At 47.6% G+C, this 71735-nt stretch overlaps 1 protein-coding gene and 1 non-coding gene across 2 annotated transcripts; one reads left to right on the top strand and one right to left on the bottom strand.

The window, feature by feature from the left end:
• Positions 1 to 20153: 20153 nt before the first annotated feature.
• On the bottom strand, positions 20154 to 58841 carry LRFN2 (leucine rich repeat and fibronectin type III domain containing 2). The gene is made up of 2 exons (XM_063098112.1): positions 57442 to 58841; positions 20154 to 21132 (listed from the first exon to the last, which is right to left on the bottom strand). The coding sequence occupies exons 1-2, from the start codon at positions 58839 to 58841 to the stop codon at positions 20154 to 20156; spliced, it is 2379 nt and encodes a 792-aa protein (XP_062954182.1).
• On the top strand, positions 33633 to 33737 carry LOC134379325 (U6 spliceosomal RNA). Its single transcript, XR_010023729.1, has one exon. It is a non-coding gene; the product is annotated as a U6 spliceosomal RNA (small nuclear RNA).
• Positions 58842 to 71735: the final 12894 nt, after the last annotated feature.

Consider the following 71735-nt stretch of genomic DNA (forward strand, 5'->3'; position numbering starts at 1 on the left):
ATGGAGCAAAAGGAATATTTAAAAAAAAATAACAGCCAGAAACTTCCCAAATTTGGTAAAAGACATGAATCTGCATATCCAAGAAGTTTGAGTAACTCTAAGTATGATAAATTTGAAGAGATTCCCACCAAGACTTATTGTAGCTAACTGGTTGCAATCCAAAGACAAGGAGAGTATGAAAGTAGCCAAAACGAAGTAATTTATCTTGTACAAGGGATCTTTAATAAAATGAAAAGCTGATTTTTTATTAGAAATCATGGAGGTCAAAAGGTAGTGGGCTGACATATTCAAAGTGCTGAAAGAAAAACAAACAAACAAAAAACCCTGTTGACCAAGAATTCTATATCTGGCATAACCATCCTTAAAATATGAAGGAGAAATTAAGATATTCCTATATAAAGAAAAGTTAAGAGAGTACAAACTCATCAAGGCTAGTAGCTGTACCCTATGAAGAATGCAAAAGAGAGTCCTTCAGGTTACAATAAAAAGATACTAGATAGTAATACAAATCCACATGAAGAAATAAATAACACAAGTAAATGTAACTATATAGGTAAATATATGTCAGTATTACTATATTTTTGGTTTGTAACTGCTTTCTAATTTCCTTTATGATTTCAAATACAATTTCATAAAACAATAATTATAAATCTGTGTTTATGGGTACATGATGTATAAAGATGTAATAATATGTTATTGTGACAATAACATAAGGTGGGGGATGGAGTTACATAGGAGCAGAGTTTTTGAATACAACTAAAACTAAGTTGGTACTAACTCTAACTAAATTGTTTTAAATGAAAATGTTAATTGTAATCCCCAGGGAAAGTAATAAGAAAATAACTTTAAAAATACAATAGATAAATGAGAAGGTGCCACATGTCCTCACTCATAAGTGGGAGGTAGGAGCTAAGAGAGAAAAAAGGAGGGAAAGAAAGGCCACAGTGGTGTGTTGGACTTGCAGAGGGAGAGAAAAGACCTAGGGTTTGGGGGGAGGGGGAGGGGGTTGGGGGAGGTTGGATGGGGGACATAATTCCAATTTGTGGGGGTAGGAATGCTGATAGTACTGATCTGATCATCACTTCTCAATCACAGGTGCTAATGGTCAGCTCTGTGCCCCATGAATATGTATAATCAATAAAAATAAAAAATAAAATTAAAAAATAAATAAGGAAATCAAAATGATACACTAAAGAATATATATATATATTAAACACAAAAGAAGGCAGACATGAAGAAATTGAGGAACAAAAAAGATAGAAAATATAGGAAAAACAAAGAAAAATGGCAAAAGTAACCCTTTCATTACCAGTAATTACATTAAAAAATAAATGGATTAAAGTCTCATATTAAAAGGCAGAAATTGGCAGAATGGATAAAAAATAATTTGCTATCTTTAATTTAGATGTAAAATATGTTGAAAGTGAAAGTATGGAAAATATATTCCATGCAAATAGTAACCAAAAAGGAGTAGGAATGGCTTTACTAATACAAACAAAATAGACTTTAAGACAAGAATGGTTACAAGAGATAAAGTAGGACGTTATATAATAATGAAAGAGTCAATCAATCAAGAAGATATAACAATTATATAGCATATGCACCTAACAACAGAGCTTCAAAATATATAAAATAACTGTCAGAGTCAAAGGGAGAAATAGATACCTCAAAAATAATGCTTGGTGACCTCAGTATACCACTTTTAATACAAGTAGATAGGAGATCATCAAGGAAATAGAAGACTTGAACAACACTATAAACCAACGAGACCTAATATCTGTAGAACACTCCCCCAACAACAGAATATACATTTTTCTCAAGTCCGCGTGGAACATTCTCCAGTGTAGAACATAAGTTTGACAATAAAACAAATCTCAATAAATGTAAAATAATGAAATCATACAACCACAATGAGTGAAATTAGAAATGAGAAACCACAATGAGAAAATTCAGAAATACGTAGAAGTCAAACAACACACTCTTAACCCAACAGGTCAAAAAAAGAAATCAAAAGAAAAAATTTGAAATTCTCCGGTATAAATAAAAACAAATCCACAACATACTAAAATATATGAGATGTAGGAAAAGCAGCACTCAGAGAGAAATTTTTAGCTGCATACATCTACATTAAAAAACAAGAAACATCTCAAATCAATAACCTAACTATATACTTTAATAAACTATGAAAACAACAACAACAAAAAAGACTAAACCCAAAGCAAGCAGAAGAAAGGAAATAATAAAGATTAGAGTGGACATAAATAAAATATAGAGAGAGAGAGAGAGAGAATGAACCCAAAAGTTGGTTCTTTGAAAAAAATCAACAAAACTGACAAAACTTTAGACCAACCAAAAAAACAAAAAAAAGAAAAGGCTCAAATTTCTAAAATCCGTAATGAAAGAGGGGACATTACTATGGACTTTACAGAAATAAAAGGGATTATAAGGGAATAATATGAACAATTGTATTGTAACAAATTAGATAAACTGAATGAAATGGGCAAATTCCTAGAAAGACACAAACTACCAATAACTGACTTATGAAGAAATATAAAGCATTGACATATAGAATGCTTCAATGGAATAGAATTTAGAGTACAGAAACAAACTCATACTCCTATGTCACTTAGTTTTTGCCAAGGGTCCCAAGACTATGCAATGGGGAAAGAACAGTGTTTTCAACAAATGATGTTGAGACAACTAATTGTATATCCACATGCAAAATAACTAATTTGGATCCCTGCTCATACCACACATATTTAAATTTAAAATGATAAAAGACCAAGTGCTAAAACTATGCAAATTTTTATTTTAAAAAGGGAGTAATCTTAATGACCTTGGATTTGGTGATGGATTCTTAGATATGACACCAAAAGAAAGCATAAGCAACAAAAGAAAAAAAAACCCTATAAATTGGACTTCATCAAAATTAAAAATTTTTGTGCATCAGAGGACATTATCAAGAAAGTGGAAAAAACAACAGACTGGGAGAAAATATTTTCAAAGCATATATACTGTAAGGGACTTGATTTGCACTGAATCTTTGTGTACCCCCAAAATTCATATGTTGAAATCCTAACCTCCAAGATAATGGTATTAGGAGGTAGGGCCTTTCAGAGGTGGTTCATAAGGGTTTGCCCTTATGAATGGGACTAACACCCTCATAAAAGAGGCCCAAGAGAGCTCCTTTGTTCCTTCCACCCTGTGAGGATGCAGTGTGAGATGACAACCATCTAACCAGGAAGCAGGCCCTCACCAGACACCGAATCTGCCAGCACCTTAATATTGGACGTCCCATCTTCCAGAATCGTGTGAAATAAATTTCTGTTTTATGCCACCCATGCCATGGTACTCTTTTATAACAGCCCAAACAGAGTAAGGTAGGTCTAGTATCCAAACATATATAAAGAACTCTTAAAATTTAACAACAAAAATACAAACCACCCAATTCTTTAAAATGGGCAATGGACTGGAATAGATATTTTTCCAAAGAAGATATACCAAGAAGATATGGTCAATAAACACATGAAAAGATGCTCAAAATTTTTAGTCATTAGAGAAATATAAATCAAAACCACGTCACACCTACTAGTATAACTTATAACTTTTAAAAAGAAAAGAGAAGAACAAGTGTTGACAAGGATGTGGAAAGACTGGAACCCTTATACATTACTGGGAGGAATGCAAATTTGGTTCAGCTACTATGGATACCATTTTGGCTGTTCCTCAAAAAGTCAAACATAGGATTACTGTATGAAGGAGCAATTGCACTCCTAGGTGAAAGGGATGGCCCGGAGTCACAAAGAATTACACCGAGAGACAGATACTCAGCCAGATTGTATATTGGCGGGCTTCAGGGGCGAGCGGGTGGGCTGCCTTCTCAAAGCGGGAGCAGCTGCATGAAGAACTAGGGAGGGCCTTATATATCCTAATAGGTTGAGCTGTCTCATTGACATTGGACGAGAGGACCAAGTGAGAGTTTAAGCTGAGCTGGGACTTTCCTATAGGTGGGGAAAATTGCGCGCAGGGGAAGGTTATGTGGTGGTGAGGGAGAAGGGGGAGGGGGTGTCTCTTATGGTTCTCGGAAAATGTGAAACTTTCTGCAGCCATTTTGGGTGTTCTTCCTGTCCACCTGCTGCCATTTTAGACTGACATTGGTCATGGTCATAACATAATTGGCTAACACTAGGTATATATCCAAGAGGACTGAAAACATGTCCAAACAAAAACATGCGTACATAATGTCCATAGCACAATTGTTCATAATAGCCAAAGACTGAAAACAACCCAAACGTCCATCAATTGATAAATCAGTAAACAAAGTATATGGCATCTCCATACAATGCAATATTATTTAGCCCTAAAAATAATGAGGTACGGATACATGCTACAATATGGATGTACCTTGAAAACATTATGCTAAGCAAAAGAAGGCAGACACAAAGGTTATCTATTATGTGACTGATTGCATTTATGTGAAATGTCCAGAACAGGTAAATCCATTGAAACAGAAAGCCAATTAGTGGTTGCCAGAGGCTGCAGGGAAGGCAGAATGGGGAATAACTGCTTAATGTGTATAGGGCTTCATTTTCGGGTGATAAAAATATTCTAAAATTAGGTAGTGGTGATGGTTGTACAATATTGTGAATACACTATAAGCCACTGAATTGTACACTTTAAAACGATGAGCTTTATGTTGTGAATTTTATGCCAATTTTTAAAAAATGAATATATGAGGCTCAAATATGATGATGCATTTGAACTTTTCAGGACAGGGTCTTTCAACATATGTGCCAAATAAATATTAACATACAAGCATCCCACAACTCGCTTTTCAGACGTTCTCCTCTTCTCACTGTCACTGATACTTCCATCTGCTCTGCAACCCTCTCCCACTGGCTGGATCCTTGATGTTGAGTCTCTGAGAACCAGGATCTTCTAGGAACCACAGCAGAGGCGGGAGGAGAAGGGCGTTGGGCAAACCTTCCTCTTAAGGGTCTTGGTCCTCACAGGCTGGCCGGGACTTTTCAAGCATTTCTCCCTAGGGTGAAAGCCTTTGGTAGGAGAGAAAGGATCAGAAGTTGGCATTAGGAGGGCCTGACTTGCAAACCCACCCCTTGGCTTGAGGCAGGTATGTTCTGGAAGGTGCTTTCTTCTGGGATAAAATGGACATGAGGACTCCAGGACCACACGTCACGTATTCGTGATTCAATGGCCTGGTAAATATAAAGTGGGAGGCAAGGCCAGCAGAGCGTGCACTTGGGCCTTTCCCCCCAGAAACCAGGCCCTGGGCCTATATCCTGGAAGTTCCCTCCTCAGGTGGCACCACACCCCCAGCAACTTCCCCAACAGGCGTTTCCCAGAAACCCCCAAATCCACAGACCCCAGAAGTCCCTGCCCCCACTCCTGCCCAGGAAGGCTGGTCTAAGACCCTTCAGAGGCTGCGGAACCTTCTGGAAGGCCCAGTGCCCCTCCCCTCCCCAGAAAGACAGGGTTGCCTCTGATTGGAGGAGGCCTGTGGGAGGGCGGGGCGATGGGCGTGGCTAACGGCCGTGGAGAGGCGGTTGGCAGTGACTTCCGGGAAGGCACTTAGCTTATGGCGTCCAAGATGTCTCTGAGCTGCTCCATGTTTGAGTGACTGGGTCATGGAGACTCCCCAGGAAGATGGGAACTGCCCTAAGGAAGCCGGAAATCCGCCGAGGCCCAGGAGGTGGAGAGCTGGGGCGCCTCCTCCCTTCTCCTCGCTTACCCCGTGTGGGTTCGGGACGTTTCGGTCGAGGAGACCCCGGGCCCTGCCTCTTCCTCCGGCGCCTCGCGTCGCTTCCCGGGAGGGATGCGGTGGTTTGCGGGCCGCTCCTGCCTGCCGGGGCCTCGCCCTCGCTCTTGTCCGCTGTTCTTTCCCTCAGTGTTTCCTCCCTCGTGGAAGGAAGATCCCGTCCTCCCGTCCCCGGGAGAGTCTCCTGAGCGTGTGAAAGAGCCCGGACTCTGACGACCAGTCTGCGTGCCGCTCAGGGCAGCCTCTGTCACTGCGGGTCTGTCACTCCCGCGCTCGCCCCTTCTAAGCCCCGTTTCTCTCCTCTTCTTGCTATGATGGTTGAAGGTTGGGGTGGATGGAGCCCCAGACCCGGGGTTAGAAGACCTGTCATCAAGTGCTAGGTCTTCCACCTGAGCTCTGTGTGCTCATGGGAGATACACCTGACCCTTTGTGAGCCTGTCCTCTCACCTGAAGAGTGACTAAATGATAACGTCTAATTCAGAATTCTTGTGGGAGTGGGAGTGATTGTCTTGAAAACAGATGTGCTACCAATTACTTATGGTGATTTTGACTTTGTCTACTTTTCTTGCTGCCGCCTGTCTGTGTCAAGTGTCTTTTTATTTTTTCTTTCATAGGGATAGTCGCTGGGGTGATCATCAGCCAAACTGACAAAGAGCATGGAGGCAGTTCGTTTGTCCACACCACCATTCTCCGGGAACTGGGAAGCCACCCTTCAGAAGGACCCATCCCAGCAGGACCTTGCCCAGGCTCCTTCCTTCCCAGGCTTGTCTAGCTTTAGCCATCTGGGAAAGTAGGACCTGGATCTTTGATTCCCAGCATCTGCACCCCTTTGGCCCCTCAAGTATATCCAGTACTCTACCTTCAGGCAGCAAAAGATCAAGTTCAGACCTCTCAGGTCAAGGCCCCCCCTGGAGGTCAGGGTTCATAGGATTCCTCAGTAGTGAAGGCTGGCTGTGAGCTGGGATCCCACTGTGAGCTTTAATATCAGTAAAGACGTAGAGCGTCTGTTCCCTTCATCACTCCTCTTGTCCCTTTTTGTCTCGGAGCTCAGCTCTGACCCTATGGTTTTTCCATTTACCATCAACATGGAAACTTGGCTCTTCACATGGGTATATTCTCCCTCTCCTCTGCATTATCTTGTTCCTTAAAACTACTCTTCTGTGAAGGACGCCTGAGGGCTCAAGGAGCCTGGTCAGTCACCCAGGCCCCCAGAAGTCCCTCATACCTCAGGACAGAGTGGGAAAGTTGAATAAATGCTTTATGCCATTCTTTACTGCCTGAACTTGTGATTAGTGTGCTGATTTAGAAGTAGAGACCTGGATTCTGATTTTCCTTCCTACCTCGAACAGGTGGATTTGTGTTTGTATTAGAGGGAGTTGGGCAGTGACTGTCATAAGGGGTGTCCCTGGCCCTCCCACTTTTCCCTTTGAACAGTGCTCATCATTATCTTAGATAGGGACCTGCCACTAGTTGGTTTAGTGGACACCTGGCAGAGTTTACACTGAGCATTTACATTACTAAGGCAACAACTAAAAGAACAAATTTATCCACCAGAATGTCAGGTTATTTGGAAGGATGTGGGAGGTGGTAAATAGTGATTCACCCTGAGGTCCTGGAATTTTATTGTTTTTATAACTTGTTCTAGTCCTTGAATGAGGATAAAGGGAGAGTTATTTGGAAACAAATTACTAGTGAAAGGGTGCTGTCATCATTAGAGTGTGAAAAGAGTGCGCTAGTGTCCCATCACTGGCCTGTGCTGTTCCCCGGGGAGGTGGTGGGAAGCTTTTCCAAATCTCACTATTGGTAGTTAAAGTCACAGCAGAACACAAAACAGCCACTTGCTGGGGCCTCCCTGTTGCCCAGTGCCCCTGACCCCTTTCCCCTGCTTGCTTTTCCTTTGTGTCATGGAAACTAGAGCTGGTGGGAGAACAGAAGATATCACTAAGATTTCCCAGCAGGGGACCTGGCTAGCTGTTTTCCTACCTCACTGGTGACCACAGAAGATTGAGAGTTGTCTTCTATAATGGCCCTGGGGTGGTTTAAGGAGCAGGAGTGTGGAGTCTGTACAAACCTGAAGCCCAAATCATCAAGCACTGAGCTTGCTGAAGTACAGGGCATGAAAATACTTTCTCATGTATTCTCTTCCTTGGAAGACTTATGAATTAAAACTACAGAATAATTTGTAATCAGAATAATACCACCTGGCAGGGATATTGATGAATGGAGGAGGACTCATTTGGAGATTTCTGATCTTTTCCAGCCCTGAGACTCTGGGCCTAATACATAATTATCATTAAACATCCTCCTACAATTTATAACTGCTATCATTGATCATTCCATTAATCATCATGAATTGGTGACTTCTCCAGTCCTTCAGGTTATTTGTGTAACTATAAAGAGCTCTGTAATTTACAAATAATAATCCTTTGAGGTAGATAGATACCACAAGCCATAGTAGGTACCACAGCCATTTTACAATTGAGGATACTGAAACCAGGAAAAAGAAGGAGGGGTATGCAGTGCACTTGACCTGGTTGGGGAGGAAGCCATCTATTCTGTGCAGTTGTACTTCCCCAGGGCCTGCCAGCTACTCCTCCCTCTAGCCAACCCTCACACTTTAGAAACAAGACAACAGTGACCTGGGAATTATTTAATGCTTAGTTTGTTAGGACAAATTTTAAGGACCTTAAGAGGAGCCTTCAGGTTGAGCATCCCTAATTTGGAAATCTAAAACATGAAATGCTCCAAAATCCGAAACTTTGAGTGCCAACATGATCCTTAAATAAAATACTCATTTGGGCATTTTGGATTTCACATTTCCGGGTCAGGGATGCTCAACCAGTTAACTCTCCGCAAATATTCCAAAATGCGAAAAAATCTGAAATCTAAAACATTTCTGATTCCAAGCATTTCAGGTAAGGGATATTCAACCTGTATTTCTCATCATATGAGGCACTAGGTCAGGCACAGAAAAGTTACTAAATATTTGCTCAGTGCATTTCTCCATGGCTTCCACTTTTTACTGTTAGGCTCACTGTTTTAATTGCATTGTCCACATGTTATGATTCCTTCCAGAAAATTAACCAAAATTTCTAATGCCCTTTGCTGTTCCTTAGGTAATTTAGGAGCAACTCCAGTGATTATCTAGCCCTTCCTCTAACGAGTTATATGACTCTCAGCAAGCTACTTCTGTGCGTCTCAGTTTTCTCAGCTGTAAAATGGATAATCTAATCCGTATGTCCCAGGGATGGGTGAAGCTTATGAGGAATAACATAAGAAAAATATAAGATGCTTACCACAGTGTTTGGTAAATAATAGGAATTCCCTCTTCCCTGTTTGGATAGTCACTTGTGTTTGGCTGATAACTTTCCTTTCCTACTCATGCTGCCTTACAACCATAAGGGGAAAGGGTTCTGACTCCTGTGCTCACAACTTCTCCTTTCCCTAGCTGGTTCAAGACTAATCCTGATTTCATGAGATTTTCTGAAAGACTCCCACCCTTCTGTGCAAAAGCCTTCTTCCCCAAAAGACTAGATACAACTGATAAATGCACTCTGGAACAATCAGAAATGCCTGGGGCTTATCACTCTCCGCCATTCCCCACTCATTTATTCTCCAGCCATCCCCTCATGGATGGAAGGGACAGTAGATTTGATGAGTGGTGCTGTGCCCTGAAGCTTTCAGTATCCACGGAGAAGCCAATCTTTTCTTCCTTCACTAGGCCTTGAAACATAGGTATAGACACAGCCAAGATTTCCCAATGTGCCTCTGTATCTACGTTGTGGGGGCTGAGGGTCAGGAGTCTTTGCTTTCCCACAGGGAGGAACTAAAGCCTCAAAGAAGACAGGACAAGCACTCAAATCCTGAAAATGAATACAACTTCTACGTGGTTCCTACTTGCCTCCTGCCTTCACTAGGTAGAGGGCCCACAGGGACACTCCAGGTAGAGCCCTTCCCTGTACTCTGCCCTTTTCCTCCCTCCTCTAGATGTGGACAGTGGGTGGGCTGGGACTGTACCCTGGATCTAGACAGCTGTGTCCTCCCAACCAGAGTCTGACTCTGCCCCTCACCCTCCCCTACTTATCCTTGCCTAGACCCCTTTCCTTGCTTCTTTTCTGCTTAGTCCACAATGGATAATAGTCTCTGACTCCTGTCCCAACTAGATTGTCACTGCAGAGCTGAGAGAGACTCATGTCCATGGAGAATTCTGGCAGAGCTGCCCTTTTCAACCCCGTCTCAAGTCTCCAGGTTCCTGTGCTCTTTGTCTACCTCTTCTAGACCTGACCCTCCTCTCGCTTGTGTGGACATTTTCTTTCCATGCTCTGGGCTGCCTTCTCAGCCTCACTTCTTGCCCTCTTTCCTGCTGTGGCACCAGCCAGCACTGTGATGGCTGAGCGTAGGGGTGGGTATAATGGGAACTCCAGTTCTGGGGTCAGAAGATTTAAAGTTTGAGACCACTTCTGCCCCATAAGCTCTATAAGAACTTGGAAAAAACAAACAACTTTGATCCTAGTTTGGAAAACCTGTAAAATGGAGAAAGCAATAATGTGTAAATCAGTTTTCTGGTAAAGGATGGAAGGAATGATAACCCATGTGAAAGAATTTTTTGGAACACTGAGATGTTATTCAATCTCTTTGACTCTGCTGCTGTCTTTGTGTATCTCTACACATAAGTGTCTCCAGTTATGTTTCTCTTCCACCATTCTGCAAACAAGGCTGGATGCTGGAAAGGAACCCCAGTTGACCATCCCTGGAATCAGGTACTCTTGCTCGAGCCCCTCCATCTTTGGTTCAGGGTAGAAAGCACAGGTGGCAACCTTGCTCTTGCTTTCTCATGCCTAGGCCAGACCCCCATTTTTCATAAATTCAGGAAGGATGGAAGACCTTGATAGGTTCCGAATATAACCAGAGCCATTTTCGGCAAGGCCAAGTACAAAATGGCCCCAACCCCTCCCCGCTTCCCTTTACGAGAAATCTCATGATTTCTGAGAAACAGAAATGCTTTTGCTTCCTCAAGGGCGCAGTTCTTCACTCCGGTTACATAGCTTCCGCATTAGTATAATGCCCCTCCTTGATTGTATCAGCCAGCCCTTGGTGCCCTACAGTTCATATAAGCTCTCCCACCCCCACACCTGGTGCTGCCATCCATTTTGAGCACAGCTGGCAGATTCTTTTCCTTTAATAAAATATGATCAGTACCCAGCGTTTCAGCTCACTTCTTTTCAGGCTCAAGAGAAAAGAAAAGTTCCAAGAAAAGTCCCAGCCTCTGCTTTCCTCCCAGGGCAACTAACCTAGAGCTGTTTGCATGATTCCTTAGAATCAGATTCTCACCAGGACTCTTAAAACTGTGAAGATCAAGGAAAAACTGGGCTCCTCCACTTCATTGCTGTTGAGATGTGTCCTACCTCCTCCCAAACCTCTGTGCTGACCCACCGTTTTCTCCATTTACCTTCAACATGGAAGCCAAGCTCTTCATGTATGTCAGTCACCCTATTTCCCAAATGTCCTGTTGTACCCCAGCTCTCCCTGAAGCAAACTGTGAAGCATCAGCTCTCCCCAAAGGGCCTGTTCAGCCATGCTCACTCCAACCAACCCCCCTAACCTTGAGATAGGATGAAACCATTTCTCTAACATTCTTTCTTCAGTCGAATTGGGACTAGTGTGACGATTCAAAAGGAAAAGCCAAATTAGAATCCAATGTCAGTCTTCCCACCTCAAGGAGGTAGATGGTGTTTGAACTAGAGTGGGCCTGGGTATTAAAGGGAGGCAGACAGGGCTGGGCTTCCTGAGGTCATCCCATCCCCCCTTGGAAAGTGCTCACCTCCTATTTCAAGTGGGGAGCCTCTGGCCCACTTTCAGTCCTCTGAACAGAGCTAGGCTCTCACTGGGTGATTTGCCTGGCACCTGGCAGAGTCTTCCCATCCTAGAAGGGAAAAATTCTGTTAACCCAAAGGGGTGAAGGAAAACCAGTGGGAGGTTTTTGCTAGCAGCATTTGTGTTATTCCAGAACCATGGTTGTTAGATTTGGCTGTTATACCAATCCCAGTACAAGGATGAAGAATGAGCAAGGACTGGGGAACTAGTAAGTGAGGAACCAGTGAGTGAGTGTCATCCTCACCCCAGTGGTAAGGTCTGGAATTTTCCAGGTCCTTCTAATTGCTATTGGGGCTGCTATGGATCTCAGAACATAAAGGGGCACAGGCGCTTGTAGAGGTTACCATGTGCTCTCTGCCCCTTCCCTGCCTCCTTCCTTCTCTCTATGTCATGGAGACCAGTGTTGATTTGGCAAGAAAACATCAACCCCCCTGAGATTTTCCCAGTGGGGGCCCTGGCTTTGTATCTAGTTTCCTATTACTATTTTGGCCATAGCAGTCTTTGGGAGCTGATTTCTGCCTGGGTTCTGAATTTCCCATGAAGGCAAGAATGATGGATCCAGAAGGGCCTGCCAGGAGTACGGAGCCCTAATTGTCAGGACTTGATCTTATTAGAGCACAAAGAGACACTCCTTGCCTTGGGTGAATTCTGAAATTCATAATGTGTCATTTTGCTTGTAATAAGATTAATAAGAGTCTTCATGGATGTTGAACGGGGTATTCTAACACCCATCCAGGAAGGCTGGAGTAGATGACCTCTGATAGTTTTTGCCAGCCCTGAGATTTTATGAGCCTGACATTCCTAATATTATCATTAATGTGCTATAATTTATAATAATTTTTTCAATGATGCATATTATTAATAATAACTGTTCTCACTCTGCCTTTTCCAATCTGATGTGTGATCTATATAACCACATAGTACTCCACAGGCATAGTTACTGAAGTTGATACTTACCATTGATATTTTACCAAAAAGGAAACTGAGGCCAACAACCAGCTCTCAACCCAGATGCTTTTACTGAACAGCTCCTGATCCCTAGGAGTAACTGCATTTGCCTTGGGTTACTCAGGGTCCTCCAGTTCTCTGCAGCTGACCTGCCCCTCTTCCAGACCTGCTTTTTCCCCTTCCCCCCACCCCCACTTAAAAGCTTTTGGTATAGCTAGAGTCACCTCCTTCAGCTCCTGCTTGTCCACAAACAGGATTCCAGTTCTAGATGGGTCCCTGTTTGACCCAAAGCCAGTCACTTTCTTGTGACCAGTCTTAATTTCCTCCTCTGTAAGATGAATCAAGATTTTGGAACTTAAACTCTAGTAAATTCTTCCAGTCAGAAGTGCCATCTTGGGCTGTGTGGCCCTGGCCAATCCATCTGTTCATCTCTTCTTGAAGAACAGTTTCCCCAGAGCTATAAGTTGTCTTGAAATGGGTAAAAACAGACCCGTCTTTGTATAACCAGAGATCTAGAAACCAGCTTATGTCCCTGCCCCTCAGGGACACATATAAGGCCCTCAAGGGCATGCATAGTGTCTTTCGCTTTTGCTTTTATGTCTCTCAGGCACAGTGCTGGGCATACAGCAGCTCAGCAAAAGCATGCTGAATGAGTGCAGACTGATATGTCCACCTCTTTCACTTTTTCTGCTGGGCTTAGTCTTCTAAAAGTCAATGTTCACATGCTGGGATCAGGCCTTTTACATGAAAACCAGAGAACTCGGCATTTCCAATCTCCTCTGAAGCTCTGTAGGTAACTTCAGAGCAAATTCATTTATTGAGTGTTTGCCCAACTTTGTTCCTCATTAGCTGTGACCTTTGGCAAGTTATTTAACCCTTCTCTACCTTAGCTTCCTCAGTGGAGATGATGATAATAATGCCTATTTAATTGTGTTGTTTGATGATAAATTAAAATAATCAATATAAAGCTCTTCAAATAGTGCATTGCACATGGTAAACTCTCAATAAATATCAGCTATGATTATCAATTTAATTCTGCAGTTCAATATCCACCTGAAAAATGCCAACCTTGTGTCAACAAACAGTGTTGTGGATTGATGTCCCCCCAGAATTTAGTCCCCAATGTGAGAGTGTAAAGAGGGTGGGAAATCCTATTATGATAATTGAAAGGTAGGGCCTTTAAGAGGTGGTTAGATTATAGGACCATGCTGTAGTGAATGGATTAATAAGAGTGGTCAGGGGCGTGGTTCTGAAGGCATTAAAAGGAGAGCACATGGGAGTCTCTCTCTTCCTTGCCATTTTCTGCCATGTGAGACCCCTGCATTGCTGTGAAGACACCACCAAAGAAGACCCTCGCAGATGTGTTCCCTGGACTTTGGTCTTTCCAGCCTCTGAAACTGTAAGCAATAAATTTCAATTTTTTACAAATTACCCAGTTCTGTGTATTTTGTTATGAGCAACAGAAATGGACTAATACTTAAAGGTATAAGAAATTTACCATAATTAGATAGATAAGGCAACCCACCATCTTTAGATAGGTAGAACTGTTTCTTCAAAAAAACTGTGTCTTCAAATGATTCCCACAGGAATGGGTGGGAAAAGCATGACAAGGAACCCAGGAGAGAAGCCTACAGGATGAATGGATGTAATTGAGGACTTAAAGCCCTTCTTATTGACGATATTTTTTCTGACATGGTGAACAAGATAGCTGCTTATTACAGGGACATGCTGAGTCTGTGTGAAGGAGGTATGGGGCTCTGAGGTTGCAGTTCATGAGAAACTGGGAACAATGTCAGGCAGGTCAGCTAACCGAGGTAACCATGGTTTGGAGAACAGAGGACACATTCGATGTAGCTAGGAGATTCAAGGGAAAGAAAAGTCACTCTTGCAAAGTATATAAATGTTAGAGTCACTGCTGGGTGGGCCAGGGAGCACTAATGAACACATGTTACAGAGGAGGTGTAAAAGAAGAGGGGGTGTGTTCTTCATCAACTAACCAGATGGACAGCCTGGACAGAGGGCCAGGCTGTGGGAGGCTGGTCAGTGGGCTGACTGGTTGTGCACCAGATGGACTTGGGGATCCCATGGAGTTGGGTGAGATTCCAGCTCCACTTCCTCATCAGTAGGGAACCAAGTGTGTAACTGAAGAATTCATTGACATCTCCGAAGGACTAGATCATGAGGTCTTCCTTGCTCCAGTCCCAGATAGACTCTAGCGTGAGATGGGGGAGTAGAATGCCGGCTCTGGTTCAGCAGGAATATATTCTCATTTTGGCTAAAGGGACCAGAAGATCAATGATCTCAATAAGAACAGGAAACTAGGGAAGAGTCAGCAACCTGGACCCACTTCCCCAGAGTCAGTGACCAGAATAAAGACACCAGACGTTATCCAAAATGAGGACATGAGGCAAGATCATCGGATCTGTCGGGAGATCCTAACTGGCTATGGTGGGGGTCACGGGATAGCTTTAGAGGTAGAGAGCATCTCCCCTCTTTGGTCTAGGGGAAGTATGTCAATTTCCCTCTGCTAGAAGCTGCAGGGAAGGGACATCTACCAGCCTTGTTGTAAACACTGGCTATAAGGTGAGGAGGCTTAATTGAGATGAAAATGCTGAGAAACTGTGATTTTTGGTTTGAAAGCTGAAAGTACGAATAGATATTTTTAAACTGAAGGGGACAATGTTCCTTTTAGATATTGGGAGAACAACCAGGATGGGTTGTTCTGCTTCTATCATGAAAAGGTAGAAACCTCAGGTGTTTACCTGTGAGAAGTCTTCTTGTCACAACAAACTTTTCTTGCTGCCAGAGGCATCATGTGGAACAGCTGGGTTTAGAAATCTAGGTGTAATATTTAAAACTGCATGTTCAGCTTTTGACTGCTGCCTGCCAACAATCTTTTATTTTGAATGAGTGTGTCTATTTTTTCAGCAGCAGTTTGCAGAAATGTCAGTGGCTACAAGAACATAGGAAGCCCCACTCAGCTTGCTGAAGTCCTGAGACCTTCACTGCAGAAACATTAAGAACAGAAGACACAGAAGTACTCAGGCTGTGCTTATGAAAAATCAATACTTTCTGCTTTGGAAAAGGGAAATCTGAGACAGTGACCTTCCTGTTACCTGGCCGAAAGTTACATCTCTTAAAAAAAAATAAAAATAAAAAAAAAGTGTGCCTAAGGTCTTTTGAAATTTCAACACTGTAATGATAGAAAAATGAAAAACATTTCCTTTGAGAGGAACCTGAGGGATGTGTCATTATCATGAATGTGAAGAAGGACGTTGAACTGTTTGCCGGAGAGCTTAGTAATTAGCTGGCCTCATTCCATATCAGCCATCTCACCTCTGCCAAAGGTCGGAGAGCTAAAGGCTTCCCTCTATCAGGAAAGAGGATCTGGGTAAGCAAGCATCTTTCCTGATAGGGACAAGGGTTTTAGAATAAGAAGAGGTGAGAAGATTGGTTTGGTCATGGGAGCAAGCTGGTGTTAGGCTTTTTATCTTAAGAGGAAGAAGTCACAGGGCAGAAAAGAGCAGACGAGACTGGAGATAAAAGGCTCCTAAACAAGGGGCCTCCTAGAGGTCACCAAGAGTAGAGAAGGGTGACCCAAAGGGTGGGCTGAGCACGGCAGTCTGAATCTTGGAGGAGTCTTCCTGGCCGGGAGAGAGAACGTGTTACAAACCAAGAAGGGCCAGAAAGGCCAGTGTGAGGTCAGACAGAACCACTTAACCCAGAAGCTCTTGCCTGGAGTCAATACTCTGAGGATTCTGCCAGATCCTGAGGCCAAATCAAGGGCTTCCAGATTAGGCTATAAGTCTGAGAACTTCAGCCAATGTAAAACATAGTCTATGACAGATTGAAGGGAAGAAACAGGATAGGGAAGCCGTGTGATGTCGTGGAAAAATCTAAGGCTTTGCAGCTAGACTTACTGTGTAACCTTGAGCAAGTTACTTAGCCCTTCTGAGCTTCAGTCCCTTCATTTGTAAAACACACATAATAATATCTTCCTTGAAAGGCCATAGTGAGGATTCAGCAAGAAATGCGGGTGAAACATCAAGCTCGGTATCTGTAAACTGTAGGTACTCAATAAGTGTTAGTTTCTTTCCCCTTCCTAAAGCTATGCTTTCAAGTCAATCATTGTATGTCTAGAGCCACGCTGTCCAATATAGTGGCTGATATTAGCCACATTTGGCTCTTGAGCACTTTAAAGGTGGCCAGTCTGAATTGAAATGTGCCATAAGTAGAAAACAACAGCAGATTTTCAAAACTTTGTAAAAAAAAATTGTAAAATGTCTTATTAATTTCATAGTGATTACATGTTGAAATAATATTTTGGATATATTAAGTTAAGTAAAAACCATTATTAAAATTAACTTCACCTGTTTGTTTATACTTGATTTAATGTGGCTACTACAAAATGTGAAATTATAGTTTTGCTCACATTTTATTCCTACTGGACAGCAGCTTATCTAGACATAAGATAAAGACAGGGTTGGGAAGCTGTGTTCCAGAAACTCATTTGTGATTTCCCAGTAAATGATACTTTTTAAAAAAAATACCATCTGGCGCTCAACCAAAATGGGTGAAAGATACCTGTGCATCCCCACTGGCCAGGTGTGTTGATGGCCACAAGTCCAGGAAAAAGTAGGTAGGGCTGGTATATCAGAGAATTGAGATGTCGGGTGGGATGGTCAGGGCTGCTGCGGATGGACTATTCCCTTCTTAGCCTGGAGCTTCACTCCAGATTCTCTACCTTTCTTTACTACAGGAGGATGACCCCATCCTCTCTTATTTCTGAAGACTTCCCCCACCATATGCATGAACTTGGCAGGAAGCAGGCTCCCACCAGGGAGTAACAAACACAGGTGCAAGAGAAAATGCCACATCAAAGCCATCTTTAGAAAACCCCAGAGTTTCCAGAGAAATGAACAGCAGACCTTCACAGACATGAGAATGTCCTCTTTTTTTCTCCCTCCCAAGAAGTGTGGTTGGTAGTTGTGTTTAAAACTGTACATTTTACTGTACTTTTTTTTTTTTAAGCAAAGGAGAATACTGGCATTTATATTCTGACCACAGGGATGTTGCTTTCCAAAACTCAAGTCAGAAACATGATAAACAGAAGAGCAAATACATATCATGTCATGACAGAACTCAGAGCTGCTGATGAGAATAGACAGTGAGTTGGTTTCTCCCCTTTCACTGTCCACCACTTTCCCTCTGGGTGCATGAATCCAAAGGCAAAGAGAAAGGTTGTATTTGAGACCGCTTCACAATGGCTACATTTTGAAAGGATGAGTGGGAAAGAGGCAGAGAGAGAAAAGAGAGAAGGCAAAATGGAGAAGGGAAAAGACAGAGGGTAAGAGAGAGAGGTTTCCTTTCAAGTCACCCAATTTTGTGAGTGCCACCGTGACTGGGAAAGGGTTGTGCTCTGGCACTGAGATTGGCCTGGAAAATTAACTTGCAGTCTCGTAAAAGACTGGCCTGGTTTGTTAATGACCTTGTCAGGACCAGAAAAGGATGGGGAAGGCAGAGAGTGATGGGGAGAAAAAGAATGAAAACAGGTCAGTGGAAGGAAGGTAAAGAGAGAGAAAAGAAGCAGAGGGGGAGGGAAGACGAAGGCATGGGATTTGGAGGCTCCTGGGCTGGAGCCAGAAGGCAATGCTGCATACACAGTTCCAGACCCCACCTTGTGTATCCTTGGGTGGGTTTGAGGACCAGCAGCTCAGCTCCAGGTCTGAGCTCATTAAAACTTTTAAGCCCCAGATGGTCTCACCTGTATGCTTTGCAGGCTGTGTGGTTGGTGAATGGAAGAAGGAGGAAGAACAAGAGAGAGGATAGAGTTCTATGAAGAAGGCTTGGCAATGGAAAGAAGAGTTGGGGAGGCCAAGGGAGAGGTAGCGTGTTGGCAATGAGAAGAGACCTAGAAAGACACAGACAAAGGCCAGGAGGAACAGAGATGCAGGGGAAAGCCATTCAGATTTGTTTATAGCAATTTCTCTCTGGCCACCTCTCCTTTGCCCCTTCTCTTGCTGCTATTTGGGAGTGTGGGGGTTAATTCCTAGATGGAAAGGCACCCACACACCTCTCCCATTTCCATCCTGTCATCTCTGTGGATGGCTCCTCCTCAGGAAAATAAGAGAAGGCATCCCCCATGTCTCACCCTGACCCACCTTCTTCAGGAACAAACATGGGACAGACTTTGGACACAGAATTTCCCTAGTCAGGGTGAAGACAGGTCACGGATCCCAAACACCACCAGGAGGTAGGCAGCCTTGGCCTCTGCCCTGACCTGGTCACTAAATCATGGTGTGACCTTGGGCAAATTCCTTATGTTCTGGGGCAGAAGGAGAGACTGTTAAGGATGGGATGATTGCAAACACCTCCCCAAGATTCAGAACCCTATGATTCTAAAAAGAATCAGCTTTCTCCCTCCAAACCCCCAAGAATTTTCCCCTTGTGTCCAGTAAGGATAGTGACTGCTTTAACAGCTCATGCTCCTGGTACCACTGTGCTGGAAAGCATAACATCTAGATTCATGAAGCATTAATTAATACTTAGAACTAGAAGGGAATCAGAGACCTTCTAGTATAATTCCAGTATTTTGCAAATTAGGAAACTGAGGTCCAATGGGAGAAAAGTTATTCTTGCTCAAGTTATTCAACTGGTTATCCATGTGGCTCTGAAATCCAAACCCTGAGCTTCAGACGCATAGTCCACTGCTTCTTCTGCTTTCCTTATGACCCCACACTGCTTTCCTTATGACAAGCCCTCCTGGCCCAGAGCATGCTCATGGGAACTTTCTGTACTGGCTTCCCAGAAGAGGCAAAAATCCCAACGCAGCTCCAGAAGATCCCTTATGTTCAGAGCTCTTCTGCTCCTCACACATAAGAAGACCCAGAAGTTACCCTTCTCGTTTCAGCTGCTGTGATGGATGTGGGGTGTCATGTTTGGGAAGCAAAGAAAACTAGGTCAGGTACCAGGGGTCACTTGCCCCTCCCAATATGGGGGTGGTTGGGAATAATGTGGACTCTGGGCAGGGCACTCCGTAGCCTTCCCCCAAAGAAGTGTGGGGACAGAATTATTCCCTTCTCTTGTCAATTGGCAACAATCACCCACTACAAGGGCTGTGGAGGAACAAGCTTTCATAGGTAAACTTTGGATTACCTGTGTGAATGAAGAGGAGGAGTCTGGGAAATGGAAAAAATAAATTAAGAAATAAAAACAACACTGGACCCATAAGCAATCCAAAGCCGCTTGCTTGTACGCTACATTTGTGATTAGAAAGGCAGAGCCACCTTTCCAAACACTCAGGGCTCAGTCCAACACTTGAGCGAGTCCGCATTCCCTGAGCACACCCCGTCTGGGTGGTGGGGGACGGGTCTGGGGAGATGATGTGGGTGGTGGCAGTGGGGGGGTGAGGGGGACAAGTGGCCATTGATAGTGAGACAAAACCGTCCCTGGATGTAAACATCACCATGGAAACTCCACAAAGACTTGCCAGAAAGATGCTTTCCCCTTTTTCTTCCACCCCGCAAGGGTGGGAGGGAGGATGCCCACCCCCGGCCTACACCGTGCTCTCCATCACCCACTCAGAGCTGCCGAAAGTTCCCCGAGCCCCCACCAGGTCACTCTCCTCAAAGGGCAAGAGCATGCCATTGACAGAGAGGCTGCGCTTCGTCCAGATGTTCGAGACCCTCCGAGGGGGGCTGTAGCCACTGGGGACGATCCCTCCCGCTGCCGCAGCCGCAGCTGCAAAGTCCCCCATGTCAAAGGAGTGGCTGCGTTTGGCCTTGCCCTCCAGGGGTAAAGGGAGCAGGCTCCTGGCCCGGGTGGCAGGGGGCCCTAGTAATGGCTCTCGGTCCGAGTGGTGGCCCCTGGCTGATGTCCCAGACCCTGTCCCAGCTGGAGTCCTGGAGTCTAGCAGCTCCTCTTTTCTCTGACTCTTGAGGTCCAGGGAAGCAAAGGCCCCCATCAGGCGGTCAAGGTTGGGCTTGGGGCGGGGAGCGGGATGCGGGAGCCTCCAGGGGCCCCGTCCGAGCCCTGCAGCCTCCCCACTGCCCAGGGAGCTGGAGGAAGAGGAGTCACTGCCTCGGACCAGGCTGGCAGTGAAGTCAACCAGCTCATTGCGCACCACCACCTTGGGTGGCTCCTGTGGTGGGGCCCCACTGGGTGCACTGCCTGGAGGCAGCGGCTGGGCCCCGTTGGTCTGAGAGTACACATTGCTGACAGTGGCTGCCACCAGCTTGCCGGGGGACTCGTGGTTGCACACCTTGTAGCGCACCATGAGGATGACGATGAAGACCAGCAGCGTGGCCACGATGATGCCCCCGATGACAAGGATCACGGTGCCGCCTAGGACCTGGCTGTGCATGGACTGGCACTGCGGGTAGTCAGCCTTGGTGAAGAATTGGGCGCAGCCCACAATGTTGGTGGCCGTGAGTGTCGTGGCTGTGTCGTCCCACATGGCCAACACACACAAGTCGTAGCCAGTCCCTGACACCAGGTTGTTGACCACGAAGGCCTTGTTGGAGGCTGGGATCATCCTGGGGGGAGGTGAGGCAGACAGAGGGTGAGGGGTGGAGGGGCAGAAGGACAGGGTGATGGGGAGGGGACAGAGGCAGAAATAGAGAGGGTGGCAGAAAGAGGGAGAGGAGAGAGACAGAAAGGAAAAGAGACAGGAAAGGGGCAAGATGGAGAGAGAGAGGAGGGGGAGGAGGACAGGGAAGGGACAGGCAGGTGACAGGCACAGGGCACAGGAAATCATGAACAAGAAGTAGAAGTGAGGAGAGAGATTCAGGGAAGGGAACAGAGAGGCAGGTTAGAGTGAAAGGAAAGTGAGAGAAAGATTCCAGGATGGAGTATCAGGGAGAGGTGCAGACAGAGATCCAGAGGGGATCAGGTGAGAGAAAGCGACCCAGCCAATGTGGAAGTAAAGGCAGTGAGTGAAGGTAAGGGAAGAGAGCGATTGAAAGAGAGATGGGGGGTGTTTAGAGGTAAAGAGAAGAAGGGGGAGAGACTCGTGCAGAGTTGAGAGAGGACACACGGGGGGACAGGGGGCGGAGGGAGAGACAGAGAGGCAGAAGGTTAAAGGTGTGAAGAAGCAGCAATTAGACAAAGGGCCACCCCCCCACCCCCTTCCCCCATGTCTGCTGCCAATACTCCTTCAGGCTCTGGGAAGTGCAGGGTGAGAGTCAGGTCCAACCTGGCTGACCCCAGACTGCCCCTGAGGCTCACTCCACCCCTTGTCATGACCTCTGAGACTCATCAGGACCCCCATCAACACTTAGAAGCCTCCACCACCCTTGTCTCCAAAGGGCTTTTCATTATTCTGGAGGGAGGGCATTTGCTGCTGCAGACTGGTGGCTGGAGGGTTTGGGGGGACACATGGGTAGGGGGTGCTAAGCAGCGGACACATGGGTAGGGGGCGCTAAGCAGAAGAAAGCTGGAGGCAGGAGGGGGCATGCTGCTCGGAGGTGGAGGGACAGTGCAGTGTTGAAGACTGGAGGGCAGTTGTGCATCCCAGAGGGAAGGGCGATCCCTCTGTCACAGCCATCTGAGAGACCTGGGGGAAGAGTTTCTTGAGTCAGGAAGACCTTGACTGATCCCCCTACCTTAGGGGAGGCTCTGATGGGACAGCAATCTCCTGACACCGGGGCTGTCCACTGCAGCCTGCGCCTTTCCTGCCCAGACATTCATGAAGCCTAGACGTAAAACCTGATCTCTAAGACCCTTGTTGTTGTATCATGCTTTCTGCTGTTTCCATAAACATCCCTGCAGAAATACTCACCTAGGCCTGAAGGTACTGCCCTCTAGCTTTCCTGGTAGCCCCCCATCCCCCGTTCGTTCTCCTCTTCCCTACCACTTGAGAACAAAACGGCTCCATCAGCTTCCATCAACCCCTCAAACCTGGAGCCAGGCAACCTAATTGAGATCTCAAATTTGAAATATCAAAGTCTGAAAACTTCCACCTGGGAACGTGCACAGAGGATGGGAGCTGACAGGCAGATATTGACATCTCGTCAGAGGGCAGCCCTGGAGGCTAATGCCTCTCTCCTCATGCTCCTGGCTAGCTCTGAGGCTGGGGAAGCCACACTGGAGGAAACTGAGGCCCCTAGCCACACCCCAACCCCTAGCACAGTGCTTGGGGCAGAAGAGGCTAGAGGGGGTGGATCCAGCAAAGACCCTGCATGCCAGCTCCTTAGGTTTATCTGAGGACATCACAGCCATGGTTTTACCTGGGCATTGTGGCAGTCCTATGACAGCAGTGGTCAGTGCTCCCACTTCACAGAGGAGGAATGCCTGAGACTCAGAGAGACCAAGTAATCTGCCTGAGCTCACACAGCTGAAACTGCTAGGATGAGGCAACTGGGATTTTGACACTCGCTTCTAGGTCCACAGTCTGGGCTTGTTCCTCATCATGTGACAGATATGGGGGCATTTTTACTCATTTCAGTGAAAAATCTGCCTTGGCTTGTGGCTGCTCAGCCACTCCCTTCCCTGGAGCAGTGCTCAGAGCCCACAGTGTCTCACATCCCTCCACTAGCAGGACCCCTGCCTGCTGGGCCATCTGCTATGCAGGGTCCGAGGAGCCCTCTGTGGCCAGTGCTACAGAGGACACAAGAGTTCTCCAAGGTTTAGTTGCTCCCCTCTCTGGGCTAATGAAGTGAATTGGAGAGGCAGGAGCTAAGCATGCCCAGAACAGTGACAACAGTAAGAGCAAACACCAACCAGCAACTGTGTGCCTTGCTCTCTGTCAAGTGACCTATATCAACTCACTCAGTTCTACAGCAACCCTCTGAGGTAGCCACTATCAAGATTCTCACATTGCAGATGGGGAAACAGAGGTACAAAGCAAAGATGACATGACACAGCAGGGAGCCAGACCCAGGCAGCCAGCTCCAGGCTGCTTGGAATTGCTGCATCCACCACCTCGCAGGGTCATGAGCAATGTAAGCACGTATCCATTTGAGGAGGGGCCAGGCAGGCTTGTTTACTGAATGCCTGTTGTGTGACATGGGTTTCATAGTCATTGCATTTAACCCTCACAACAACCTCAGGACACAGAAGATGGGCCACGAGCAGAAATCATCTCAATGTTTAGTGGTCTTCTTCTCCTGGGAAGCAGACAGTAACTACTACTCCTACCATCACTACCACCACTAATAACGACAAAAGAAGGGTGGTTCATGTGAGGGCTTACTCCACGCCAGGCAATATTCTGAGATTTTTAAGGGATTAATATTCATTTAATCTAACAATCGTTGGGAAGTAGTTACTGTTACTAATATCTCTGATTTACAGATAAGAAACTGAGGCACAGAAAGGTTAAGCTACCTGCCTAAAGACAACTAGTTAGTAAGTGGCAGAGCTGGGATCCAAACCAGGCAGTCTGGCTCCAGGGCCTCTGCTCCTCTCAGATGCTGCCCTGTCTTCCTGCTCTCCCTGGGCGACTTGGTGTGGGACCCTGCCTGGCCTCTCTCCCTCCCCCTTGCTCCCCAAGTCAGGGAAAATGTGACCAAGCTGCAGTTGGGCTGTGCTGCTAATGGAAGTGTAATAGGGCAAGGCTGATTCTTGGCAGGCTGCTGGCAGCAGGGATGAAGGGTCAGGCTTTGCACTGTGAAAGCTTTGCACTGTAACTGGCTCATCAGAAACAAAGCCAGAGGAAAAAGCCTGCTCCCCAGGATAAGAATAAAGGGCAGGAAGGCAGCTCCTGGTTGCCCTGCTCTGTGTGAGTGTGTGTGTGTTTGTTTGTGTGTGTGTTGGGGCAGGAGAAGTTGTGGGGACTTAAAGAGAGCAAGAGCCAATTGGCCCAAAAGAGCCCCAGCTGGCAAGATCAAGTTTGCCTTTGCCAATAACAACCTGTATTCACCTTGTGCTGGGAAGTTTACATGTATTATCTCATTTAACCTCCCCCTGGGGAAGTTATTATCATTCAAATTGAGAGAAAGAGGATGCCGCCGAACAGCTTGCACTTTCCCTTGGGGGGAATGATGGATCCAGATCAGATCCATTGGGATCCAGAGACGACACTTCTTAATCAAAAGCGAAACCACTCCTGGCTCCAGGCAGCCAACAGACAAACTGCATGAGGAAGTCACATAAAGGGGCACTACTTCAAACCCTAGTGACAGAAACAAAATTCGGCTCCCACTTGTGTGCCCCTGTCTCTCCCAACACGCCCCCCTCAGCCTCGGCACTATGGACACTTTGGGTTGGAGAAGTCTTGGTTTGGGGGGTCGTCCTGTGCATTGTAGGATGTTTAGCAGCATCTCTGGCCTCTACCTACCAGGAGCCAGAATACACCCTCAATGTGACAATCAAAAATGTCTGCAAACATTGCCAAATGGCCTCTAGGGGCAAAATCACCCCCCATTGAGACACACTGGTCTAGAGAATGTGGTTGTGAAACAGAAGCTGCCAAGGCCAACCTCACAGGGTGGGAACCAGACAAATAAGTAGCCAGAGCCCACTCTCTTCTCTGCCCTCAACCTTCTGCAGTGGCTGCCATGGTTGAACCCTGCTAAGAGCCAGAGTTCATGCATGCACACTGGACAGCCTCAGGGCGCAGAGCGAGGGAAGGAGGGGAGAGCGGACCTGGAGGGGAAAAGACAAGGACTAGCACAACCATTAGGTCACAGTCCCCTCTGTGAAAAACACATTCCCGCAACCCTGATATATTCCTTTCCATCATGTAAACCAGTGACACCTCTGTTAGTAGAAAATATGAATTGCTATTTTAAGTTGCTCCAACGAGTTAAATTTAATTAAGCTCACATGCTCTAAAACACAATTTGAAACTGCAACCTCAAGCACTTACCCAGGAAAAACAAAACAAGTGTAAGTGGCTGCTTCTGAGTTGTTTTTCATTTTCCGTTAATATTCGTTTGGTATTTGTTCATTCAATTTAATAGTAGCAAACAAATCTACAGAGGTCTAAGAAGAAATCACAGGAGCAAACCAGCTATTTCAGCCTGCTCTCAAATCTGTTTTCCAGGTGTCATGGGCCCTGCCCTACTTGGTGGGGAACTACATGTCCCAGGTCCCCTTGCCTGTTCCCAGGTTCCCATGTGCTCCTGGCAGAAGACTGGAGGGCAGGAAGAGGGGAGAAGCCAGGATTTGTTCCTCTTTTTCTTCTTCAGGTGGTTTTTCTTGTCAGCCTCTGAGTCTCCTGTGTGATTCCAGCTCCCAGGGTTCCAGCTCCTGCCAGAGAGATTTGGATCTTGGTCTCTGGCCATACCATCTCCTCCTGTGCTCTTCCAGCCTCGGATGGGGTGAGTGGATGGTAGTGGCTTCCTGCTGTTGCTGACCTCACTGATGTCTCATTGTCTCCTGGTTATTCCCTCTTTCAAAAGACCTAAAGTCATCTTCTTCTTTTTTTTTTTTTTTTCTGACTGAATCCTGAATGACACAAGGAGATAACCTATACATTAGCGAGAATATTCTATCTACTAACTTATCATTTGTTCCTTGCACTTTAGGAAAAGCTTATCATTACTCACGGCAGCAGCCACACATCTTGGCTGTACCTAGTGGAACTCCAGCTTTAGGAAGCACTTTACCACCTTCCCAATCACTCATCCCTCCCGAATAAGCCACCTTCATCCCATTGCAAACTGCAGTCCCTCTTCTGAGAAACATCACCTCTTTCTCCACCCGGTGACCCCATCCTTTAAGGCCTGACTCAAATGTCACCCTACCCAAAGCTGCTCCTGCTCTCTCTTCTGCCATGGCCTTCCTCATGCTCCTCTGTGATCCCTTCTCAGGGATCATTTGCTTCTGCATGCCTCTGCCTTGAGGACGGTCTTACTCATCTTCGTAACTCCGCTGCCAATCATGATATCTGGCCTAGAGTCAATGCTGAGTAAATATTTACCCTACGGTTGAGCAGTGAGTGAAAAGTACTTTGTTAAATGTTAAGGCCTAAGCAAATGTGAAGGGTTCTTGTTTAAATGCAAAGGCTGGCTAATGGTGAACTCACAGACACTACTGGTTTGCAGAGAGGTATTTTCCTATATCCATGAGGCTCAGGGCATGGGCTCTTGAGGCCCTTTCAGGGATGTGCATATAGGTATGTGCTTGGGATATGTGAGTGCAGATGTAGGTAAACATGCGTATGTGTGTGTGAGAGAGAGAAGACATGTGGGGTATGTCCATGTGTCTAAGAAGTAACACTGGAGAGCTGAATGTGTGAGTATTTGTAAGTGTGTGTACGTGTGTGTCAGAGTGTCGGCATCTACTTACATGTGGTATATAAGGGATTCTGGTCCATTAGTCACTGCTCTGCCCCTCTGCCACCCAACCCACACACCTCACCCAGATGCCCCCATGTTCCCTGACACTTCTGAGGTGACTCTCTGTGTGACCCCTCCCAGACACACTTGCTGACTAAGGCTGCTTTTTCCTAGTGGAACAGAGTTTGCCACCCATAAAAGGCATTTGAGGTCTCAGGAAATGGAAATGGGATGGGAGGGACTCTAAGAGTTTCCACCTCAGCTTCGTGGCAAAGCCTGTGGGCTGATACCAACACCCTCTCTCCCCCTTTGTGGCCTCTGCCTAGACAACATTCCCCAGCCTCCCTTGCAGCTAGGTGTGTCCAAGTGATACCTCTGGCAAGTGAAATATGGGAAGTAGTGTGTGCCACCTCAGGGCCAGGCCTCAGGAGTGCCTCCCCCACACTCTCCTTCCCTTCTACCAGCTGGCCCTGGTGGGGTGACTGGCCTTGACCATGCACACGACAAGGCCTGAGGGGAAGTGGAAACAAGGCACTTGAGTCTTACAGGAGGAAGGTCTTCTGACTAACCTGGTATACCACCCTGGACTGTTAGGAGAGCAAGAAATCAAATCCCATCGTGTTCAAGCCTTTACATTTTTGCAGGAGCAGTTATCCTCCCCTGACTAATAGAGCCCCCTGTAGATAAGACAGTTGAGCCTGAGGAGTTTGTGTGTAGATGTATGTTTGGGGGAGGGGCGGTTGTATTTGCACAAGAGTAAGAAATTAGTGCTGGTGTCCACAAAGAAATGAAATCCTCTCCTTCCTGGAGTTGTCAACAAAGGCCACCTCTTTGATCTGCATGGTTCCTCCAGGCCCCGCCTCTTCTCCCTCCCCAGCACCACCACATTTCAGTTGCCCTGCCCTCCCCTCCCTTGCGTCAGTGACACACCATGGCTGCCTGCTGAGCCCCAGCACTAAATTGCAGAGCCTGTCAAGCTCCCCCCACCCCACTTCCCAGGCTCTGCATCCTCATTACCAGCTCTTCACAGAACCACCAGCCTGCCAGTCTCTCCAGCTGGCCTCGAGGTCTCAGGCCCCATTAAACCAAGGCAAGTGGCCCTGACTCCCCAGCCTCTCTCCCTCTCCCTGCGAGCTGCATAGCAGCCTGTTTGCTTCCATGCACAGACTGTAAGGGAGCAGAGGAGACACAGCGGTTTCTTTCTTGTGTTCAATTCAATGAGTTCTTACCATGCATGAGACACTAGACAGGCAGGGTCTCTTTGACTCTGCACACTGACTCTATGAGGTAAGAATAATTATCCCCACATTACAGATGAAGAAACTGGGGCTCAGGCCACCTGCTCAAGTTCACACAGCTGGAAAGTGACTGAGTTAGTGTTGTAAGCCAGGTCTGCCAGGTCATGGAGCATGGTCTCCCTGTACTGTATTACCCACATTGAATTGAGCAGAATCAGATTTTAGCAGAAAGTAAGTTTTACAGTCAGGCCAACTGTTTGACAGCAATTAAAAAGAGGGGGAAAAAAAGCTTATAAATGACAGCTAAAATTTGTCAAGCAATTACTATATGTCAACCACTGTTCTGAGTACTTCACATGTATTTGCTACAAGGAGGTACTGTACATTTTACAGGTGAGGAAATTGAGGCTCAGAGAAGATAAGTAATATGCCTAAGGTCTCACAGAGAGGATGTTTGTGCTCAGGCAAGATTTGAACCCAGTACTCTCACATGTCCTCAGTGAATGCTCATGATAATTCTGGGAAGCATATTTAATAATTATGTGTCTCATTTTAGAGACAGTGTTTAACTTTACTGCCATGAGGTTACATAGCTAATTAGGGGCACAGATGGGACTCCAATGAGTGATGATGGTGGTCTTGCTACTTCTGAATGCATACTCATGGGAGGACAGAAGAGAGTAAGGGAGCCATGTGGACAGGTACAGTCAGAGTTTCCAGGCAGAGGGAGCCATCGATGCAAAAGCCTTGAGGCAGGAACAGTGAGAAGTATGTGGCTGGAAGAGAGAGACGGAAAGGCAGAGTAGTAGGAAATGAGGGCAACAAGGTAGTAACCAGGTGCCAGGTTCTGGAAGGCTTGCAAATATGTTCACTTTTGTGAACTTGTGTTTCAACACTGAGGATTTGCTGGGTGCCAGTGTTAAGAAGGATTCTGAGGCTGTATTCAAACTCAGTGGGACAGAGTATGATGAGTCTGGAAGAACCTGCCTCATATTTGCTGTTTCTGGTCTAGGGATCAGAATAGTTAGAATTACCAGTACAAGTTGTACAGTCCCCTCTACTGGCACGTGGTTTCAAATGCTGGCCTTGCCTGAGCACAGGGCCAGTCGGTAAGGGGAAGGCACATGGCTGCTCTGTAGAGCAGGATTAGCACAGAACTGGTGTGACTCAGTGAGGGCTCCAGGCCTCAGAAGCCTCCTATCAACTTCCAAGCTGGAGCCTGCACTGGGGGCCAGGCTCTGTCCCTGCTCTCCTGCCTTTGCCCCTCCTGAGAACACGGGGCTTCCCCTAGTGCCAAGGCACCCCAGCCTCACTGGAAGCTACTTCACCCTGTCACTGAACAAAGGAGCCACATTCCTGTCAACATGATTGGGATTCTGGGGGCAGAGTTTCCCACTGGTGCCTCAGTCCTCAGGTGCAGCAGGCATCCATTCGCACAGCCTTCGGGACAGCAGGCAGAGTTGGGATCAAAGCCCTATTGACCTGGCATCTGTGTCCTCCCTTGCTCCCCTCTCACAGCCTCTTCTGTGCAAGCAGTCTGAGGGGTCTTGTTGAAACCTTGTTCAAATCCTGTCCTTCCTCAGCTCAACCCCACCTGCACCCCCACTGCAGCCCATCTCACGTGGTCGAAGTCCTCTAGCATGGCCCACGGACCCCCGCCATCTGCTCCTCACCCCTCTGACTTCCTCTCCTTCTACTCCCCACTGCTCACTCTGCAGCCTGGGCTCCCTGCTGCTCCTCCAACTTGCCCAGGGGCTCCTGCCTCAGGGCCTTTGCACTCACTTTTCCCTTTGTTTGGAAGCTCTTCCTCCAGATGTCACTGCTGGGCCTCCTTCAAGTCTCTTTGTTCCAATGTCACCTTCTCAGGGCAGCCATCCCTAACCATCCTATTTAACACTGTGGGCTTCCCCAAACCTCTTACTCCACTCCATTTTTCCCCATTGCCCTTTTCTTGACTGACAGATGGTATTGATTACTTACTATGCTTGCTGTTAATTGTCTTTCTCTCCTTCCACCAGAATGTCAGCTCCTGAGGTCAGGATTTTTTGTCTGTTCTGTTCACTGATATTTCCCAAGCACCTAGAACAACGCTTGGTACATAGTGGATCCTCAAAAACATTTGTCGGACTCGTAAACAAAATGAATGTTCTCCTATCTCCTACTGCACAGCCCAGTACAGTAGCTGCATTTAAGTTTATCTTCAAATTAATTAAACTTAAATAGAATTAAATTTTCAGCTCCTCAAACTTAAATAGAATTAAAAATTCAACTCCTCAGACACACTAGCCACATTTCAAGTGCTCAATAGCCACAAGTAGCTAGTAGTTACCCTATTGGACACCACAGCTGTGGAGCATTTTCCCCATCGTAGAAAGTTCTATTGGGCGGTGCTGTTCTAGAACGTGCTGAGCCGCCCTGCCCATGTACCCCAGCAGGTGGTATCAGTACTGTTATTTTCTATGTGAGCCTTGACACACCAAACGTGTGCCAGTCCAGGTGATGCTGTCCAGCTCTGGGGGCAGCTCATGCCAAGGGGTGACTTGGTCTTGGAGGCTTCAGTCCAGGCCTTTGAGCTGCTCTCTATTCTCTCCAAGGCTCTGGAGAGGTTCATCCTTTGTTTTTGGTTCTTACAGCTTCCCTCAACCCCTAAGACCTCTGTGCTCAGATGCTCTCTCTGGGGTTCCCTCAGGCCTGGCTCAAGCTCATCTCCCTGGGAGTGTCCTGCCTCCCAGTCCCATACATCCAGCCTGTGCTTCAGCCCCTTCCCGAGGCTCGGTCCCACCGGCAGAGTGGCCTCCCCTTCCCCTCGGTCGTCAGATGGGGCCAGACCTTGGTCAAGCTGAGTCTTTGGGCCCCTCTGGCCCTTTGTTTCCACCCCCTTGTTTCCACTTTTCCACTTGCAGTCTTCATGTATCAGAAGTGTAACAGTACACTTCTGATGCATCTCTATTAAGAAAAATCCCTGGAGATCCAATAACAGTGATAGCTGTCACCCCTTCCAGGAATACCTACTATAGAGAGGGAAGCTGAAGAGGCAGCAGAGTGCAGTGGTTCTGAGCACGCTCTGGAGCTGGACCACGGGGTTCAAGTCTTGGTTCTGCCACTCCCCAGCTGTAATACCTGACCTTGGGCAAGCTTCTGGACCTCTCTGTGCTTTAGTTTCCTAGAAATATCTTATTTCTGTAAAAAGTGGTATTAACAATATCTGCCTTATAGGACTGAGATGAGGATTCAATGAATCATGATTCATAAAGAACCTAAGTCAGTGTCTGGCACAGAGTAAGCTCCACACGAGGGTTTGTTACATAAAGGAGGGGATAAGACTTAACCCACTTAACCCAAAAGAAATGTATTTCTGATGGTGGAAATCCAGGCCTTGGGGATTCGTGGCTGGCAAACCTCATGCAAGCTAGAAACTGGGAGACTTGGGCAGTGCGTAATCCTGGCTGGGCTGGTGGGGGGAGATGTCTGGGCTTTAACACTTGAGGCAGAATGTGTCCCCCACTCCCACCCCATGTGACTCTTTTTCAGAAGACACATGGAGAAAGTGTCAGTAAAGCTCTGGTTGAGTGATTGCAGAGATTATTGGAAATTCAGCCCAAACGAGCCAAGTCCCAGGAGGATGCCTGTGTGCTCATCTCCCCAGAGTAAGGGATTACCTGGGGACAGGTGAAGATCACACCTGGGGAGGCCCGGCCTTTGCTCCCTGACTCAGGAGGCATGGCAGATCTAGCTGCCTGACACAGGTTTGGGAAGGTCACCAGCCCCAGTGTTTGGAGAAGACAACAGTGTCAGGAGTCAGACACTAAAGCCAGGTTGGAGTACAGGCACTGGAACTGCACCACCAGGGTTCAAACCCCGGCATCATGTGACCAGCTGTGTGACGCCGGACAGGCCACTCAACCTCTCTGTAGAAGCAGGCAGATGACAGAGCCCCCACACAGGGTTGCTATGAGGAATAAATGGGTCAGTGCCTGTAATGTGCACCACGCCTGACCCAGAGTGAGTGTTCAGTTTATACCAGTGATTGTGACTGAGGGAGCTGTCCAGTCCCCATGAGGACACAGAGAGCAGTCCAGGTCCGAGGTTGGCTACCCGCTAGCAAGGCAGGTAGGTAGCACAGCTCGGGAGGCCAGCTGTCTGAGTTCGGCAGTCTTGTTGGTGCAGGCCACAGGGGCCAGCTTGCCCTTCGGTCCAGGAGCTTCTCTTGCTCACTGAGATGTCTTCTGTCTTATTATAGTCTGCGCACTGCCATCCCCATTCCCAGACTGTAGGAACTCTGGGCTGAGAGGGGCCCTGGAAGCCACCCTGCCCATCAGCCCCTCTGTGATAGGCCATCTGGCTGTCAGCATGAGGCACTCACACCCTGCCAGGCAGCCCATCCCAGCTCTGGACAACTCTGAGCAGCTCAGCATCCCTGTTCTCATGGCGCTGTGCTCTGACAGCCTGCTATGTCCTCCCACCAGCCCTAATGCAACCCCATGGGGCCGCCCAGAACAAGCCTGTTCCTTTCTCAGGCGATTCCAAATTGTGAGGCAGTTCTCTCATTCTTCCTTGAGTGTTCACTTTTCCAGAAATAACAAGGCTCTTCCTTCCAACCATTTCCTCATGACATAGTTTCCAGTTTGCTTACCAGCTGCTCCCCTCTGATCACATGTCCACTTGTTTTTGGCCCTCTTCTCTGGGGGGTCTGGGCAGCAGAGAGCAGAGTCAGACCCACATCCCCCAGTCAGACATCACACTTCCTGTGAGCACTGCTCCCCAAGAGTGCATGGACTCTGGAAGCTGCATCTACCGCAGCACCAACTTACATTGAGCAGACTGTGTGTGGATACACCCTGTGCTTTCCCCAGGGCCACGGTTAAGCCACTTTGCTCCCATTCTGTTCTCCTCCAGTGGTCTTTCTACCGCTGCAAGCTGAGCCGACCCAGGCAAGTCCTGAGCCCACATAGGGCCTCTCTCTCTCTCTCCCCTCATTCAAGTTTTCAGAGATATAGAGCTTTTCTCTGTATTTAATTGTCCTTGGTTTCCAGCCCCAAAAGGCTGGGCTGGCCTTTCTTAGAGGAATGAGCATGAGCTTTGGAATCAGACAGAAATCTCTCTTTGAAGGACAATTCTGCTCTGACCAACTGTGTGACTCTAGACCATTTCTTTCGTCTCTCAGAACCTCAGTTTCCTCGCATATGAACTGGGTGGGATAGTACTCCCAGCCTTCTGTGGGGAGTGTGAGAAGTGAAGTGCATTAGGAAAAAACATTTACCCCTCCCAGGGCCACATGGTACCACAGCACTGATGACTATGATGGTGATAGTTGCCATTTATCTCCTGGAGGAACTGAGAAGAGCTGGCTCAACAACAGCTCATCACTTACAGAAAAAACATGGAAGTGGACAAAATGAAGGTTCCCCACCAGCTGCGCCCAAGATGTGCCAGAAGAACCAGTGGACACCAAGTCAACACCACCTAATGATGAACCAGATTGGGCATTTTGCCCCAGTTGGCAGATACATAATTTCATGGGGGCACCACTCAAGGCAAAGTCAGCACCGGCCTCTTTAAAAACGCTGTCACAGCGCTCACTTCGGAAGAACTTACACTGAATTTGGAACCATACAGAGAAGATGAGCATGGCCCCTGCACAAGAATGGCATGCAAATTTGTGAATCATTCCATATTTTTATGAAATTCTGACATACGCTAGAACACAGATGACACTTGAAGATATTAGGCACAGACAGAAACTGTATGGTTCTATTTATATGAGGTACCTATAGTCATCAGATTCATAGACATAAAGTAGAAGTGGTTGCCAGGAGCTGGGGAAGGAGGGAATGGGGAAGGGGGAATGGGGAATTACCGTTTAATAGGTACAGAGTCTCAGTTTAGGAAGATGAAAAAGCTCTGCAGGTGGGTGGTGGTGACGTGCCTAGCAATGTGAACATACTTAATGCCAATGAACTGTACACTTAAGAGTGGTTAAGACAGTAAATGTTCTGTTATGTGTATTTTACCCCAACTTAAAAAATGGCAAAAAAAAACCCCATATGCCATCACATAGCAAATTCTGCCAGGTGGGCAGGAAGAGGGAAGGTTGTTGGAAATACATTTGTCACTTCAGTGAGGCTGATCAACATTCGGGTGGCAGTCACCACCAGCAGAGTCTTCTTGGTTTGCTTGTCCACAGGCTTGGTTGGCCCTGTCAGATGGGGCAGTAGGCAGCATTTGGGGAGGGTACAGTGTGGGGTGGAATGGCCCCCTGGCCACCTGCTTGTTCTTCTACATGTTCTGATGGCTGAAGAGTAGGGCAGCTCCAGATCAGAAGCTGGCAGGAATCAAAGGCCTGGGAGAAGTTTGCTGAGGATAAAGCACAGCGGGCCACAGAAGTTGGGCCTGGGCGCAAACCCTGCCCTGGCACTGACTAGCTGTGTGACCCTAGGCAGATTCCCTAGCCCTCTCTGCCATAATTGAATAGGAATACCAGGACCTACTCCCTAGGAATTCTGTTAGGATTAAATGAAGTAAAGCACATTAAACGCCTGGCAATAAACAAGTGAACAGTAAACACAAGTTTTTGTTTCAATGACAATGGTCAAGTCAGTGGTGACCCTTTGTCCTAGTCCCTTTATGCTGCTATGACAGAACACCACGACTGGGTAATTTGGAAAAAACAGATATTTATTTTCTCACCATTCTGAAGGCTGAGATGTCCAAGATCAAGGTACCAGCATTTGGTCTGGTAGGGGCCTTCCTGCTGTGACATCACAGGCAGCAGGCAGAAGGGTAAGAGAGAAAGAGCTCCCCTCTCAACCTTAAGCACTTTTATAGGAACCCTAATCCCATGCATGACAGCTTTGCCCTCATGATTTAATTACCTCTTAAAGACCCCCAAATATTATCACATTGGGGATTAGGTTTTCACCTATGAATTCTGAAGGAGACACCAACATTCAAACCATAGCACCTTTAATAAAGCAAATCGAGGTGAAATGAAGTCCTCAGTTATTTCATGGATGGGTATTAGGGCCCATCTTTCCCCCCAATTATAATCTTCTCCCTATGTCAGAGCAGAAGCTCCTTGAAGAAGGGAACTATATCAACCCCAGTCTGAATTTGTGCAATGGTGAAGAAAGCTTACTGCCTGTGCCATGCTAGGTGAGTCGCTTCACATCTCTGAGCCTCACTCAGTTTTCTCACCTGCAAAATGGGTTAATAATATTGATTATATGGTATCTTTGTGAAAATTAATTATATGATATTTGTTCAGGCCAGAATACAGTGCTTAGACTATGTTTGTGCAATGAAAACTAGCCATGATGATGTTTGCATTTGGTGTCTGAAGATCATGTTCAAGTGCTCATCCCACACCTGCCAGCCGAGCCATCTTGAACAAGGGGATGTCAGTCCCCTGAATCTCAGCCCTCTCATCTGTCAAATGGGAATGGCATTTTCTAGAAGGAAAACCTACTAAGATGTGAGCCTACTTGGACTTTGACATAGTATGTCAGTGGTAAATAATTCACAAATACAGGTGTCATTTTTACAGTTCCTTCCCTGCCCACCCCTATCACCACACCATACAGCCTCGACAGCCCCACCCCAACTTTGCAGTTCAGGTTGCCCATGTGCCACATGGGCAGAGCAGGCAGAGCTGGACCAGTGCTCAGGCCCCGGCTGTTGGCACAAGGCTGGCTAAGTCTCCTTAGAGATCGGGACACGCAGCACCCATGCATGAATGAGTGACTGAGAAACTTACTGGTGCTTCCTTGGGGGTTGCTCCAAGCTGCATCCCTAGAGGCAGGCCCCATGCATGTGGCCTGCTGAATGCCACCTTGCTGAGCTGCTGTGTCATCCTGCCCACTGCCTCACCCTGTGGAGAGATGCCCTTTCCATCCAGTGGACAGGAGGAGCCCACTCAGCACTTCTCCACACTGTGTTTCTGTCTCTAACAAGCAGGCTGGTGAGAAGGGATTAATTAAGGGTGGGGAGAATAACAGTCTCTGGAGGGAGACCTCAGGTCTGCAGCAGGGAAGCTACTCTGTCCAGCCCAGTGGGAGGCCCTGACACAATCCTAATCCTGGAGCCAGTGGGAGGGAGGATGGGGAAGCAGGGCTGTCCCCACCCACCAGACATCCTCATGTCCAGGCTGGATGGATGAGGCTCTAACTCTCGCTCTGTCCTGGCTTGCTGTGTGATCATGGGCAAGTCATTTTCCTTCTCTTTACTTCAATATACACTTCCAACATTCCAGAATTCGACAAGAACATGCATGGAAGAGGGATGACAGGAGCAAGAGGAAGGTCAGAGGAGGGAGAGCGGGGCACAGCCATCAAAGAGCTGTGGGACTGGGGGCACCAGGTCCTCAACCCTGAAAGCACACAGGATTTAGCACCAAAGTGACCTGGGCTCTGAGCTCAAATCCCAACTCCACAACTCACTGGCTGTACTTTTACTCCATTACTTACTTTCTGGAGCTTCAGTCTTCTTATTTGTAAAAGCAATTTGCAAACCTAATTTATAGAATCATGTGAAGATTAGAAACAATGTATGCAGAGCCCTTGCATACAGTAGGCACTCAGTAAATCACACATGTGTGTAGTGAGTGCTTCCCTACTCTATTATTGTCTGTCATCTGTCTGTCTGCCTATTATCTGTCTATCCACCTATCTGTCATCTTTCTACAGACAACACTAACACCATTCAACCCACCCATCACCCATGGTCGACCTCCTGTGGTCGCAGAAGGCGAGCCCCTGGGAACACGGGTAAAGTTGGGAGTCAGGGTCTCTGTGCTGAAGGGCAGATGAGTCTCATTATGTAATTTATTCATTAAATAAAGCCAGGAGCTTTAAGGTGGGGCTGTCCTGGCCTGGAGGTGTACCATCCCAAAGCACAGTATTATTATCCTGCCCCTGTCCTGCCCCAAGCCAGGGGAAAGCCAGCTCCCCTGGGGACAACAAACACAGAATAGAGCCACTGAATGCAATTCAGTGTGCCTGGAGATGGCCTTGTGGGCCCGTCATCTTCCTAGTATGGAAGTAATCAGGTGAGGAAATCAAGTGTGAGGAAATGACAGACGTCTCTCCTCCATAATTTTCTGGGAGTCTCCTCAGCACTGCTTACTGGGGCATATGCGTCTGAGGCCCCAGGAATTAGCCGCCTCTTCTCCCTCTCCCGCTCCTGCCGAGGAGGAGTGCCCCAGGTGGAGCCCGGGGTGAAGCCCAGCTGGGGAGGGGCTGTGCGTGTGTGTGTGTCCACTGGCCGCTGTGTGTGTGTGTGTGTGTGCGTGTGTGTGTGTGTGTGTATGCGCGTGTGTGCGCGCGCGCACGTCTGTTGGCTGGCGTGGAAGCATCCCTGGGGGTGTGAGCAGATACAGAGGAGGGCGTTGGCCTGAGGATGTGAGCATCTGTGAACATATAAGTAAAAGGCGAGCACTGGAGACACGTCCTCATGGAGGCCTGTGAGGCTTTACCTGATCTGGCCCCACTCCCTCTCTGCCCCATCTTCTACACCCTGCCCCTGGCTCTCTGCTCCACCACCCTAGCCTGCTCCTCGCTCCTCAGAGTGCTCCAGCCCTGGGGGCTTTGCCCTAGCTGTCCCTCTGCCTGGAACGCCCTTCCTGCAGACCCCTGCTTGGCTCCCCACCTCCATGTCTTTGCTCAAGTCTTACCTTCTCATGAGGCCCTCCCTGGCTACCCTATCTACTCGTGCAAGTTACCCACTGGCCCAAGCACCCCACCCCTCCCCCTGCTCTGCTGAGTCTTTCTGCAGAGCACGTGCTGCCTCCCAACACCTACCTAAATCCTCCCAACATCTACATAAATTACTCATTTGTTGCGCTTGCTGCCCGCTTCCCCCAGGAGGATGAGGACTTGTAGCTTTTTTGTTCACTAGTGTATCCCAAGCACCCAGAATGGTAGCACTGATTTTATGGCATGTTTCCCTCAGGTTTCTCATTTCTCATATGGAGATGATTGTAGAAGCTATCCACTCGTCGCATTGCTGGACAGATTAAATGAGTGAATATTAGAAGTGCTGAGAAGAGTGCTTGGCACACAGTCCAGTAGGTGTTACTGCTGTGATTACCTCTGCTGCAGTGTGGGGTGTGGATGGAGTGAGCGCTCCAAGCGAGGGATCTAGCACGGTGGCAATCATCAGGGTGAAGTTGCTTAATAAACACTTCCCGCTCTACTCTCACCCCACCCCTTAAAAATTCTCAGGAAGAAAAATTCTCTGACTTCCCCCATTCATGTAACCCATATTTTTTGAACCCCTTTGGGCTAGGAAGTTAGTTATTGGTACATTCATTATCTTTTTTTTCTAATCAAGGAAGGAAGCAAGTGAGCCCCATCCCTGCCCAGCCCTAAGCTGCTCAGCTCCTGGGTCCTGTAGATAGTTAACAGAATGTGCCTCACATCTTCTGCCAAGTGCAAGAGCAGCTCAGACCATGCAGGACCTGGAGCTCTGGCTGGGATCAGGAGCCTGGATCCTTCTCCGGCTCTGCAATGTGACTAGGGCTAAGGCTAGGTGACCAGGGGCAAGTCCCATATCTGCTCTGGGTCTTAGCTCTTCCCTGGCAAGGTGAGTGGTTGGATTAGATCAGTTCTTAGGTAATTTCCAGACTCATTCACTCATCCAAAAAATTTCCATGGAGCACCTATTATGTGTCGCACAATGCTCTAGGCACTGGGGGGTATGTCAGTGATCACCACTGACACAAGTCCCTGCCTTGCAGAGTTGACATTCTCGATGAGGAGAGTAGACAATAAACATACGGGGTATCTTCTTTAGTGTGTTAGAAAGTGGAATGTGCTATGGAAGACAGAAAAAGTGAAGCAGGTTGAGAGAGAAGGAGAAAGTGTTGAGGGTAGGGTGGTCAGGCAGAACCTCACGGAGAAAGTGAGGTTCGAGGTGCGTGAGATCTTTACACTCTAGGAGTCTGTAGATTTCAATGATTCTTAGCACTGCTATGTCCCAGAGACAACACTGTCTGGGGTCCCCTGGAGTCCCCATCCCTTCTTCTCTCCATCTCTGCACACCCTGATCCCCAGCCACCCAGTGGGTGACGGGGCTGAAGACAGATCAACCAAATTCCCCAGAGCAGTGAGTGATTTACCACTGTCTTTATTCACAGTCGATGTTTCATGGATCCCACTGTTCCGATGGAATAAATATGACCTTTTATTCTTCACTCTGCTTAAGACTCAAGGTCAGCAGCCCAGCTGTGATCTATGGGCTGCTCCCTCTGCAGGGCCTTCTCGAGCCAGGGAGCCCTACGGCTGTCAGAGATTCATGGTGCCATCCTCCAGCCCTGCATGCCGCCTGCCCCTGGGCAGTGGGCCTGGCCTTACTCGGCCAGGGAGGTGGTGGCCACAGGAGCTCTGGGTAATGATGGCTCATCGAGGGCACAGACCAAGCCGTCCATCTCCTCTCTCTTCCCTGAGCCCTCCCCGCCACTGGGGTTGAAGCGTGACCCGGGTTTTATTTCAGGCCTGGGAGGAGGCAGCGATGGGGAAGCAGAGCAGCCACGGTTCAAATGGCAAGTTATAAATTACAACGCGAGGACATGGCCATCACATTTCCCGGCATGGAGAAAGGGCCAAAGACATGCATTAGCCTGCTGCCTGCCGCAGATGGGATCTTCCAGGCCCTTCAACACCTGAGGCCTCTTTCTGCTTTCAGAGCAGCCGCAGCTTACTTCGTCAGACATCACCAGTGCTGGCCGGAAGTCCCTCCACTTGTCTGAGACTCCTCCTGAAGTGCCCACCTGCTTCCTCCTTGCATGTGGTGGGTGGGATGCTTCACTTCCCTGTTTCCTCATGGTGGTTCTGACTGACAACAGGCTGATGGTGCTGGGATTGTTAGAATATCAGGCAACTGGGAAGGGGACAGTGTAGAAGAGAATGGGGTCACTGACCTCTATTTTGAACACATTGTCTGTGACCCCAAGGCACCCATATCATTTTTTTTCATCCCAACTCATGTCCTGGGAGGAAGAGGAGTGGCCAGGAGCTCTGTGGAGCAGGATGAGCCTGGGTTTGAATTCTGGTGCTGCCACTTCCTAGCTGGGAGACCTCAGGCAGCTTACCTACCTTCTCTGATCCCCAAGATTCCTAACCCGTAAAGCAAACATATTGTGAAGTATGCATAAAAAAAATGTACTTCACAGGGCCTGGTTTAACAAAGCCTTGCAGTTTCAAATATTGACCTTGCGAAGGACAGGAAATTTTCCCCGGGCTATATAGTCTCTGTTGTAAGATAAAAAATTGTAACACAGCAGGGTTGCTGGCTCAAAGACAGACAGGTTACTGATTGATATGTAAAGATACTAGGAAATTGCTGTAAGAAGAGAATGTTTGCTAAAATCAAGCTTTTGTTAGTGGATCGAATTAATTGCATTATAGAATGTCACCTTACTGAATGTTAGCAGCTTCTATTGTTAAACTTGTTAAACTGTACTTAGCAAAAACCCCACCTATGTTCTCTTCCTGGAACTTCCTGGTCTGGAGAATAAATGCAGGAAGAGAACCCCAATTTGTGGTTAATTTCCCAAATGGAAGGAATGCTTCTATCATGAGGGTTCTGGGAGATTAACCCCTTTTGGGGGCTTCTCACTGCTCAGAAGAGATGGGCTTTGCGTAATCTTTGGCGGCTCCATCACTCAGGGGGAAAGGGGTGACAAATCTGTGGGAGGCAAAGCAAGAACACATCAATACTGCCTGCCTTCCAGGATGGCCAGGAAGGTGCTGGGTGCAGTGAGGAGTGCACAGCAAGTACTCAGGTGTCACCTTCTTATTCATTACTAAAGCCTCAAGGCACAGACTCTGAAGCCGGCCTGCCTGGATTCAAATCCCAGCTGGGACACCCTGAATGAGTTTCCCAACCAATTCATGCTTCAGTTTTCTCATCTGTAAAACCAAGAAAATGCCAGTATCTTCTTTGTCAAGATATTGAAAGAATTAAATGCACTAATGCATGGAACCTACTTAGAACAGTACCTGTCGTGTAATAATTTCTCAGCAGGTCGGCTCTTATTTTCCTTATCATTATTGGAGAAGAAACTACCGGCATTTACTGGGCACTTTTGACCAAATTTCCATCAATTGGCTTTGTGATTTATAATCCACTTACTTCCAACCAAAGATATGAGATGACTTGTAACAGAAAAATTATATAAAAAGACAAGTAAAAATTGTTTAATGTTAATGAAGATCAAAAATCAATAAAAAGACTTGTGCTAGAGGCCCAAGACTCCCAGGACAGTTCATTCTGAGACCCAAGCACTAACTGCAGTTATAAACCGTCCATGACCACAGAGATGCCACACTGCCCTGGGCCACTTTATCTTGGGAACAGTCTAGGGAGGAGGCAGAAAGATGGACTCAGAGCACTGCAAGGGGAGCAGCTTTGTTAGGGTGCCCTGTCTGTGCAGGGCTTGGCACCACAGCAGGCCAGGGCAGGCCGAGGCTGCATTCAGGTCGGGGCTGTGTCTCTTCACTAACTGAGCTTCTACTCGACCTTCTGAGTTTGGTCTTCCAGGAAGCCTTCCCTGATCTCCTTGGGGTAGGTCAGCCCCCCAGGACCTGTTCCCACATATACTCACTGGTAAGTGTCCCTGACCTGACATCAGAAGCATAAAATAAATACTCCTGGATGACTAAAGGTGAAGGCAAGAATGGAGGCAGACAGGAGGGAGGATGTTGAATCTGAAAAAAAGAGCATTAGGTGAGCCATGAGAATTATTTTCAAAATTAAATAAGTATACTATGGAAGAAAAGTTAGTTTTATTCCTGATAAAGATGAAAGTAGAACTAAGGGTAGGAGGTGGAGGGAGATGAATTTTGGGGCCTGTAATAAGGTAAAACTTTTTAGCACATGCCATCCAACAGTGGTGTGAGCCCTTGAAAAAAGCTGGGGGTTGACAGCAGCTTGTTTCTAGAACTTATTCCTGCATGGGGCCAGTCAATATCCCAAGGGGGTGGTGGGAACGATGGGTAACGGACACCATAAGAGTTCATGAAGAAAGGAGAGGGCTGGCCTGGACGACTGAACTGTCCTTTTCTCACTCTGGGATTTTTTCATTCTATGAAGGCAGCAAGAACGAGGCCCATTTTAAAGACAGAAAAACTGAGTCTAAGGGAATTGCAATGAATAAGCAGCTGGATTGGTCCCAAGGACCTTGGAATTTTCCTTCCTCTCCCTGAGCCCCCTCAAGCCCTAGCAATATGTTCACATGGGAGAACTGAGCTTTGAGGTTGCTCATGACCCCCTGCCGCTCCCTCCTGCTGCTGCCAGGATTCCACTCCGTCCTCCATCAAGTCTGCATTCCTGTTGGCCAGTCCCAGAGGAAACCACTTCAGCATCTCCCAGGTTCCTGCCCATTAGAGACAGAAAGAAATGCATGTCTAATAGTGGCATTTCAGGCCCTCTGATCTGTGAAGGAAGTATTTTTGGATGGGGTCCTGTTTCTAGGCCAACTCTAGGCAGGGTTGAGGAGGGTAGGGCTTGGGTCTGAACCCAGGCACTCCTGCTTTCCCGGCTTGGGAGAGGCAGTCCCCACCTCCCTCACTTTTGCTGCAGGCTAGAAGATTCTTTCCAGCCCCTGCACCTGAGGGAAAGGACTGCTGAGCACCACCCAAGCCAAACAGGGAACTTTCAAAGCCTCCCTGTCACACTCAGACCTTCTTCCTAGCGATAATCAAAGCTTGGGGGAGGAGAGCAGAGCAGCCTTGGGAAGCAGCACTTGGCACTGGCTCACATGTGGTGGCATTTTGATGGGTGGTAAAAATATCTCTCTGGTGTTCAGTGCCGGCTGCCACCAATGCCACCATCTCAACTTCCAAGATCCTGTCTCCATGCCCAGTGCTTGGGTTGCCTCCCCACTGTCCACACAGGCCCAGGGGAGATAGAGCACAGGTCACCAAGGTCCTGGTCACCATGACCACCCTTATACCCCACAACTGCCGCCTCCATCGCCACAGCCAGTCACCAGCAAAAATGCACTTCAGAGCCACTAGAGAAGGTGACTCATTGTCAGAAGCACTGCGGCACATGCCTAATGAGCTAATTAAAGTAGAACATAAATAATTACTCCCTATCAGGGTACGAGCGTGCGGGGTAGAGAAGGGTGAGAGGGATGCTGGTGGAGGGGCCGGGCAGCGGCAGCGTGGGATGCTCCACTCTGCACAGGGAAATCGGAAACTCCCGCTCTCCACTCAGGGCTGTGAGCTGGGCTTCAGAGAGGTTCCCAGCCAGGCAGACATAGACCCAAGGACTATGCCAGGAAATTCATCACACATGCCACTTTGTTGCCTACCTGAGTATTTACAGCTCGTTCACATGCCGACACCCTAATCTTCTGTCCAAAGGGAGAGAGATGCAAGGGGTCCTTCTCGCACTTATGGATGTGGACATTCAGGAGCAGGAGGGTCTCCAGACACAGCTAAGACCCCTGCAATAATCCCCAAACTGATTTCCCTGCTGTATATTCTCCAAGCAGCAGCCAGAATCTTCTTGCTTGACCACATCAAGCCACTCTCCTGCTTTTAACCCCCTGAAGCCTCCCATTTCATTCAGAATAACTTGCAAGGCCCACTATGGCCTATGAGGTGCTCTGTGATCCAGCCCTGCCCAGTCACCTAACTCGTTCACTGCCACTCTTCCTCCAGATGCCTCCGAGGCCTGCTGCTTCTCCAACAGGACAAGTGCACCCTGACCTAGGGGCCTTAGCATGTGCTTTTTCCTCTGCCTGGCTCGTTCCCTCACTCCATTTGGGTCTCTGCTCCGATGTCACTCCTGACCACCTGTATAAAACAGTAGTCCTCTGGTCTCTGTTTCTTCACACTGCTTTTTTTTTTTTTTTTTTTGTGCACATTTTTAATTTTTTTGTCTCTCTCCCTCTTAAGAATGTAAGCTCCTTGAAAGCGAGGACTTTGTCTATCTTCTTCCAATGCTGAGGTCTTGACCAGACAATAAATATTTGTTGATTGAATAAATGAGTATCTGATTCCAAACCCACAGTTTTCCTCACCACAGGTAATTCCTCCCTTCAGGGATAGACCCTGTCTCCTCACCACCAACAGAGAAAGCCCAAAGTCAGGACAGAACACCCGTTCCAAGCTCCAGCTCTGCCACTTCCAAGCTGTGGGATCTTGTGAGTCATGTCACCTTCCTATGGCTCAGAGTCCTCATCCATCAAATGGCAACAGTGGATCACACCTCTCAGGGTTAGCGTGAGTACCACATAAAAGAAGGCACAGAACAACTTTATAAGAGTGCCTAGAATGTAGCAAGGGCTCAATAAATACAGCTACTGTGTGTGACGTTCAAGGCCACCCACAGCCTGCCTTCTTCTGACCTCTCTGAACAAACCTACTATTTCCCTAGACCAGCGGTTCCCAAAGTGTGCTCCCTGGACCATCAGCAGCAGCAGCAGTAGCAGGAGCACTGAGAGAATGTATTGGAGATGCAGATTCTCAGACCTCACTCCAGACCTACTGAATCAGAGACTCAGGGGCCTAGAGTTCTGCATTTGTGTGTTAACAAGCCCACCAGGTGATTCTGATTCATGCCGAGGTTTGAGAACCACTGCTCTAGAGATAGCCTTTCAGCCAGGGAAGCCAGGGATGGCAGTTTGAGTTATTGATCTTGTTGCTATGCTCTCTTATAATAAAACAACACATCCACAGCCTTGTCATGGCCTAATGGTGGGTAAAGTGCATTTCTGGTGCCTTGGCTTTGGGCTTAGCCATGTAACTTGCTTTGGCTAATGGAATTTAGCAGGTGTGCTACCAGCAGAGGCTTGACCTTTGCTTCTACAGTTGGGCTTGTCCTGCATTCTGCTATTGCCATGAGAAGAACATACCCTGGATAGCTATTTCCCCTCTACCAGGACTCCAGAATGAGATGCATAGAGGAGTTTCTAAACCGGACCTGGAGCGTGCAGCCAAGCACAGCCCAGCCCAGCCCTGCTGAGACCAGTTCAACCCCAACCAACCTGCACACCCATGACTAGGGCAATTAAATACTAGTAGTTGAAAGCTCCGTAGATTGTGAGGTTGTTTGTTATACAACATTATCGTGGCAGCAGCTGACTAAAACAGCAGGGACCCACACAGGCCCTTGGCTAGGCCTGATCCTTCCTGGCTCTGACTCTTTCTTCATTAATTTCACCTAAAACAGCTATCCCCTCCCTTTTTCCTTCCAAATTTCACCTGTGCCCCAGGATACAGCAGACACTCCTCTTCCTCTGCTCCCAAAAGGCCCCCAGAATCCACTCCTGCCCACCCAGGCATGGGAATTCACTTCAGTTAGCTCACAAAAAAGCTCAAGTGCACAAATTTCACCAAGAAACTTGTTTACATTTTGATCTTTTAAGGGGCTAATCACTAAACTGAAAAGCCCTTAGACTTAGTTCTATGACTAACTAATTACCTGGATAAAAGGCTCAGGATTTGGGAGCTCTCTTCAATGTTTCATTTCCTGACACGCACCTTCCTTATTGTGTAGTAGAAGTTAGTGCCTACATCTGGACCAGCGCTCCCACCCACAGCATCAGCCCCCAGCCCAGAAAGAGTCACCTGTGGAGCCCTCCCCAGTGAGAAAGAGCTCTACTGTGTAAATAGTTAATGCACACGTTCATCCACAGTGCACGTCCATCCACAGTGCACGTCCACATGGCCCTGTTTCACCCTGGGCTGGCACATCACAGTCTGTGGTTTCTGTGATTCTTCCTACTCACCCTCATCCTCTGGGATGCTGAGGATGATGGGCATTAATTTGGCTTCTCATCCTGAATCCTTCCGTCACCCACAGGGTGCCCACTCCCGTCACACACACAATGCCAAACCATAGGCCTAATTGGCAAGAACTCAGACATCCCTCTTTGCTTCTCTGTGTCTCAGTGTCCCCAGCGATGAGAAAAGATCACTCACAGGCTGGCTGCAGCTACCAACTGGCTACTGGTTTCTGGATTGCGGGAAGCGACAGAAAACGTTGGTGACAACGACGACGCTCTTGCCTGTGCAACTGTGTAGGTTGCAAGCCTCCTGTAACTTGCCAGCAGAACACTGATTTTGCTCGGGGACAATGTGCCTAAACAAATGATGCCTTCTTCAGCTTCCCATGTGGATGGGGGAAATACAAAGAAATAGAAGCAGAGGTCCCTGTGGGGGACTTCTGGGGGCTCTGTGAAGGCACCGAATCATCGGGAGGTTGGTGCCTGTCTTAGTTTGGGTTCCCCAGAAGCAGACCTCTGAGGCAAGGATTCAAGTACCAGTAATATATGTGTGACGTGAGCCTAGGAAGAACAGGCGAGGAAATGGGGAGGGAAGTCAACACAGGGCATTTTGCTAAGCAATTCACCACTGTAGGCAATTGGGGCTCAAGCCTACTGGGGAGCTCTGGGAGAGAGCACAGAACATGCCTCAGAGCTGTCCTCCTCCTCCCCCAAGAGGGGGGAAGCTGAGGTAGCAATCCTCCAGCACTCTCTGTCACAGGCTGAGGGCTCTTCCTGGGGACATCAGCTCCCCTGTGGGCTGGGCCTGCCAGAGAAAGTCCCCAGGTAGAGGGTGGCAGCGAGCACAGGAGCAGTGAGTCACGCATGGAGGGTAATGCGACTGACCTGCCTCAGCCCCCGGAGTCCACGCAGCTCCACACCAGCCGTGGACCACCTCCCTCTGGAACTCTTTTACATGACAGAAACAACCCTCAAATTTGGACAAGCCACTGTAGCCAGATCTCTGTTACTAGCTCTTCACACTTTATGAAGATGCTCCTCTTTCATCCGCCTGACATCTCCTTCCAAGTTCCCAACAACCTGTGAGGTAGACAGGCTAGTGAGTAGTATCCGCATTCAGCAGATGAGAAGCCCAAGGCTCAGACCAGGAAAGAGAGGGGAGGTGACAAGAGCCCTGGTCTGAAGCCCCCATTCCATCCTCCTTGTGCTAATCACACAGACTCAGCTAAGGGGTAGAACAATGGCTCCCACGACTAAAATGCACATGGTGCTTTTATTTCCAAAGTGTTTTCACTTGAGTTACAACCCCACAGAGAAGGGATTTTTATTCCAGTGTTAGAGATGAAGCAAAGTCTCAGAGAGGTGAGATGAGTAGTGAGCACGGTAGAGCTGGGATTGCCACCCAGGGCTCCTGGCTCCTGCCCTCACCAGAAGTTTGGAGACCAATCCCCAGCTGTGGATTCACAGACGCCTGGTCTACCAGTGTTGCCCAGACCCCCATCTAACTGGGCACAGTAGCACAAAGGCTAAATGCACATCAGAGTCACTGGAGAGCTTTAAACACTCATGTCCAGGGACCGGCCAAAAAGACTCAGAATCTCTTGATGGGAGGGCCAGCTCCTCAAGGGGAACATCGGTGGGAGGGAACCTTGGGCTTGGGGTCCAAATGCCTGGGTTCCACACTTTCCCCATGCCCAGTCTGCCCCAGGCTGTTATGAGGCTGAAAGGAGCTGTGTCTTGTTAACACACTTGGGAAAGTCTGCTTTCCCAAGACAAGGGTTTGGTGTTGTTCTGATGGCTGCCGCCACCAGCACTGTCCCCCAAGTCCCAGACACTCCTCCCGGCCCAAACCCTCCCTCTGTAAATTTTGTCTGGTGTTTTCCCAGCATGAAATAAACAATATGCCCACCCCCACCTCCAAACCAACCAAACATACATAAAATTAACAGAAAGCAAGAGGGGGAGAATGCCTCATTTCAGGAGTTGGAATCTGTGCTGTAATCCCTTTACTCCTGCTAAACATCTCTATTTTCAGATTTGTCTCCAGCCAGAGCTTTTTGTGAGTGAGGAGAAAATGACAGGTAGAGAAATTAGTCTCCTCTGAACAAATATCCTGAAGGTTTTTGAATCTGAGCTATGTTGCCTCCTTGAGTGGAGCAAGAGGGATAAGATGATGAGATAGCGATATGATTTGTGACACTCCTAGAAAGCACCGTGAAAAATGTCCTCCCTATGCACAAACCTGATGTGGGTTTTGAAATCCCGCCATTAGAGATTCACTCCTTTGGGTCTTTTAAAGCTCCCAGTTGAATTGCAAACATTTCTTTCTTCTTGTTCAAATTCCTTTTATTATTCTTTTTTAACAAATGGCCCCAGGGACAGGGGACCAATGGATAGGGGGCAGGGGGAGGGAGGGAGGGGCTAGTGAGGCCCCGCCCCCCACCCCACCCCATCCATCCCTTTCCCTTTTATATATTTATATCTATACACAAGCCCTGGGGGCTGTGGAGAAAGGGGGACTCCCATAGCATGGTGGGGGCAATCCAGGCTCCTTTTCCCCCCTGGATCCAGGTTCCTCTGCTTGTCAGGAAGGCCCTTCTCAAGAAAGTGGCCCTGTTCACTTCCAAGACTTCGGCCTCCAGCACAGGGCATCTGCTGGTAGAGGTCTATGGGCTAGGTGTGGAAGACTCCACTGTAGGGGGAAGGTGGGGCCCTGAGACAGGAATCGAGGCCAGGGAAAAACTTTCCAGCTGAGGGAGCATGTGATGACCCAGGTCCCCCAAAGTCGCTCTTCAGTTTTCGATAATCCTGGAATGACTTTAGTTCCATTGGGTACAGCTCTGCTCGCCCCAAGCTAGGGGGGAAGGGCTTGTATGAACTGCAAATATTTCTGAAAGGGGTTCCACCTTACACCTTGATCCCTTAAAACCTCATCAGATCATTTTCTGAGAGGTTTACAGCTCTCTTGGTTTTGAGAAATGGAGACCCAAGAGGCAGACTGTGGAATGGTGACAAGAAAAGGGTCCAAGAAGGGAAAGTGGCCAGGCTCCTAGTAACAGTAAGTACCCACTGGTGTTCAGCACTTCATAGTGGGATATGAAGGATGTTCCTTCAAATACATGACCTCATTCAGTCCTCAACACAATCCCGTGAACTATGCAGAAAGGGATATCTGTTCCCATTTTACAGATGAGAAAACAAAGATGGAGAGCAATGAAGTGATTTGGTCCCAGGACTAGTAAAAGATGGAATTGGGGTGAAAACCCAGGTTGTGGAAGTGCTAGCCACCGCCCTCTCTATATTACTGGGGGTGCATTGTTCCTAGCTTAAAAAAAAAACACTGTATTTCCAAGTACTTCTTGCAGAAATGTGTGGCCAATGAAATGGAGTGACAGTTATTGAATGGGGCTTCTGAGAAACCCCCTACTTTTCCTTCCTTCCCTTTTCTTCATCTTTTCTGCTGCATAAAGGGGAGATGTGAAAGCTAGCACTCCAGCAGCCACTTTGTACTATGAGGTGACCTTAAACACAGAAACTGTGAGCTGAGGGTGGCAGGGCAGAAAGATAGAAGGAAATGGGACCATGCTGCCCAGAAAACCAGACCCAAATTTTCTTCCTTTGGACTTGTTTCACATGAGGGACATATAGATCCAATGGGTTTAAGTCATGTTAGGTGACTTTTCTGTACATCCTAATTGCCACCCTAGACTTCTGGCTCCAGATTCATTTTTCTCTGTGATGCCTCCTGCAGCTTTATCACTACACAGTGGCTCACCTGGTGAGGTCTGCAACCCAGAAATTCTTCTCTTGTGCATATTTCTGATAGCTGCTCCAGGGCAACTGTTTCTGAGTGGAACCAAGGTTCTCACTGGCGCCCCTGTTCCCCCTTTACTCCTACACTGATGGAACTTAGAAATGTGGGGAAGCGACCAGAGGTGAGAGAGAAAATTTCTGTAGACTCTCAGGGGGTTACCTCATAATACCCAGAAAGAGAAGGTAAAGTTGGCACCCCTCACCCCAAGTCTCCAGCCTTAGTGAAAGCTCTGGGTCATCAGTGAGATGTGCCCTGCAGCATGGTACATGCCACGGTGGAAAGGGCACTGGATGTGGGAGACTATATTCCTTACTCTTCGCTTTGTGTAACTTTGGGGAATCCACTCAATTTATCTGAGACTTGGTTTCACCATCTATAAAATGGGCACAGTATTAATCATCCCATCCGTCTCCACTTGTGGACGTTAGGTTTCTATAGTCAAATAGTGTGAAGAAATTTTAGGCAGGCCTATTTCAATTGCAGCTCTGACCAAGGAGCTTCCTTTCCTTGCTATCCACCCCAATTTCCTCCTTTATGACTTTCTCTTCCTCTGCCTGTGGGGACTCAACCCACTCTTTTAGGAGAAGCCAGACAGTCTGGGGAGGCAGCTGAGTCAAAGAACCTGCATAGGTGACAGGTCCTGTACCCCATGCCCCTCTCTTCTTAAGGAATAACTGTCCCTTCCAGCTTTTCCCCATGTCCCCAGAGCCTGAAAGGGCAGGTTCATTAGTGAATTTTCCTCCACCCCATGGTGGAGATGGCTGTATTCCCATAGGGAGAGGGCAGAGCTCCACTGAGGTGTGGACTGGTAAGATCCTAATGGGGTGGAAAACTGGCTAAATGTGCCCTCTTGTCCTTTCCCCAGATGGAAGACAGAGCAGCAGTAAAAGATGCACCCATCCCAGCCCTGCAGAATTCAGTAGGGTGGTCCAGTCTACGGAGTGTGCAGGTGTATTTGACAATCATGGAAGAACATGGCATGGAAAAGGGAGTCTGCAGAAGAGAGAGGCGGGGATGGGGTGGCTGTCCTCTTCCCCCACCTCAGGGTGTCTCTTCTCTCCACACGTGGAGATGATGGCAGTGTACTACGCAGCAGGAAGGCAGGGCTACACCTGGCTCATTCTACACTGTGCTCTAGAAGCATGCTTGCTGTTCCTCTGGCGATCCAGCATCACGCCTGGTGACAGACGTTCTTGATGACTCCTAGACACAAGTGTTTGTGAATGTCACTTGGGCTGATAATGACATGCAGGGCACTTAAGTTCCCATGTCACACCAGGGAGGAGACCAAGCTGGGATTGGCTGTTGCTCTCTCCAGGGGGCAGGGAAGCTCCTTCCTTTCTGACTTCCCTCTCGCCACTCTTCTCCCTCCCCTTGTTTACACCTTTCCCCTCTGATACTGTCCCCACTAATGCTAGCCTTTTCCTGAAAGGCCAGGCCCTGGTATTGAGGGATGTAACTGTCAACCCTCCACAGTCACACAGGAAACAGGCCAGGCCCTACTTGTGGACTGTCTGTGTCTGGCATGTCCCAGTTCCTGCCTGGAGGGCTCAGCCCTGTATACTCAGACGGGGTAAATGCTTCGTGAGTTCAGCCAGAACCAATAGATAATTGGGGATCTTATACCTGATAAAAGAGCGAGACACTATTTCATAGCCAAATTCAAATCCTACCTGAGTTATCCATGATTTGGGATTGCCCATGCATCTGCTCTTCTTTCCTGGTGTGTAGACTAGAACCTGATGTTTTTGACACTACTCACAGCTTCCCAGGGCTTCTGGAAAACCTTGGCAAGGTCAATGGTGACTTGTCAGTGACCTGTCAATAACCTGTAACCAGATCTGGTTGGACTCTCTGAGCCTCTGCCAAGGGCCCTGTCTTTGACTTCAGGCCCTGGGGCTCAAATGCCTAAGAGACAGGATACCCTAATCCTGGGGAGTAAGATGACATAGTAGCCCCAGCTGGCAAAAGCAGGTGGATTTAGCAACAGTGAGAGCCATATTGTCTTGATCATGGAATTATGAAAGTCTTAAGTGGATTCATAGACTGTGAGGATCAGAGTCATTTAAGTCAAATGTTTCCACTCTTCCCTGCTCAGTATCCCTGGAATGGAGTCAGTCAGGTTCCACCTGAACTCTTCTGGTATGGGCAGCTCACAAGTTTGTGACAGCCTTTACCTGTTCTGCTGTTGGGCAGCTTCGATGCTCATTTCCAGCCTGTTCAGTTCAGCAAATGTTGACTCAATAGCTGTTGTGGGCCAGGACTTACCAGAGGCTGGGGGTGTGGAGATGGATATGCATGAATGGCATATGCTGGAGAGGAAGATAGATAGAAAGCCAAATCATTTCATAGCCAGATGGAGAGCAATGAAAGAGCTGTGTAAAGCTGTTGCTGTTGGAATTTTGTTCCTATAATTGGCAAGTGCCTAATTCTGTATGTGTGTGTGTTCTGTATGTGTGTGTGTGTGTGTGTGTGTGTGTGTGTGTGTGTGTGTGTGTGTATTTCTTCTGTTCCACCCCAAAATTCCTTGAATAAGTTAAAGGAGCTATGACTTCTTTTCCAAGTCATTTCATCTCCAAGGTAAACTTCACCCATCTCACAGGAGCTTGCAGAATCCCATTCTCATCTGACCCCTGGATGCACTGTAGTTTGTAAACATGACTCCAAAGACTGCCATGCTGGATGAAGCATACTACAGCTACACTCTGACCCACCGGAATGACTCAGTAGAACCATAACCTCCCGTGATCTGAGCATATACATCTGGCACAGCTACAAAGTACAGGAGTCTTTCAACACCTCCATCAGTTTGTAGCCATGGAATCCTTGAGATCAACTACAACTCTGAGCCCATGCATGAAAAATTTCATTCAAGCCAGACTCTCCTCACCTTGAATTTGTGTGTTTGCAATTTATTCTTTGAATCAAAATGAGTATGGACAGACAGATGATGAGACGGATGGTTTTGTGGACATGACACTTTGCCAAGCATGTTTTCTGTGTAGTTATCCATGTTAATAAAGAAACATCGAGCAGTACAGAAATGGGGGCAGACACTGGGGGATAAGACAAAGGCTTTCTAGCATGTTCACATAAGTTTATTAACCAACCTGGTTAGTTTTCCAGATACAAGTCAACTTCACCAGTTTCCATTTCTCCATTTTGTCCTGAAGACATCAAGAGAGTTTGTCAAATGTCCTATACGATAGTGATTTGCTCTGTTTATGGTAGTGACTCACAGCCAGTGGAAACTTTCAAGACATTTCCCAGGTGCATCTGTCCATTTCCCCCAAGGAGGTGTGTGCGGACAAGGTCTAATAGAGAATCACTGTGCAGGGAGGGATGTTTCTGAGCAGTGTTGCCCTTGTGAATGACAAGGAGGCAGATAAAAAGGTTGAGAAGTGCTGGTTGGAGACGAGGTTCAGTAATTCGGCACGATTTGCCCTTAGTGAACCTGTGCTGGGTCTGGATACTTTTCCATACTCACAGCTATCTGTTGAGAAAGTCTTTCTAGAACTTTACAGGGACTTCACTTCCAGACTAGTGCCCTGAGCTTTAGGGAGTTTATTCTTTGAAAAGCAGAATATCTGCCCTGTTTCCATCTTAGACATCTCTCTGTCCGTGCTATCTCAGCATCACTGCCACAGGTTTGCAGACCTCATCCATGTGTTCCTTTAGTCCTGGGATGTGATCCATCAAGGCCTGGGGACCAGAACTCATGCACAGCACTTCGGTGCAAGTCAGCATCCCTCTTCATAGTACAGATGGTCCCAATTTGCAATTTTTCCATTTTACGATGGTGTGAAAGTGATATGCATCCAGTAGAATCTGTACACTGAGAACCCATATGACCATTTTGTCTTTTTATTTTCAGTACAGTATTCAATAAATCACATAAAATATTAAACATTTTACTATAAAATAGGCTTTGTGTTAGGTTATTTTGCCCAACTAATGTAAGTGTTCTGAGCACATTTAAGGTAGACTAGGCTAAGCTATGATGCTCAGCAGGTCTGGTGTATTAAGTGCATTTTTGGCTTAACAGTATTTCCAATTTACAATGGGCTTTTGGGGAAGTAACCCTATCATAAGTCGAGAAGCACCTGCATTGGTCTTGACTTTACCAGGTTGAGGCTGTAAACACACAGGCCACCTGGATTCAGATTCTGTCTCTGCTACCTAACCCCTGTATAAAACCTTGGGCAGGTTTCCTATATGTAAAGTATAATCATAGTTTTTATCTCCTGGGATTTTGTGAGAGTTAGTACACCTTAAACCCTTAGGATAGTGCCAGCACAAGTAATTCTCAGTGCAGATTCATACTGTTATTGCTGCTGTTCTCCTTGCTAGGGAAGGTGCAGGCTGCAAGGCTTTGCCTCTGGTCTCCTCCCATTGCAACCTCTTCCCAGCCAGCGTTTTTTGTTCTTGCTGCCAACTGGACTCAAAGCCCTTTTTGGCTGCCTTTGGCTCTCCGTGTATACCACGTGCTCCTCTTTAATATCCCTCTTCAGATACAGGCCTTTCTTCCTGTCTTTCATACACCTTCCTGTTAAAATCTGAGTGTGGCAGAGAGCCACTGCGCAGCCGCTGCTGCTGAGTTTTCTTTTTTATGGGACAATTCATTCTCTAAAAATCTAGTTACTTTCTTACAGTCTCCTATTTCTCTTAAGCCACATTCCCTTTTAGGACAGTGAGCAGCATGACCACAGCAGTTGAGTCTGGGCACTGAAGCCAGAGGCCTGAGTTTAAATCACAGCCTGTGCTCTTTCTGGTGATGTGATCTTGGGAGAGTTTTTCTTTTTTCTTTTTTTTTTTTTAATTCTCATGGCCTTATACTTTTTGGTATGTCCAGGAGGATTAAATGAGATACTACCTGTAAAGCTAGGCATCGGACACACAGTAAGCTTGCAGTAATGTTGGCTAGTGATTTCCATTACTATTATTTGGATACAGACTCATACTTACCTTTTCCTCAAAAATTTTGGAAATCTGTCTTCTCAAAGAAAAGACTGAATTGTGTGTCTAGCCTTTCTCTTCCCTTTCCTTCCACAGGATGGCAGACAAGATAATGGTCTTATGTTACACTACTATTACTCTCACTCTACTACGATTACTGATAATAATAACCTGTATTCCCTGAGTGCTTATTATGTGCCCGCACTATTTGGAGAACTTCCCATGCTGTATCTCTTCTAATCTTCATGGTTAAGTAGAAGTCACCATTGCTACCCGCATTTTTTATTCCAAGGTTTCTGATGCTTCCATCTTATTTATATTATGTTCATAAACCTAGTGTCCTCGAGTTTTAATCACCAAAAAAGCAATTTGAATTCCCCCTTTGAATGACTCTGTAGGAGCACAGTCCCACGCCCTCCCCCTCCCCAGTATTTTCAAGACCCCCAGGGAGGGGCACCATTCTGGGGACCTTAGCGCGTGACTGCCTTGATGCCGACATCTCTCTCCTCTCACAGACTGCGTTTCCCTCACCCCACTCCCGTGCAAGCCTCAGAGCTGGTAGCTTTTCACCTTTATTCTTTTTACCAAAGTCCAGACCATACAATAAATTCATGAGTGAAGAAATACACTTATTTTCAAAAGGTCAACCTCACAAGTTATGAAAGAAATACACATTAAAATGAATTCCATTTCTCACCTCTCAAATTGGCAAAGATGAAAGTAATTATATATTCAATATTGGCAAAGGTGCAGGCAAAATGGGCACTGTGGCAAAGGCACATAATCTTTATAGGTTACTTATAAATACATAATGTATTTCCACTAGTGAGAGGATAAATAAGTATTTATATGTAACATATAAGATTATAATTTACTTGTTAAACCAGTAATTGAACTCCTAGGAAAATATGCTAAGGAAATCATTGAAGTTGCACAAATATATTTATGTATAAAAATATCCATCACTGTGTTACTTTCAATACTGAAAAATGGGAAACAACCTGAATGTCCAACAATAGAAGATTGGTTAAATAAATTATGGTACTGCCAAATGAAGCATTTTAAAACCATGGAAACTAAGCTAGCTATAATGTTGAGTGGAAAGAACTGAGATACAAAAATATACACCAGATTGATCATAAATATCATTTTGAATTGATACAAAACTGAGAGGCACTTTCCAAATGCCTCTGGTTAGCTTTAAATGGTGAGATTTCAGGTAATTTTTATTTTCCTCTTTATAATCTTCCCTACTTTCCAAATTTTCTACAAAGACTATGACTTTTATGATTACAAAACACTTGTGCATATACATATATTTAATTATATATCTCTGTCTTTATATTTCTATGTATGTGTACATGCATGTGTTTAAATTCTAACCCTGCTGCTTCTCCATACTGAGATGTGATACTGCCACCCAGACAAGCCCAGCAGGTGCCAGGTGAGGGGAGCTCCCTGGCTCCACTCCAGTCTCCAAGTGCACACCCCCTGGGTCACATGGACTCTATTCTTCCTCACGTGCTCTCCTCCCCCACAGCTTCCCATCCTGAGACTCATCAACTCAGAAAGTCAGAGCTGGAAGAAACCTCAGTGATAGATCAGGGTTCCTGACCTCTTTTGCACCGTGGACCCCTAGGCTGTAGTCTAGTGAAATCTATGGAATCCCTTCTCAGAATAATCACTTTACATGCATAAAATAAAGCAGAGAATTTCGAAGGACACCATGCATTCCTTGAGTGGTAAGATTCTAGGCCATATCCCTCATGTTTCCTTTAAACTGAGGCTGGCATGAGAAGGGGACTCATCTGTGGTCAGCAGTCCCAGCCCCCTGGGCTCTACCTACCACTCTGTGACCTCCTTCCTCCCTCTCAGTGACTTATGCAATTCCATTGCAGCTTTCCACTCTACCAGGCCTAGGAAAACACCCCTTGATCTTCACAGCAACTTGACAAGGTCAACATCACTGTCTCCACTTCCAGATGCGGAGACTGAGTACCAGAGGGCTCAGCACAGGTGGGCATGATGACCTCACCTCTAAGACCCATGGGGCTCACATGAGCTGGTCTGAGTCAATCAGAGCTCAATTGGGAAAGGGACACTCTCCTCCCTCTGGGGCTGCTTAGCGAACCAGGCAGAGGTCTTCCAGAGTAAAGAGACTGCCTGAGGGTGAAGCCAACCCATAGGAAACTGAGTGTGGGGGAGGTAAGAAACTGAGAATGCAGGCGTTTGTGGGGGCCCTTGATCAAGCTGAGCCTGAAGCAGATTTCTGACTTTTCAATTACATGAGCCAACACATTACCTGTCCTTTTTTATTTTCTTTTTTAAAACCAATTTGACTTAATTACCTGCAACCAAGTGTCCAAATTAAGCCAAGTATGGATTATACCCATTTTAGAGATGAAAAAACTGAGACAGGTCAAGGGAATTAAATGACTAGTAAGTGGCAAGACATGATTTGAACCCACTCTTTCTGACTTCAAAGCCTTAACTGTGACTGCATACAAGTCCAGGAAAAGGCCAAATGCCTTTCTCCTTGGGGGAATCTGAGCCTTTGTTCTTATATATCCTCCAGCAGGGCTCAAGACAGAAAGTTCAGAGGCTCACAGCCATGTGACCACCTACAAAATCCACCCTCCTAGGAGGTGTGGTCCTTCTACACACACCTCTTCTGGCTGCCCATGTGTGGGTTCCTTTTTTCTTAAACTTGTAGTTGATGTTCCTTCCACCTCCTCTTACCTGTGTAAATGGTGATTTGCCCAGGATGCCCATAGGTACCTCTGGGGAGGAGGGTATAGGTGGGAACAGCTTACACACCTCCCTATCCCTCCTTCCCCAGCCAGACATCTTTCCCGCCTTTGCCACAGCCGCTGGCTCACCTGTAGATCAGGACCTCATCGTCAGAGCAGTTGTACTGCAGCTGGTACATCTTCACCCGGGGCGCTGACTTGCTGACTGACCACTTGACCACAGCCGAGGTGGTGGTCACATCAGACACAAGCACAGCCCGTTCTGGGGGGCTTTGGGGAGGCTCTCCGCCCCCACTGCCTCCACCTCCCCGGCTGGTCTTGCTGGAGCCCGTGATGTCTGAGAGGCGGGACTTGGGGGGTACGGTGCGGCTGGTGCTGTTGCTGAGGTGTGGCAGCTGGACAATGGAGACCTCCACCGTGGCTGTGGCCTCTCCGGCGGCGTTGGCAGCAATGCAGGTGAAGGCACCGCTGTCCTGAGATGTGGTGATGAGAATATCCAGGGTGCCATTTTCATACACAGCTGTCCTTGAGGAGTTCCCCACCAGACGGTCATCAGGGGCTACCCAGTGGATAAGGGGGCTGGGGTCCCCGATGGCCTTGCATTTGAGCGTGGCTGCCTGGCCCTCCAGAACCAGCAGCTTGTGTGTGTGCTGCGTGATGAGCGGCGGCTCGCACACAAACTCCTCCTCACGCACGTGCCAGAAGTAGCGCCCCTTGAGGCCCCCCGGGGAGCCACAGGTCTCCAGGTCATCATCCCGCTCGAGCCTCCGCAGCCAGAGAAGCTCGCAATTGCAGTGCAGAGGGTTCCCCCCAAAACTAAAGGACAAGGGTGGGGCAAAGGGCGTGGCAGTAAGAGCAGAAGCCTGGGAGCGGGCGAAGATGGGGTCTGGGGGCAACTTCTGCAGCCGGTTGGAGGTGAGGTCCAGGCGGGCCAGTTTCTGCAGGTCAGCAAAGGTGCCCTCGGCGATGTGGTCCAGCAGGTTGTGGTCCAGGCTCAGCTGGTGGAGGTTGACCATGCGCCGCACGGAGTCCCAGGGCAGGCCGTGGAGATTGTTGTAGGAGAGGTCCAGGTCTTCTAGCGTCAGCAGGAAGTCCTCGAAGGCCTCGTCGGCAATGCCACCCAGCTGGTTATTGTTCACGATGAGGTGCTGAAGGTTGACCAGGCCCCGCAGAGTGTCCTCCCCAAGGCTGGGCAGCCTATTGCTGTCGAGGTGCAGGGAGCGGAGGCTCTCGAGGTCCAGGAAGGAGAAGGGCTGGATGTGGCTGATGGTGTTCCTGGACAAGGTCAGGTCCACCAGCCCTGTCATGTTGGCGAAGTCCTGGCGGCCAATGTGGATGATGAAATTGCCACCCAGGCGCAGCTCCACCGTCCGCCGGTCGATGTCGGGGGGCACAAACAGCAGCCCCTTGGAGGGGCATAGGGTCCCCAGTGACTCAGACAGGTTCTGGCAGACACAATACTTGGGACAGGCGTCGACCACAGCAAACGCCATGCCAAACGCCAGCAGTCCACCAAGCAGGGTCTCCATGGTCTGGTCATTCAGGCCGTGGTGCCTGGAAGGGAGGGACACAAAGTCAAGATCAGGAGGCGATTTCCTAATGCTTTCACCCAGAGCCTCCTCTCTCTCACTAACCCACTGCCTTAGGCATGTGCTCATGCAAGCTCTAATCTCTTCTATCTGTCCCCTAATTCAGTTCAACTTTTTCTTTTTTCCTCAGTTCTTAATTTACTCACTGTGTTTATAGACTATCTCCTATCTCCCCACTAGAATGTCAGCTCCATGAGGACAGATACTTGTGTCTGTTTTATTAATAGCTATATCACAGGCATCCAGCACAGTGCCTGGAACAGAGTAGGTGCTCAATGAATATTTGTTGGAAGGATGGATGGATGGATGATACCCTGCCAGTGGTTTATTCAATAATCATTGAGTTTGAAAAATAAGCTATGGCTGTATTTTGAAGCACAGTTTTACCTTCTTAAATGATTTAGGCTCATTATGAAATTAAATTTGACTAGGCTTCCTTAAGAAAAAGGATGCGGACAAGAAGAGAATTGGCCCTGAGAGACGCCAGGGTTGGTGGGGAACTGGGTTTGGATACATTCTTCACCAAGGGGAATCCACATGGTTCATGGATCTTTTAGGGTTTGAGGGAGTGAAGAAGGGGGTGGCGTGGGAAGCAAAGGAACAAGCTTCTGGGCACTTTGTATGTGCTGGGCCCTCTGTCTGGATCCTCATATACATCATCTCATTGGGCTTTAGGAACAGCCTTCACAAGGAAGGGATTGTCTTGTAGCCTCCTTCAGGTTCCTGCTCACAAGTCGCCTTCTCACCAAGGACTGACACCCCTCCCCCATCATCCTCCCACCCTGTGAATCCCTCTTCCCTGTTTCTTATTTTCTCCTTGGAACTTATCCCTAACTAACTTACCCATATTTACCTACTTGTCTTGTGTGCTGGCAACAAAGCCTCAAGAGAAGGGATTTATTTTTACTTACCACTCTATGCCCAAGGCCTAATGCACTGCCTGGCACACAGTAGGAACTTTTGCATAAATGCATATATAGGGAAGAAAGGAGCGGGAATTTGGCTCAGGTCTTTATGCCTCCAAATCTCACAGTTTTCTGTAAGGCTCCATATTGTACTAAACATGGCCTTATTTATGTAGTGCTAAAGACAACCAACTGAGTGGGACTTTGGGAAAATCATGCACACTGGTTGTGTAGCATCATGCAAACCAGCATTTCTCAAATTGCCTTCTAGGAGTGCTAATCAGGGTACTGCAAAAAAGGCTTCTAAGGCCAGTAAGTTTGGGAAACACTGCCTACTCTTGCTTGCTCTTGCAAAAGCTCTATACGCATTAGCAAGTTCAGAAGAACTGAGAAATTCCGCTGCAGTAAAGACACTAGATTAATGTTTAATTGTGCATTACTACCATTCTTTTACTATGAAGACACTCCTTTTTTGAGCAACTCTTATTCATATCTTGAGAAAGTGGAGCTCCATAGGTCTCAGTTTGAGGAGCACAGATGCAGAGAAAACAACTAGTTGATTAAAAATATACATATATATTATATTGTAAAACCTATTCCAATCATATACTTTATCATGCATATTTGAATTCCATTATTTTGTTTCTTTAAGGGCAAATCCCCCACCTGAGACCCTTCAGGAGCCAGAGACTTATCCCTAATTTTGACTTATCCTATATTTGACCTGGAGAGTGTTGTTTGAGAGTGACGCTGTCCAGTAGAAATACAACGTGAGCCATAAATGTAATTTAAAATTTTCTATTAGCTATATTTTAAAAAGTGAAAAGAAACAGTGAAATTGATTTTGACGACATATTTTATTTAACCCACTATATCCAAAATATTACTTCAATATGTCATCATTACAATTACTGATGATATGTTTAACATTCTTTTGTTTGTATCAAGTCTTCAAGATCTGGTGCATTTCAAATGCTCACTAGCCCTCTGTGGCTCTTGGCTACCATACTGAACAGTGCTGTGAACTATAGCCCACAGCTCGCTGACTGTTTTGTAAATAAAGTTTTATCAGAACACAGCCGTGCTCATCTGTTTATGTGTTGTCTGTGGCTTCTTTCACGCTGCAATAGCAGAGGTAAGTAGCTGCAATAGATAGCATGCAGACAGCAAAGCCTAAAATATTTACTATCTTCTTCCTTACAGAAAAAGTTTTCTGACCTCTGTTCTAGAGGATTTTGTTTTTCTTTTCACCTTCATTATGGGCACCCTCATTAAATGCCTTTACCAACATACCCAATTCCACACAGTTTTGCTCTGGGCTCCCCGTGAGCAACTGCCCACCCTACCAGTCCCTGTTCTTACCACACTCTACCTGAGGTGGACCAGCCCACCCTGACCCAGGTCCCACCAGGTACATCCATCTCACAAGTGTCAACATATAGAAGCTTTCTACCTGCCACCTTTCTCAGTGCTCAAACATGTTCTGGCCTTCTAGGTTCCTACTTAGCTGGGGCCTAACAGAGCAAACAGGAATTTTCTCCATCTGTGTTGAGCCCTCTTGCACTTTCCAGCTATACCTGCCCATGACTCATTGTGGTCAGAGAGAGGCGATATTTCTCTGGTCACTGTGTCTGCTCAAGTAGAGTTGAGTGGTACTCTCTGTACCCACTGGGGGCACAGAGACAGCCATATCCAAGGATGTCCTTTGCTAATGAAGCAGGAGGTGGCTGTGTGTGTGTGTGTGTGTGTGTGTGTGTGTGTGTGTGTGTTGGGTGACTAGTGTTCTATGACCCCTTGGGAAAGGCCATCTTCCTTATGAGTTCCTGTCAGAAATGCTGCAGTGTTATGGGACCAAGTAGCCCTTCCCAACATTTTCACATCATGGCACACAGGAAATGATAACATTTGTCAGGCACAGCTGAGTCCAGGGCCAGTCTATTCGTGGCTAGTACTGGAGATCTCCCTTGTTTCCCTTCAGATCCTCTCTCTACCTTCCTGCACCACGCTCTGTGTCCTGGAAGGCTGACCCATATGGACCTCCTGAGTGAAGTGTGGATGGACTGCCTACCACATTCTTTGGGACTTTCGATCCTCGGCTCTGTCACCTTCCCTCTGGTAGAGACAGCCTTGGTGGCAGCAAGCAGGAAGGCCTGGACACCATGGGAGGCACCCCTGGAGCCTCAGAGGCACAGGCCCATTGCTTCAATCGGTTGTGTCCTTGTAAATTATGTTAAACAAACACATTTTAAAAATAAGTTTGTAGGGATTAACAAACGTCTAATGAATTCAAATCTGTGACATAATAGAGCTGGGTAAATATATTTTAAGTAATCAGCATGGAAGATTACTGACAGAGAAGTGACTACTGAATCTTAATTAAAATTGTATTCTGAGAACTGTCACTTAATATATTACTCTAAAAGCTAAACAAAACGCAGCTTAAACCCCAAGTTGGGAGGGAGACAAGAGGACTGGATGTTTGTGTCATTAGCACAAATCCAGGGTGGGTGCTCTCTCTTTGAGGTAGGATTTGGAAAACTGCTGGAAGGAGGAACCCCAGGCCTGGGTCCCTCAAAGCACCTCAGAGTGGTGTAGGTGATGGAGAGAGCAGAGGGGGGTTTTAGGAGGAGAGGGCTGGGGCCAGGAGCAAGGTGACAAATGGAAGTGGGTGGGAGGGGCACAGCTGGGACAGGTGCACAGGGATCAGAAGCAAGGCTGTGAAATGGATGCTGGTATCAAATGTCAGAATCAGCCTTCATAGGAGGAATCCATCTGCGCAGGAGCCAGAACTTGTCTGCTCAGAATGTCTACGAGCCAGCCGAGAAGTGAGGGGTGGCAGGGGAATGCAAGGAGAGGCAGAAACACAGGAGCAGGGAGAGGAAGAGAAACACACACCCCTTCACACCTTCAACCTACATGCCCCAGAGGATGGCGCAGTCTTGGTCATTTACCCATGGTAGGAACAGTGTCTCCTTCCTCCCTTGACTGGATTTCTTCATGTGGGCTTCACAACTCTGCAAGGTGAGTGCTGTCATTAGTGCATAAGGTGCCCTTGTGCAGTTAGAAAGAGGTGCCCCCACTGGGCATTTGTAAGGTCCCTTAACTGAGCAACTTTGTGCCGTGAGCAACTTGCCCCACCATACGTTGTGGCCCTGAATATTGCTATTCCCATGTTAACCCCTAGGAAGTGAGGTTCAAAGAGGTTTGGGCGGGCTCAAACTCTCCAGGCTACCCTAAGAAGAACCACAACTGAAAGTGAGGATTATTTGGCTCCAGGCTGTGCTCAGAGTAGAGGAGGCTTCAGGGAAGGCACCCACATGCCTGGTGTACATAGATAAACTGGATGCTTCCACTACAGGATTGCTTAGTAACTGGTGATGGCCCAGCTGTTCGACTACATTTGGGCACTAGTGCTCCCCGTGTGGGAATGGGCTGGAAGGAATGCTGGTATTCTCAGAAGCAGAGGCCTAATTGGCTCAGAAAGACCCACCTTTCAGGCCCTGATGGTGGTGAGTCACACACACATGTGCATGCACACACACAGAGACACACACGTGCACACTTGCACACACAGAAATCTACTAGCAATAAATATAGAGTTGTAGAACTAGGCGGATGGTTTGTAATCAGAGTCTCCAGATGGGATTTTATATTTAAAACAAAAGGAAAAAAGAAAGATGAGGACAGAAAGTGGAAAAATAATGAACATAGAGACAGAAAAGGAAAGTTCCTTTTCCTTTGGCTGAAGACTGCAGACCACAGACTTCCCTCCCAGCCCAGGCCTTCCTCTTCTCTCCTCCACCCTTGGACATTGCTTCCCTGTCAGAACCCCCTCGGGCTGTTCCAGACAGAAGAGGCAACATTTAGCAGATGGCTCCACGATATGTGATATCTCTCCAGCCTGATTTCCATTTAAAAGATACCTTAGCAACCAGCCGAGGAGCACCGCCCCTGGAGCTTGTAAATCAAGTAAGATGACTGTCTCTTCTCCGAGTAAAAAGAAATGGCCCCTCCAGGGTGCTCCAGGCCCGAAAAGTGTGAATTAATAAGAGAGGGAGGGGTTCAATCTGCCAGGGAGAGGCGGCAGCCTGCACCTTCTTTCCAGACTTTCCCTCCAAGAGCACTGCTGCTCCTCATAAATCACGCCACTAAAAGTGAGCCCTGGAGGAACCAGATCGGGGCAAAAAATGGAAAAAGGAAACTTAACTTCTAGTTGGGTGGGGGCAGCGCAGGCCCAGCTTTGGGCCAATGGGGCTGCTTCTCTGATTTGGGAGGCTCCAGTGGGAAGCTTCTGTCCCTGCCCTGCCCCATCTCCAGAATTTCCACCTCCCTGATGGGTGCCCAGAAGTCCAGGGCTTCTTCTAAGGGTTAGAAAAATGAGTTACCAAAGGGAGCTGACTTCCCAAACTCCTCCCTTGCCGCCTCAGGTAGGGGTCCTTCTAGTCCCCTGAGAAGAGAGGAGAGGAGCAGGCTCGACGAGTGTGTACTGAGGAAAGGCTCTCTTCCTCCAGAGAGCTCCCGATCTTATATGGGAGGCATAGCCTTTGACCTCACGGAGTTCCTATCTTGACATTGGAGTCACAGCTTCTAGACTGGAGAGAGAGAGAGACCCCAAGGGAGACCTGCCCTTAGAAGTCCAAGCTTGGTGGCTGCAGAAACACACACCCACAACAGGATGGGCAAGAAATTTTCCCTGCACTGTCCCCAGACAAAGCCATGGGAACTGGAGCCACATCCTGAATCCCCAAACCTCTTCATAAACCCATAAACCAGGTAAAAAGAGCAGTCCTCGGTAGCGCAGGCAACAGGAAAGAAAAGGGGAAATGACGTCTAAAACATCAGAAGGGTAGAATGAGCCTATTTAGGCTCTGTTTAAACTTCTATTGTGCAAGGTAAGCAGTTGTTAGCGTAAGTGAGTTATTAAGCTCAGAACTGTCTCTCTTCTCGATGACAGCATTGTGCCTCGGCATGAACACTTCGCAATGGCTTTTATTGTGTTGCAGTGTAATTATGTGTTTGCCTGCCTTCTTTCCCCATTCACCTGGGAACCCCTTCTTGGCAGGAATTGTATTGTTCAGCTCTGAATCTGCAGTAGCAAAACCAGTACCTGGCACGGAGTAGGCACCTGGGCTTTGTTAGATGAGGGAATAAATGAGGGAATGAAGGAACTGGGCTCTAGCATGAACAGCCACAGGCCTCGGCACCTCGACACCTGCACCCGGCTTCACTGTAGGAGCCTGCTTACCCCTGTGGGGCCAGCCAGGCATGCTGGGAATCATTGTCTCCACAGAGCAGTCCCCAGCCGATGCTAATGAGGGAGGAGGATAAATACCTGGACTTCTCACCCCTTGGCTGGGACAATGCTGGCATGTTCTACACAGTCTCCTGTGGGGCCGAGCCTCAGTGGTCCTCCGCAGTCCCCTGCTCTTTCACGTACCCTACACAGGCCTCTTTCCCTTCCCCATCTCCTTCCCCACTTCTCTTCCTGTGTTTCCTGCAGTCACCATGCAAATACACCACTTATACTCAAAGCTTTGTTTCAAATCATTGTTCTACTTCTAGGGAATCCAGCTCAAGGCAAACTTCTTAATTAAAACTGTCATTTTATGAGCTACCCACTGAGCCTGGGCCACTGTGGAAACATGAGATACAGAGAAATAAAAATGATATCAAAACCATGCACATCCTCATTAATGACTAACAGAAGCTTCTCGGAGGAAGGAGGCCTCAGTATGTACCCAAATGATTTGTAGTTAACAGTTGGATAGAAAGCGTCATCTACCCGGTGTGTTCACGACCTGGGCTGCAGAGCGGTGGCCCTCTGTTGTCCTGAGACACAGGTGAGTCAGGGCGTGATGAGTGTCTGCGCGTGAATGGAGGAGGCTGGGTGTGGCGGGGTGGGGAGAACGTGGAGGGTGGGTGCGAATGGAGAGGTATGCATGTGTGCACGTGTGTGTGAGGAAGGTTGACGTGCGACAGCGGGCGTGTGTGACTGGGGGTGTCGCGTGCACGGAGGTGAGTGAGAGTGAACAGGTGCGCGAGGCAGAGGGCTGTGTGGGCGAAGGGGCGCCGCGTTTACACGTGGGGCCTGGATGCCAGTGAGGCTGCGAGAGGAGGGAGAGGAAGCGTGGCTCGTTTGCTCAACTTTGATGGAAACAAATGCTACTTTGCTGCCATGTTGTCAACTTCAAATGCACTAATCTCCATGGTTGCCTGTGATCTGTCCCTGCTTTGGGACACAGACAGCCCAAAGGCTGGCAGCTCTCGGCATTAGTCCAGGCCTCGAACCTGTTTCCAGTTCCCACCTGTCAGCCTCCAGTCCAGCCCTCTGTATGGGGAGCTCTGGTGTCACACAGCGAGAGTTTTGCTTTGATTCAGTGATGACTTTGAAGTTTCTTTCTCTAAAATCCCCCCGCCTTTTTCAATCTCCTTTTAGGTTCCATGCCCTGAAGTCTCACACAAGGGTCCAGCTCTGGGAATTTGGATGGACCACTCTCTTCTCACCTCAGAGGGTGAAGGTGGACAATGTGGTTACACAGAGAAGCATCACCAGTTACCACAGCTTTTCTGGGCCTTTCTCTCTTACTCAGTACCTTCCCAGCAGATCCAAGTCCAAGGGCCCAGCCTCTGCCATCTCAACCCCATACATCACAGAGTACCCCCAAGTTCACCAACTCACCAGCACCCCTGCCCTCCCAGCACCCTCCGCCCTTACCCTAGGACCCAACTCGAGGGTGCAACATCATAGCGTGGTTCTCTCTAGGACAGGGCTAATGACTGGGGCAGTGGGGTGGATAATTTAAAGCGGCAGATAATCCAAAACTCGTTTCCATTTGGCTGGGGAATGTTCACTCCATGATTTACTCTCCTTATTACATTTGGATCAAGCTAAAATTAAAATTGGCTTTTCTTTTTCAAGCCATCCAGGCTAGAGGGTAGGCAAAGGCTAGATAGCATTAAAGTTCATTGTGGCCAGAGGACATACTTATGGGTGGACATCTGAGCCAGACATCAGATTTGAATGTCACTAGAGGTAGGGGTTGTATTTCCTCCCTCAGACTGGGGCTCCCTGAGGACAGGGCAGTGTCTCCCACTCAGACTGGGGCTCCCTGAGGACAGGGCTGTGTCTCCCTCCTCAGACTGGGGCTCCCTGAAAATCCCTCCCTGTGAGAGCATAGCTGGACCCAGCAGGGGCAGGTCCAGGCTGGGTATTATTAAGGCTCCCAGCAGCCCTGAGGACAAGAGTCTCATTTCCCAGGCCTGTTGTTGTCACGCTGCCCTGTTATTATGTGTTTGGTACAGTATCAAGCATGGCATATTTAATCTTGAACTCCTAATAAGTACCTTATTATTAAAACAAAAAGAATTTTGAAAATCAAATTTGCTCCTTGATGGGTGTTTATTTTTGCGTTTCATTTTGCCTGTGTGTGGGCAGCAGGGAGGGGGCTGCTGCAGGAGGGAACAAGGTTAGGGACAAAGGGATCACATGTTGTACCTCCAAGGTGCAGTCTTTCTTTCCTTGGCCTTGAAGCAGAATCCTCACCTTGTTGGCCAACCTGGACTTACAAGAAACCAAGACACACAAAATCAAGATGGGACTATCTTTACTGTTTTAGAGCACCCTCAAATTCCATCGGCAGACATAAGGAAGAGGCCACAGTATGGAAAAGGCCTACTTGTGGGATCCCACATAGGCTGCCCTGTCTCACATGCCCCAGCAGCTCTGGGGTATTCACCAAGCAGCCACTAAAGGGGCAGGATAGGCTATAGAGCAGGACTTCCAGGGCCCAGGGTGCCAGGCCAGAGCACCATCTCTATCCCCGTGCACATACTGAAAATACTGCCCCAAAGAACAAGTGTAGCTTAAGCCTCAGATCCTTCCTCCCACTTTGCAAAAGGCAGATGGAGCAGGGTCCCCTTGCCTGCTCCTTTCTTATGTTGCTCTCGTGTCCCCCTAGTTCTGGGAAGAAGGGGGAGAGAAACATTATTATTCAGGGTCCTGGGAGGAAACAGATGACAGTATCAAAGGGGTCCCTGAAGGGGTACCTGAATGCAGGGACTATCTACAGAGCTGGGGACAGGGTTAGGGGAACCAGGAAAGGGAGGTGCAGCACCCAGGGACTGGCAACCCCCTCTCACTCCTGGGCCTGGCAGGACAATGGCAAGGGCAGTTTCAAGAGGCCAGCCAGGGCTTTAGCCACAGGCGAAGAAGTTCCCGACAGGAGCTGTGCCCTAAGTACAGGGACACAACCCACTGACGTCCCCCAGCTTGGGAGAAAGCCAGCCAAGGAATAAGCATATCTCTTTCTCCTCCCTCTTACCTCCCCTGGGAGGCATCATCTCCGTGGCCAAGCCCAACCTGAAGCCAGAGGGGCGGGGAGCCTGCACACGGCTGTCCATGCAGGTCAGCCCACAGGGCACAGAGCTGGGCGGCTGAAGGTGGGCAGTTTATTCAGAAGAGCAAATGGAAAATAAGCACATGGGGAGAGCCCCTCTCTCTGGCCAACTTTGCCATTGAGTTGTTGGAAAATGAAACTACTTGGAAGTAGAAGAAAAAGAAGAAGGCGGGAAAGGAGGGGGAGAAGAAAAAAGGAGGAAGAGGAGAGGGCGAAGAGAGAGATTAATCCACTGGAAACAATAAACCCCACAGACTCAAGAGCAGTAAATATGAATTCAATTCAGTTTTGCCATTTACAGAAACCAGCCTTCTTAAGCTCTGACAGGCTGATCAGATAAAAGCGCTGTTGCCACCAGGACAGCACATTTAAATTTTTATTGCAAACACCAGGCTCCATTACCCTGGGATTTGCTTTCTGCATTCCTAATGTTGTCTTTCGTCATGTTGGAAGGGGACCATCCTGACTCTTGCTAACAGCATGATACAGCAGAAAGAGCACAGTACAGGAGCTCTGCAGCTGGGTCCCTGTCCTGGCCCTGCCTTGGACTTCAACAAGCCACTTCTCCTCTTTGTGCCTCAGTTTCCTCATTTGAGAAATTTGGCTGGATTGGGAGGTGGGGCTTATCAAGTCAAGTTAATTTTCAGCCCTGGTTTGATGAGATTTGGGTAGTGAATGATAACAACTCAGACCCTCCTAGCACCCTAGTCTACCCCCACCCCAGTCCTTCAAGTGTGGGGAGTAAAGGGCTGTGTCTACCTCTCTGTCCTCAAGCCTGAATAAGGCTTCTTTTTTCCTTCTTTTCAATTTTCTGCCTCTTCATTTCCCTCTGCTTCTCTCCTCTTTGTTATTTTATTTTTTTCTCCTTTGGCCTCCTCCCTGGAGACTGTCTGGAGTCAAGATCAGGAACACTGTATTCAATCCCTCCCTCCTGCTCCCCCTCCATCCCCACCCCATGGAGGTGGGGACATGCTTTACTCAGCAGCAATGATTCAGCCATTCAGACAGGCTCTGTAGCGTACCTGCTCCATGGCATGCAGGACATGGGGGTGGGGGTGGGCAGAGCTGACAGGACATCTCCTCACTTCTCAAGGGCAGCTTGCAAACACGTACTTGGATAACTGCAATCCAGGAAGGAGGGAAGTGTCTATGGTGTGTCTGGCACTTTACACATACTATTTCACTTAAACCATTCAATAATATCATACTATCTGCCCATTTTACAGGTGAAGAAATTGAGGCTCAGGAAACTTACATAACTTGCCCGATGCCTTATGACAAAAGGCAGAGCTGGAATCCCAGCCCAGGTTGGCCAATCCCATCACAGATGACACCATTCTGAAGGTAGAGAGGAAAGAAAGTGACAAAATGCTATGGGAATTCCGCAGAAGACTACCCCCTCAACTAGGGCAAGGGAATGCTTCTTAGATGAGGTGTCACTGACTGACTGTGGCCTTGAATGATAGGTGGTAGGATTTCAGCAGGTAAGACTAGTTGTCTTAATTGAGGACATTCTAGAAGGAAGAATAAAGATTCAAGGTGTTGTGGTTGGATACAAGCGGATCTTACAAAACTGGGCAATTACAGAAACCTTTCCAAGGAAGACCCTTCAGGAGGCCCTGGCTTGAGAAGCACCATCTTAGGAAGCCTGATTTAGTGTCAAGGAGGCTGGTGGTAGCACACGCACTCTGGAGGGCAGCCACCTCTTGGGACTAAGGAGTCACCTCAGCTCGAATCCCGGCCTCCCTCTTACCAGCAGTGCAATTTTGGACAAGTTGCTCAACATCTCAGTACCTCAGTCTGTAAAACCGAATAATCTCATAGAGTTGTGAGGACTAACCGAGTCCACCATGTAAGGAACTTAAGCAGGGCTGGGCACGTAGTAAAATCTCAAAACAATGCTACCATCATCATTCTTATTCTGTGGACTGTCTTCAAATTGCATCTGGCTGTTCTCAAAGAGAAGCTTTATATTGCCACCAAAATAAAAAGGTAAAATGTAAAACGTATTCATAGAAGTCAGCACCCCCAGGGGACCTCGGCCACTAGTTAAGAAATTCTGCTGTCATGGGTTAGATGGGTAGGAGTTAATGCAAGTAACTCTGTGATCGGGAGCAGCAATTGAGTCTTCTTCCAACCCAGCTGCTCCTGCTTTCAGGGTCAGGCTTGGTTACATTTGGGGTATAGGATGCCATCTGGCCCAGCAGAGAGATGGCCAGAGGTCGAGAATATTATTTTTAATGAAGGAGGAGGCTTCCAAGGCAAAAGTGCCCAGGGCCCATAAGGGCATAATGCAGCCCCGCTCAGGGTGCTATCTGAACATCCACTATGGGGGCCACAGAGGAGAAAGGGTTCCCCGCACTTCCTCTCTGATCACTATAGACTTTTTAGTAATTCCATCCCAGCAGATACCTTCCCACCAATGGCCCTGCCAGCCCAATTTCTGTGTGCTGTGTTCATCCAGCTTCTGTTGCTGAGGGTATGTGTATTTATTGTGCTAAATCATTGGTGGCTATGGATATTTATTGAGCACCTGCTGTGCTGGGTTCCGTAAAGAGTTAATTTTTGTCCTTTGGGAGACTGCAATCTACTATACGCAAGAGGGAGAGAGTTTGCACAGAGAGAAGACACACAATTGTCTTCTTACAGAAGGAAGGAGAGATGTGCAGGGCAGGGGACAGATGACAGAGTGAAATCTTCCCTGCCTCTTCTTCAAACTGGAACTCCCAGAGAAGTAGAGTCTGTGTGTCCCCTGAGGCTGGGGCTCCCTGAGGACAGGGCTATGTCTCCCTTCAGACTGGTGCTCCCTCGTAACAAGGCCCTATATTCCTCATCATGATAGCAGTTCTCCAAGAACACTGTATTTCTACTTTTCTATGCAAGGCAAAAGTCCCTACCACCCTTCCCATTAACCTTAGGCAAACCATGTCCCTGCCCTGTGCCTCGTTTCAACTGTGTAAATGTGGATATTAATTATCTTTAAAGTTGCCCTGACGTTATGGCATTAACCACAGACTCATAGTGGGCCTCACCCTCAGTCTCTCTTCTTTTCCCAATGTTGGCTACCTTTTAACATCACCATAGGCAGAGCTGTCAACTTCTGGTGATGTCTTCTTCCAGCCGAACTCACTGGGGACCTGAGATTATAATCTTTAAAACGTTTTCTTCATACTTTTATTTTTCTGTGAACTTGTCAGAAGGTGGAAGGCTTGGGTTTAGCTCAAATAATTCTCACTCTTCTTTACTTCAAATGTAGATGACAGCATCATCATCATATAATGCTGAGTCCTAAGTACATGCTAAACATTTTCTGCGTTAACCCATTTCATTCTCCCACCCGCCCTGTGAGGTGGGTCTGGTAATTATCCCTATTTTACAGATGAAGTAAGTGAGGCCAGAGAGTCTTTAGATGACTCACCCAGAGTGGCCTGTCTGGGAAGTGACCACTGGTCTCTCTGGGCTCTCACAGAGCTCTGTAGATAGGTCAGAGTCTAGGGACCCCAGGGCTCACTTATATTCTCCTCCACTAAAAG

The sequence above is a fragment of the Cynocephalus volans genome, chromosome 5 (genome assembly GCF_027409185.1).
Source record: "Cynocephalus volans isolate mCynVol1 chromosome 5, mCynVol1.pri, whole genome shotgun sequence".
In the NCBI taxonomy this organism is placed as follows: domain Eukaryota; kingdom Metazoa; phylum Chordata; class Mammalia; order Dermoptera; family Cynocephalidae; genus Cynocephalus; species Cynocephalus volans.

Coding starts and splice junctions, on each gene's coding strand:
- LRFN2 (XM_063098112.1), bottom strand. CDS start 58,841: ATGGAGACCCTGCTTGGTGGACTGCTGGCGTTTGGCATGGCGTTTGCT. Junction 21,133..57,441: donor GATGAGGTCCTGATCTACAG/GTGAGCCAGCGG, acceptor ACCTCCCCCCAG/GATGATCCCAGCCTCCAACA.